This window comes from Aegilops tauschii, chromosome 2 (genome assembly GCF_002575655.3).
Source record: "Aegilops tauschii subsp. strangulata cultivar AL8/78 chromosome 2, Aet v6.0, whole genome shotgun sequence".
Taxonomy (NCBI): domain Eukaryota; kingdom Viridiplantae; phylum Streptophyta; class Magnoliopsida; order Poales; family Poaceae; genus Aegilops; species Aegilops tauschii.
In genome coordinates, this window is record NC_053036.3 from 171,213,013 (window position 1) to 171,285,101 (window position 72,089).

The 72,089-nt window shown below is 44.8% G+C and overlaps 1 protein-coding gene across 1 annotated transcript; it reads left to right on the forward strand.

Moving 5' to 3' along the window:
- Window positions 1-32,356: 32,356 nt before the first annotated feature.
- Window positions 32,357-53,724, forward strand: LOC109751293 (brefeldin A-inhibited guanine nucleotide-exchange protein 5). Its single transcript, XM_020310185.4, has 32 exons — window positions 32,357-32,749; window positions 32,856-33,043; window positions 34,093-34,214; window positions 34,296-34,354; window positions 34,839-34,896; window positions 35,349-35,433; window positions 35,532-35,738; window positions 35,840-35,898; window positions 36,030-36,099; window positions 36,220-36,288; window positions 36,366-36,488; window positions 36,588-36,641; window positions 36,727-36,815; window positions 36,985-37,081; window positions 37,185-37,283; window positions 37,364-37,570; window positions 37,718-37,828; window positions 37,924-38,108; window positions 38,191-38,814; window positions 38,925-39,342; window positions 48,900-49,139; window positions 49,243-49,366; window positions 49,484-49,632; window positions 49,757-50,110; window positions 50,616-50,782; window positions 50,864-51,072; window positions 51,175-51,338; window positions 52,190-52,306; window positions 52,416-52,552; window positions 52,630-52,918; window positions 53,034-53,129; window positions 53,222-53,724. Exons 1-32 carry the CDS (start codon window positions 32,635-32,637, stop codon window positions 53,282-53,284), a joined length of 5,148 nt encoding a protein of 1,715 aa, XP_020165774.1. The 5' UTR covers window positions 32,357-32,634; the 3' UTR covers window positions 53,285-53,724.
- Window positions 53,725-72,089: the final 18,365 nt, after the last annotated feature.

Consider the following 72,089-nt stretch of genomic DNA (forward strand, 5'->3'; position numbering starts at 1 on the left):
GAAACTCAGATACATGTGTGGATACATAGACAACACCATGTCCCTAGTAAGCCTCTAGTTGACTAGCTCGTTGATCAATAGATGGTTACGGTTTCCTGACCATGGACATTGGATGTCGTTGATAACGGGATCACATCATTAGGAGAATGATGTGATGGACAAGACCCAATCCTAAGCCTATCACAGATCGTGTAGTTCGTTTGCTCAGAGCTTTTCTAATGTCAAGTATCATTTCCTTAGACCATGAGATTGTGCAACTCCCGGATACCGTAGGAATGCTTTGGGTGTACCAAACGTCACAACGTAACTGGGTGGCTATAAAGGTACACTACAGGTATCTCTGAAAGTGTCTGTTGGGTTGGCACGAATCGAGACTGGGATTTGTCACTCCGTGTAAACGGAGAGGTATCTCTGGGCCCACTCGGTAGGACATCATCATAATGTGCACAATGTGACCAAGGAGTTGATCACGGGATGATGTGAGTTACGGAACGAGTAAAGAGACTTGCCGGTAACGAGATTGAACAAGGTATAGGGATACCGACGATCGAATCTCGGGCAAGTAACATACCGATAGACAAAGGGAATTGTATACGGGATTGATTGAATCCCCGACATCGTGGTTCATCCGATGAGATCATCGTGGAACATGTGGGAGCCAACATGGGTATCCAGATCCCGCTGTTGGTTATTGACCGGAGAACGTCTCGGTCATGTCTGCATGGTTCCCGAACCCGTAGGGTCTACACACTTAAGGTTCGATGACGCTAGGGTTATAGGGAAAAGATATACATGGTTACCGAATGTTGTTCGGAGTCCCGGATGAGATCCCGGACGTCACGAGGAGTTCCAGAATGGTCCAGAGGTAAAGATTTATATATGGGAAGTCCTGTTTTGGTCACCGGAAAAGTTTCGGGTGATATCGGTAATGTACCGGGACCACCGGGAGGGTCCCGGGGGTCCACCAAGTGGGGCCACCAGCCCCAGAAGGCTGCGTGGGCCAAGTGTGGGAGGGGACCAGCACCAGGTGGGCTGGTGCGCCCCCCCACCAAGGCCCAAGCGCATGGGAGAGTGGGAGGGGGCAAACCCTAGGTCCAGATGGGCCTTGAGGCCCACCCTAGTGGCGCCCCCCCTCTCCTCCCCTTGGCCGCCCCCCTTGGATGGGATCTAGGGCTGGCCGCCTCCTCTTGGGGTGGGAACCCTAGAGGGGGCGCAGCCCCCTCCCCCCCTATATATAGTTGAGGTTTGGGCTACCCAAGACACATGAGAATGTCTCTCTTTCGGCGCAGCCCTACCACTCTCCCTCCTCCTCCTCTCCCGCGGTGCTTGGCGAAGCCCTGCGGGATTGCCACGCTCCTCCACCACCACCACGCCGTCGTGCTGCTGCTGGATGGAGTCTTCCTCAACCTCTCCCTCTCTCCTTGCTGGATCAAGGCGTGGGAGACGTCACCGGGCTGCACGTGTGTTGAACGCGGAGGCACCGTTCTTCGGTGCTCAGTCGGAATCAACCGCGATCTGAATCGCTACGAGTACGACTCCTTCATCCGCGTTCTTGCAACGCTTCCGCATCGCGATCTACAAGCGTATGTAGATGCACTCCCCTTCCCTTCGTTGCTAGTAAACTCCATAGATTGATCTTGGTGATGCGTAGAAAATTTTGAATTTCTGGTACGTTCCCCAACAGTGGCATCATGAGCTAGGTCTATGCGTAGTTTCTATGCACGAGTAGAACACAAAGCAGTTGTGGGCGTAGATGTTGCCAATTCTTCTTGCCGCTACTAGTCTTATCTTGTTTCGGTGGCATTGTGGGATGAAGCGGCCCGAACCGACCTTACACGTACGCTTACGTGAGACAGGTTCCACCGACTGACATGCACTAGTTGCATAAGGTGGCTAGCGGGTGTCTGTCTCTCCCACTTTAGTCGGAACGGATTCGATGAAAAGGGTCCTTATGAAGGGTAAATAGAAATTGGCATATCACGTTGTGGTTTTGGCGTAGGTAAGAATCGTTCTTGCTAGAAACCTATAACAGCCACGTAAAAACTTGCAACAACAATTAGAGGACGTCTAACTTGTTTTTGCAGCATGTGCTATGTGATGTGATATGGCCAGAAGATGTGATGAATGATATATGTGATGTATGAGATTGATCATATTCTTGTAATAGGAATCACGACTTGCATGTCGATGAGTATGACAACCGGCAGGAGCCATAGGAGTTGTCTTTATTTTTTGTATGACCTGCGTGTCATTGAATAACGCCATGTAAATTACTTTGCTTTATTGCTAAGCGTGTTAGCCATAGAAGTAGAAGTAATCGTTGGCGTGACAACTTCATGAAGACACAATGATGGAGATCATGATGATGGAGATCATGGTGTCATGCCGGTGACAAAGATGATCATGGTGCCCCGAAGATGGAGATCAAAGGAGCAAAATGATATTGGCCATATCATGTCACTATTTGATTGCATGTGATGTTTATCATGTTATGCATCTTATTTGCTTAGAACGACGGTAGTAAGTAAGATGATCCCTTATAATAATTTCAAGAAAGTGTTCCCCCCTAACTGTGCACCGTTGCGAAGGTTCGTTGTTTCGAAGCACCACGTGATGATCGGGTGTGATAGATTCTAACGTTCGAATACAACGGGTGTTGACGAGCCTAGCATGTACAGACATGGCCTCGGAACACATGCGAAACACTTAGGTTGACTTGACGAGCCTAGCATGTACAGACATGGCCTCGGAACACAAGAGACCGAAAGGTCGAACATGAGTCGTATAGTAGATACGATCAACATGGAGATGTTCACCGATGATGACTAGTCCGTCTCACGTGATGATCGGACACGGCCTAGTTTGACTCGGATCATGTATCACTTAGATGACTAGAGGGATGTCTATCTGAGTGGGAGTTCATTAAATAATCAGATGAACTTCATATCATGAACATAGTCAAAAGGACTTTGCAAATTATGTCATACGCTTAAGTTCTACTGTTTAAGATATGTTCCTAGAGAAAATTTAGTTGAAAGTTGGTAGTAGCAATTATGCGGACTGGGTCCATAAACTGAGGATTGTCCTCATTGCTGCACCGAAGGCTTATGTCCTTAATGCACCGCTCGGTGTGCTGAACCTCAGCGTCGTCTGTAGATGTTGCGAAACATCTGACATACACGTTTTGATGACTACGTGATAGTTCAGTGCGTAATGCTAACGGTTTAGAATTGTGGCACCAAAGACGTTTTGAAACGTCGCAGAACATATGAGATGTTCCGAAGATTGAAATTGGGATTTCAGACTAGTGCCCACGTCAAGAGGTGTGAGACCTCTGACAAGTTTCTTAAGCCTGCAAACTAAGGGAGAAAAGCTCAATCGTTGAGCATGTGCTCAGATTGTCTGAGTACTACAATCACTTGAATCGAGTGGGAGTTAATCTTCCAGATGAGATAGTGATGGTTCTCCATAGTCACTGCCACCAAGCTATTAGAGCTTCGTGATGAACTATAACATATCGGGGATAGACATGATGATCCTTGAGCAACTCGCGATGTTTGACACCGCGAAAGTAGAAATCAAGAAGGAGCATCAATTGTTGATGGTTAGTAAAACCACTAGTTTCTAGAAGGGCAAGGGCAAAAGGGACACTTCATGAAACAGCAAATCATTTGCTGCTCTAGTGAAGAATCCCAAGGTTGAACCCAAACCCGAGACTAAGTGCTTCTGTAATGAGGGGAACGGTCACTGAAGCAGGACTACCCTAGATACTTGGTAGATGAGAAGGCAGGCAAGGTCGATAGAAGTATATTGGATATACATTATATGAATGTGTAATTTACTAGTACTCCTAGCAGCACCAGGGTAATAGATACCGGTTCGGTTGCTAAGTGTTAGTAACTCGAAATAAAAGCTGCGGAATAAACGGAGACTGGCTAAAGGTGAGATGACGATGTGTGTTGGAAGTGTTTCCAAGGTTGATGTGATCAAGCATTGCATGCTCCCTCTACTATCGAGATTTGGTATTTGCGTTGAACATGATTGGATTATGTTTATCGCAATACGGTTATTCATTTAAGGAGAATAATGGTTACTCTGTTTATTTGAATAATACCTTCAATGGTCTTGCACCTGAAATGAATCTCGATCGCAGTGATACACATGTTCGTGCCAAAAGATATAAAATAGAAATGATAGTACCACATACTTGTGGCACTGCAATTAGAGTCATATTGGTATAGAACGCATGAAGAAGCTCCATGTAGATGGATCTTTGGACTCAGTCGTTTTTGAAAAGATTGAGACATGCGAACCATGTCTATTGGTATATATGCATGAAGAAACTCCATGCAGATGGATCGTTTGGACTCACTTGATTTTGAATCACTTGAGACATGCAAATCATACCACATGGGCAAGATGACTGAAAGGCCTCGTTTTCAGTAAGATGAAACAAGAGAGCAACTTATTGGAAGTAATACATTTTGATGTATGCAGTCCAATGAGTGCTGAGGCATGCAGTGGATATCGTTATGTTCTTACTTCACAGATGGTTTGAGTAGATGCTGAGAATATTTACTTGATGAAACACAAGTCTGAATTACTGAAAGGTTCAAGTAATTTCAGAGTGAAGTTGAAGATCGTCGTGACAAGAGGATAAAATGTCTATGATATGATCATAGAGATATCTGAGTTACGAGTTTGGCACACAATTAAGACATTGTGGAAAGTGTTTCACAATTAATACCGCCTGGAACACCATAGTGTGATGGTGTGTCCGAACATCATAACTGCACCCTATTGGATATGGTGCACACCATGATGTCTCTTATCGAATTACCACTATCGTTTATGGGTTAGGAATTAGAGACAGCCGCATTCACTTTAAAAGGGGCACCACGCAATTCCGTTGAGACGACACCGTTTAGAGAAACCTAAGTTGTCGTTTCTTAAAAGTTTGGGGCTGCGATGCTTATGTGAAAAAGTTTCAGGCTGATAAGCTCGAACCCAAAGCGGATAAATGCGCCTTCATAGAATACCCAAAACAGTTGGGTATACCTCCTATTTCAGATCTGGAAGCAAAAGTAATTGCTTCTAGAAATAGGTCCTTTCTCGAGGAAAAGTTTCTCTCGAAAGAATTGAGTGGGAGGATGGTGGAGACTTGATAAGGTTATTGAACCGTCACTTCAACTAGTGTGTAGCAGGGCACAGGAAGTTGTTCCTGTGGCACCTACACCAATTGAAGTGGAAGCTTGTGATGGTGATCATGAAACTTCGGATCAAGTCACTACCAAACCTCGTAGGACGACGAGGATGCGTAATACTTCAGAGTAGTACGTGATCCTGTCTTGGAAGTCATGTTGTTGGACAACGATGAACCTATGAGCTATGGAGAAGCGATGGTGGGCCCATATTCCGACAAATGGTTAGAAGCCATGAAATCCGAGATAAATGGATCTTTAAGAAGAAGACGGACATGGACGGTAATGTTACCGTCTATGAAGCTCGACTTGTGGCTAAGAGTATTTCCACAAGTTCAAGGAGTTGACTACGATGAGATTTTTCTCATCCGTAGCGATGCTTAAGTCCGTCGGAATCATGTTAGCATTAGCTGCATTTATGAAATCTGGCAGATGGATGTCAAAACAAGTTTCCTTACCAGTTTTCGTAAGGAAAGGTTGTATGTGATACAATCAGAAAGGTTTTGTCGATCCTAAGGATGCTAAAAGGTATGCTAGCTCCAGCGATCCTTCCATGGACTAGAGCAAGCATCTCGGAGTCAGAATATACGCTTTGATGGAGTGATCAAAGTTTTTGGGTTTATACAAAGTTTGTTGGAAACTTGTATTTACAATAAAGTGAGTGGGAGCGCTACAACATTTCTGATAAGTATATGTGAATGACATATTGTTGATCCGAAATGATGTAAAATTTCTGGAAAGCATAAAGGGTAGTTTGAAAGGAGTTTTTCAAAGGAAGACCTGGATAAAGCTGCTTACATATTGGGCATCAAGATCTATAGAGATAGATCAAGACGCCCGATGATACTTTCAAAGGACGCACACCTTGACATGATTTTGAAAGAGTTCAAAATAGATCAGCAAAGAAGGAGTTCTTGGCTGTGTTACAAGGTGTGAGTATTGAGTAAGACTCAAGACCTGACCACAGCAGAAGAGAGAGAAAGGACGAAGGTCGTCCCCTATGCTTCAGACGTAGGCTCTACAGTATGCTATGCTGTGTACCGCACATGAAGTGTGCCTTGCCATGAGTTGGTCAAGGGGTACAATAGTGATCTGGGAATGGATCACATGACAGCGGTCGAACTTATCCTTAGTATCTAGTGGACTAAGGAATTTTCTCGATTATGGAGGTGAAAAGGAGTTCGTCGTAAAGGGTTACGTTGATGCGAACTTTGACACTAATCCGGATGACTCTGAGTAGTAAACCGGATTCGTATAGTAGAGCAATTATTTGAAATGGCTCCAAATAGCGCGTGGTAGCATCCACAAGATGACATAGATATTCGTAAAGCACACACGGATCTGACAGGTTCAGACCCGTTGACTAATAACCTCTCTCACAAGCATAACATGATCAAACCATAACTCATTGAGTGGTAATCACATAGTGATGTGAACTAGATTGTTGACTCTAGTAAACTCTTTGGATGTTGGTCACATGGTGATGTGACCTATGAGTGTTAATCACATGGTGATGTGGACTAGATTATTGACTCTAGTGCAAGTGGGAGACTGTTGGAAATATGCCCTAGAGGCAATAATAAATAGTTGTTATTATATTTCCTTGTTCATGATAATCGTTTATTATCCATGCTAGAATTGTATTGACAGGAAACTCAGATACATGTGTGGATACATAGACAACACCATGTCCCTAGTAAGCCTCTAGTTGACTAGCTCGTTGATCAATAGATGGTTACGGTTTCCTGACCATGGACATTGGATGTCGTTGATAACGGGATCACATCATTAGGAGAATGATGTGATGGACAAGACCCAATCCTAAGCCTAGCACAGATCGTGTAGTTCGTTTGCTCAGAGCTTTTCTAATGTCAAGTATCATTTCCTTAGACCATGAGATTGTGCAACTCCCGGATACCGTAGGAATGCTTTGGGTGTACCAAACGTCACAACGTAACTGGGTGGCTATAAAGGTACACTACAGGTATCTCCGAAAGTGTCTGTTGGGTTGGCACGAATCGAGACTGGGATTTGTCACTCCGTGTAAACGGAGAGGTATCTCTGGGCCCACTCGGTAGGACATCATCATAATGTGCACAATGTGACCAAGGAGTTGATCACGGGATGATGTGAGTTACGGAACGAGTAAAGAGACTTGCCGGTAACGACATTGAACAAGGTATAGGGATACCGACGATCGAATCTCGGGCAAGTAACATACCGATAGACAAAGGGAATTGTATACGGGATTGATTGAATCCCCGACATCGTGGTTCATACGATGAGATCATCGTGGAACATGTGGGAGCCAACATGGGTATCCAGATCCCGCTGTTGGTTATTGACCGGAGAACGTCTCGGTCATGTCTGCATGGTTCCCGAACCCGTAGGGTCTACACACTTAAGGTTCGATGACGCTAGGGTTATAGGGAAAAGATATACGTGGTTACCAAATGTTGTTCGGAGTCCCAGATGAGATCCCGGACATCACGAGGAGTTCCGGAATGGTCCGGAGGTAAAGATTTATATATGGGAAGTCCTGTTTTGGTCACCGGAAAAGTTTCGGGTGATATCGGTAATGTACCGGGACCACCGGGAGGGTCCCGGGGGTCCACCAAGTGGGGCCACCAGCCCCAGAAGGCTGCGTGGGCCAAGTGTGGGAGGGGATCAGCCCCAGGTGGGCTGGTGCGCCCCCCACCAAGGCCCAAGCGCATGGGAGAGTGGGAGGGGGCAAACCCTAGGTCCAGATGGGCCTTGAGGCCCACCCTAGTGGCGCCCCCCTCTCCTCCCCTTGGCCGCCCCCCTTGGATGGGATCTAGGGCTGGCCGCCTCCTCTTGGGGTGGGAACCCTAGAGGGGGCGCAGCCCCCTCCCCCCTATATATAGTTGAGGTTTGGGCTGCCCAAGACACATGAGAACGTCTCTCTTTCGGCGCAGCCCTACCCCTCTCCCTCCTCCTCCTCTCCCGCGGTGCTTGGCGAAGCCCTGCGGGATTGCCACGCTCCTCCACCACCACCACGCCGTCGTGCTGCTGCTGGATGGAGTCTTCCTCAACCTCTCCCTCTCTCCTTGCTGGATCAAGGCGTGGGAGACGTCAACGGGCTGCACGTGTGTTGAACGGGGAGGCACCGTTCTTCGGTGCTCAGATCGGAATCAACCGCGATCTGAATCGCTACGAGTACGACTCCTTCATCCGCGTTCTTGCAACGCTTCCGCATCGCGATCTACTAGGGTATGTCGATGCACTCCCCTTCCCTTCGTTGCTAGTAAACTCCATCGATTGATCTTGGTGATGCGTAGAAAATTTTGAATTTCTGCTACGTTCCCCAACAATAACAACTCTAGCGTCACCGAACCTTAAGTGTGTAGACCCTACGGGTTCGGGAACCATGCAGACATGACCGAGACATCTCTCAGGCCAATAACCAATAGCAGGATCTGGATACCCATGTTGGCTCCCACATGTTCCACGATGATCTCATCAGATGAACCACGATGTCGGGGATTCAACCAATCCCGTATGCAATTCCCTTTGTCCATCGGTATGTTACTTTCCTGAGATTCGATCGTCGGTATCCCCATACCTCGTTCAATCTCGTTACCGGCAAGTCTCTTTACTCATTCCGTAACGCATGATCTTGTGGCTAACTCCTTAGTCACATTGAGCTCGTTATGATGATGCATTACCGAGTGGGCCCAGAGATACCTCTACGTCATATGGAGTGACAAATCCCAGTCTCGATTCATGCCAACCCAACAAACACTTTCGGAGATACCTGTAGTGCACCTTTATAGCCACCCAGTTATGTTGTGACGTTTGGTACACCCAAAGCATTCCTACGGTATTCGGGAGTTGCACAATCTCATGGTCTAAGGAAATGATACTTGACATTAGAAAAGCTTTTAGCAAACGAACTACACGATCTTGTGCTATGCTTAGGATTGGGTCTAGTCCATCACATCATTCTCCTAATGATGTAATCCCGTTATCAACAACATCCAATGTCCATGGTCAGGAAACCATGACCATCCATTGATCAACGAGCTAGTTAACTGGAGGCTTACTAGGGACATATTACGATCTATGTATTCACACATGTATTACGGTTTCCGGTTAATACAATTATAGCATGAACAATAGACAATTATCATGAACAAGGAAATATAATAATAACCACTTTATTATTGCCTCTAGGGCATATTTCCAACACCTCCACCCCTCGCTGACCCCGCTCGCCATCGCTCGTCGGCTTCCAGAGAGCTTCGGTGGAGCCACGTACCCCTCTCCCCCTCCGGCTATAAATTCGAGCCCCTCCTGCCTCTCCAAGCACTCCAAACCCACCACCCAACCTCCACAAGCCCGTAGCATAGCCGCAGCCCGGCCGGGCAGGCCTCTGGCCGCCGTCCCCGACCCGAGCTCGCTGGCGATCCCCACAGCCCCTCCTCCTCACTCTGGTGCCCCTCGAGCTCGAGCCACTCCTTAGGCGACTCCCCGGTGGTCCACTGGTGCCGCCCGGACATGTTGGAGCCCCTGGAACCGCCCCTCTCCGTCGTCTTCCTCTTCTCCGGCGAGACCCGACCGCATCCGCCGCTTGCGAGCTTGGTTCCGAGCTGCTCCGACCGTCTCTCGTCGAGCCACGGGTACAGGCAGGTGCGCCTCGACCCCCTCTCTCTTTCTATCCCTCTGGATCCGGCCAAGGACCCCTCCTCGCTGGCGTGAGCTCCGGTGAAGCACCGCCTCCGCTCTGTCTCTCTCCCTCTCCCTCCACACTTGACTAGTGGGGCCTGCTGGCAACCTCTCCACTCGCGCCCGAAGCGGTACGAGTGGAGGTGTATTATGAAAATACGCCATCGACGTCACCCCCCTGGTTTTCTGTTTAATTCAAATTTAATTCAAATATTTGACCGGGAACTTTGACCAGCCATAACTCTTAATCTATAAGTCCGAATGAGTTGATTCTTTTTGCATTGTGTTTGTTTTGAAAAGTTCTAGCAGCACACCAAAATTGAGATTTTTCCTTGCTGTCTAGAATTTTTGGTGATTTTCAGAGTGGTTCTTGATATTTTATTTTGCTGTTTTAAAATATTTTCAGAGGGAGAAGCTTGTCTTGAAGATAACCAGGAGGAGTCTGAACCTCCTCTGCACTAAGGCAAGCCACACCAACATTTGTATGGTGTCATTTCAATATCTATGATTTTTCCAACTTGAATATGAGTTATTTTCATGCATTTAATTGATTAAATGAATATGGTTTAGTGCTAGTTATTTTATCATGCTTGAATTGCTTTGTTATGATACTGGTTGAATGTAATGAGCTAGTTTAAGGCAGTAGAAGAAACTTTTATTGTGTGATTATGCTTTTATGAACAATGGTAGTTTCTTTTTGTGGTAAATTGATTTTAATATATTATGATACAATTAAAATGATGAATGATAAAAACTAGTAAAGTAGAACCAGTAAAGTTTAACTGATGAGTAGTGCAAGCATGAAATTTTGATGATGTTGATCTGTTTACTTGAGTGGTATGTTTTGCATGTCGAATAGTTGCATGATCATGGCATTTGATGACTCGAGTTATTTTATTTTCAAGTTAAACCTGATGTTAATCCAACTTGAACATAACGTTGATCGAGTCACGGTGCCACTGAATCGAGGTTTTCCCAGTGCAGCCACATTTGCCTTTATGGGAAGGTCTTGATTCGGTCCGTTGTCATGCCTCTGGTCGGTACCTCCAATGAGGGAAGGTTATGGGTGTGCGGTACCCTGGCTCGGTAAGGAGACATAACCTTGTGTGCCCGTTTGTTGTTATGGTACCTTGTCCCCGTTTGGGACCGTTTTTGCCACGACGATGGTCATTGATGCCTTTGGTAAGCACGGGGCCACCCATGACTTAGCCCAGTGGGGAGTTAGTCGGAGTGGCCGGGAGAGTGTCATGGCAATGAGAGGGTTTCGTCGGAATGCCGTTGGTCCACCCAAATGGGAAGACGAGGCCATGGATTCCGTGATGTGGGTAAAGTGCGCTACCTCTGCAGAGTGTATTTAATCATCGATAGCCGCGTCCTCCATTACGGACATAGCTCGTGAGTAAGTCACACCATGGATCAACATTAATAAGTAATCTTGCACACTAAAAGTTTATTGTTGGCACTGGTTATGTGATGATTTGTGAGATCATGAGGATGATCGTGGTGGGAACCAAAGTGTTGGTTTCATTTGTGATCCAGGTATGATCACCGTTCGGCTACCAGGTAACCCATCTGGTAAGAGAGTCTGAGTCACTCGGTGCACAAGTTTATTTCACCACATCAGTAGTATGATTTGCATTGCATTAACTTGATTAATTGCCATGGTATTGTTTGCCATTATGCTTATGTTTGTTGTGAGTTTGCAAGTACATTCAATGTACTGACCTGGCGTGTCATGCCAGATTTCAGGCAAGTCGTATCGGATCGGAGAGCTTCCCGCGTCTAGATCGTGTCCACATCGGTGTCCCTGTGCTATGGAGTTCCACTTCGTCGTCGTTCCGCTGCCGCGTAGTTATCATGATCGAGGCCCACTCATGTTCATTAAATAATGTACATACTGTTCAGCCGCACCGTGTGTGCCGCTTGACCTTGCTACTTGATGTAATATCAGACCTATGTTTCCGCTAGCATCAATAAAGTCGTTGTTTTCTGTACCAAGTTGTTGTGTGTTGCCAGAAGACTTGATCTCTGGGCTGCCAATGCAAGGTAAATCGGTTGCTCTGAGCCGGGGTGCCACAGCTACTTTCCAATTCGAGAGAAGGTACAATTACCTCATCAAGTTATACTTTCCTCCCACTCACTTCTTTCAACAGAAACTCCTTCTCTAGAAAGGATCCATTCTTAGCAACAAAGATCTTGCCTTCGGATCTGTGATAGAAGGTGTACCCAACAGTTTCTTTTGGGTATCCTATGAAGACACACTTCTCCGATTTGGGTTCGAGCTTATCAGGCTGAACCTTTTTCACATAAGCATCACAACCCCAAACTTTAAAAAACGACAACTTAGGTTTCTTGCCAAACCACAGTTCATACGATGCTGTCTCAACGGATTTAGATGGTGCTCTATTTAACGTGAATGCAGCTGTCTCTAATGCATAACCCCAAAACGATAGTGGTAAATCAATAAGAGACATCATAGGTCGCACCATATCTAATAAAGTACGGTTACGACGTTCGGACACACCATTACGCTGTGGTGTTCCAGGTGGTGTGAGTTGTGAAACTATTCCACATTGTTTTAAATGAAGGCCAAACTCGTAACTCAAATATCCGCCTCCGTGATCAGATCGTAGAAACTTTATTTTCTTGTTACGATGATTTTCCACTTCACTCTGAAATTCTTTGAACTTTTCAAATGTTTTAGAGTTGTGTTTCATTAAGTAGATATACCCATATCTGCTCAAATCATCTTTGAAGGTCAGAAAATAACGATACCCACCGCGAGCCTCAACACTCATCGGACCGCATACATTGATATGTATTATTTCCAGTAAGTCAGTGGCTCGCTCCATTGTTCTGGAGAACAGAGTTTTAGTCATCTTTCCCATGAGGCATGGTTCGCAAGCATCAAATGGTTCATAATCAAAGTGATTCAAAAGTCCATCCACATGGGGTTTCTTCATGCGCTTTACACCAATATGACCTAAACGGCAGTGCCACAAGTATGTTGCACTATCATATTAACTTTGCATCTTTTGGCATCAATATTATTAATATGTGTATCACTATGATCGAGATTCAATAAACCATTTACATTGGGTGTATGACCATAGAAGGTTTTATTCATGTAAACAGAACAACAATTATTCTCTGACTTAAATGAATAATTGTATCACAATAAACATGATCTAATCATATTCATGCTCAACGCAAACACCAAATAACATTTATTTAGGTCCAACACTAATCCCGAAGGTAGATGGAGTGTGCGATGGTGATCTTATCAACCTTGGAATCACTTCCAACACACATCGTCACCTCACCCTTAACTAGTCTTTGTTCATTTTGCAACTCATGTTTCGAGTTACTAATTTTAGCTACTGAACCGGTATCAAATACCCAGGGGTTACTATGAACACTAGTAAAGTACACATCAATAACATGTATATCAAATATACCTTTGTTCACTTTGCCATCCTTCTTATCCGCCAAGTATTTGGGGTAGTTTCGCTTCCAGTGACCATTCCCTTTGCAGTAGGAGCACTCAGTTTCAGGCTTAGATCTAGCTTTGGGCTTCTTCACGGGAGTGGCAACTTGCTTGCCATTCTTCTTAAAGTTCCCTTTCTTTCCCTTGCCCTTTTACTTGAAACTGGTGTCTTGTCAACCACCAACACTTGATGCTCTTTATTGATTTCTACCTTCGCCGATTTCAGCATCGCGAAGAGCTTGGGAATCGTTTTCGTCATCCCTTGCATATTATAGTTCATCACGAAGTTCTAGTAGCTTGGTGATAGTGACTAGAGAACTTTATCAATCACTATCTTATCTGGAAGATTAACTCCCACTTGATTTAAGTGATTGTAGCACCTAGACATTCTGAGCACATGCTCACTGGCTGAGCTATTCTCCTCCATCTTATAGGCAAAGTACTTGTCAGAGGTCTCATACCTCTTGACATGGGCATGAGTCTGAAATACCAATTTCAACTCTTGGAACATCTCATATGTTTCGTGGCGTTCCAAACGTTTTTTAAGTCCCGGTTTTAAGCCGTAAAGCATGGCGCACTAAACTATCAAGTATTCATCATACCGAGCTTGTCAAACGTTCATAACGTTTGCATCTGCTCCTGCAATAGGTTCTTCACCTAACGGTGCATAAAGGACATAATTCTTCCGTGCAACAATAAGGATAATCCACATATCACGGACCCATTTCGCATCATTGCTACTATGAACTTTCAACTTAGTTTTCTCTAGGAACATATCAAAAACATAGGGGAGCTACAACGCGAGCTATTGATGTACAACATAGATATGCAAATACTATCAGGACTAAGTTCATCATAAATTAAGTTCAATTAATCAAATTACCTAAGAACTCCCACTTAGATAGACATCCCTCAAGTCATCTAAATGATACGTGATCCAAATCAACTAAACCATGTCTGGTCATCATGTGAGATGGAGTAGTCATCAATGGTGAACATCTCTATGTTGATCATATCTACTATATGATTCATGTTCGACCTTTCGGTCTCCAGTGTTCCGAGGCCATGTCTGTACATGCTAGGCTCGTCAAGTTTAACCCGAGTATTCCGCATGTGCAAAATTGTCTTACACCTATTGTATGTGAACGCAAAGCCTATCACACCCGATCATCACGTGGTGTCTCAGCACGAAGAACTTTCGCAACGGTGCATACTCAGGGAGAACACTTATACCTTGAAATTTAGTTAAGGGATCATCTTATATTGCTACCGCTGTACTAAGCAAAATAAGATGCATAAAAGATAAACATCACGTGCAATCAAAATATGTGACATGATATGGCCATCATCATCTTGTGCCTTTGATCTCCATCTCCAAAGCACTGTCATGATCTCCATCGTCACCGGCTTGACACCTTGATCTCCATCGTAGCGTCGTGGTCGTCTCGCCAACTATTGCTTCTACAACTATCGCTAACGCATAGTGATAAAGTAAAGCAATTACATGGCGTTTGCATCTCATACAATAAAGCGACAACCATAAGGCTCCTGCCAGTTGCCGATAACTTTTACAAAACATGATCATCTCATACAATAACGTATATCGCATCATGTCTTGACCATATCACATCACAACATGCCCTGCAAAAACAAGTTAGACGTCCTCTACTTTGTTGTTACAAGTTTTACGTGGCTGCTACGAGCTTCTAGTAAGAACCGTTCTTACCTACGCATCAAAACCACAACAGTGATTTATCAAGTTTGTTGTTTTAACCTTCAACAAGGACCGGCCGTAGTCAAATTCGATGCAACTAAAGTAGGAGAAATAGACACCCGCCAGCCACCTTTATCCAAAACTAGTTGCATGTCTGTCGGTGGAACCGGTCTCATGAACATGGTCATGTAAGGTTGGTCCGGGCCGCTTCATCCAACAATACCGCCGAATCAAAATAAGACGCTGGTGGTAAGAAGTATGACTATCACCGCCCACAACTCTTTGTGTTCTACTCGTGCATATCATCTACGCATAGACCTGGCTCGGATGCCACTATTGGGGAACGTAGCATGCAATTTAAAAATTTCCTATGCTCACGCAAGATCTATCTAGGAGATGCATAACAACGAGAGGGGGAGAGTGTGTCCACGTACCCTCGTAGACCGAAAGCGGAAGCGTTTGACAACGCGGTTGATGTAGTCGAACTTCTTCTCATTTCGACCGATCAAGTACCGAACGTACGACACCTCCGAGTTCTGCACAAGTTCAGCTCGATGACGTCCCTCGAACTCTTGATCCAGCAAAGTATCAAGGGAGAGTTCCGTCAGCATGACGGTGTGGTGACAGTGATGGTGAAGTAATCCGCGCAGGGCTTCGCCTAAGCACTGCGTGAGTATGACCGGAGGCGTAAACTATGGAGGGGGGCGCCACACACGGCTAACAATTGTTTGTGTGTTCTAGCGGTGCCCCTCTCATATATATAGGTTGGAGGGGAGGAGAGGCAGCCAAGGGGGCGCCCCAAGTAGGAGGAATCCTACTTGGGCACCTCCCAATTCGGCCTCCCCCCTTTCCTATTCCTATTCGGAGCGGGGAAGGAAAGAGGGGAGAGGGGAAAGGAAGGGATAATCATATTCCCTCTATTTCCTCTCTGTAAGGGCATATTTATCCCTAAGATGTTTTGGTGATTGATGACAATGCTTTTGCGGACTAATCATGTGCGTTGAGTGTTTTTCAGAGATTCATCCTTTTGGCACGAGACGATTTCCTCCCCTCGGAGCTTAAAGCAAAGACGGTGTAGTCCTTTCGGATTAGTTTGGTGGACTAGTTTCATAGGGATCACCGTACTATCAAGAGGGGGTCCGTTTTGGAAAGGCTAGGGCGGAATCATCACGTACACTTCCTTTGCCCCTCCCTCCGAGCCTTTTCTGTTTCGATGATGGGCTTGGATCTCCTCTCTTTGTGCCCTCTCTGGTCCCAGCGGTAGTACCGCGGGCCAGAGCGGTAGTACCGCTTGTAGCGCCCAGAGCAGTAGTACCGCTAGTAGCCCCATGTGTGTACTAACTCTGGTCCCAGCGGTGGTACCGCGGGACGGAGCGGTAGTACCGCTTGGGTGCCACAAGCGGTAGTACCGCTCTGGGAGCGGTAGTACCGCTCCAGAGCAGTAGTACCGCTAGTGGCCCCAAGCCGTAGTACCGCGGTGGTCTCGTGCTAGTACCGCCTCGATTCGAGGGCTCCTTTTTCGTGTCGGGTTTTACGGTACTGGCCGCGGCTGTGGGGGGCCGTAGTACCGCTCCTGTGTGGTAGTACCGCCCTCCCTCCGCGGTAGTACCGCTGTGGGCCAAGCGGTAGTACCGCGTTGTGTAGCGGTAGTACCGCTTATTGTGGCAAGCGGTAGTACCGCTGGCACAGCGGTACTACCGCTCTCTTCGGGGCAGAAGGGGGGTAACGGTTGGTTTGTTCCCCCCACTATATAAAGGGGTCTTCTTCCCCAAAGTTGACTTACCTCTTCCCCCAAAAGCTCCATTGTTGCTCCAAGCTCCATTTTCGCCCGATCTCTCTCCCTAGCCAATCAAACTTGTTGATTTGCTCGGGAGTGGTTGAGAAGGCCACGATCTACACTTCCACCAAGAGAAATTTGATTCTCCCCACTTATCCCCAGCGGATCTTGTTACTCTTGGGTGTTTGAGCACCCTAGACGGTTGAGGTCACCGCGGAGCCATAGTCCATTGTGGTGAAGCTTTGTGGTGTCGTTGGGAGCCTCCAATTAAGTTGTGGAGATTGCCCCAACCTTGTTTGTAAAGGTTCGGTCGCCGCCTTCAAGGGCACCAATAGTGGAATCACGACATCTCGCATTGTGTGAGGGCGTGAGGAGAATACGGTGGCCCTTGTGGCTTCTTGGGGAGCATTGTGCCTCCACACCGCTCCAACGGAGACGTACTTCCCCTCAAAAGGAAGGAACTTCGGTAACACATCCTCGTCTTCACCGGCTCCACTCTTGGTTATCTCGTTCCTTTACTTTAGCTAGTTTACTTGTGTTATATCTCTTACTTGCTTGCGTGCTTGTTGTCGTTGCATCATATAGGTTGCTCACTTAGTTGCATATCTAGACAACCTATTTTGATGCAAACTTTAATTTGGTAAAGAAAAGCTAAAAATTGTTAGTTGCCTATTCACCCCCCCCCTCTAGTCAACTATATCGATCATTTCAATTGGTATCAGAGCCAGGTTTCTTTATTAAGGACTTTACCGTCCAAAGAGTATGGTTGACGTCGTAGACAGTGCGGAGGAGCACTCCGGTGAGAATCCAGTCTCGTCTACGGGAGATGGGGGAACCGCGGTCTCTCGTGAGGAATTCAATGTGGCGTTGGACACATTGAAAACCTCCATGATGACCAAGGTCGAAAGCATGTTGAATAAATTCTTAGAAGGGCTTAAACTTACCACCGCACCGTTGAAAGTGGGTGATCCCGCTAACAAGGTGACGGATGCTACCTCCGACAAGGGGGAAGCTTCGAGCGAGAAGGCTCCTTGTTCTAGTGATAAAAATGGGACCGGCATCTTTGCCCATGTGGAACCTCCACCTGTCTATGGTGGACCGCTCCCTTCCACTCATTTGAATCATGCCGGCCCGGCCCCTAAGATTGAGAAGAATGTAGAATTTGATTCTTGGGTCTATCGTTTTAAGCGTCATTTAAATCATGTGAACACTAACCTTTGGAGAATCATTGAAGAAGGTTTTTATCCGCATGACTGAAGTAACTTCACTCCTAGAGAAGTTGTGGATCATCAATTCAATGAGAATGCTCTCTTCATCATCCAAGAAGCAATCCCACCCGAAGATCTTCCTCATCTCCGGCCTTACATCGTGGCCAAAGATGCTTGGCTCCAAGTTGTTTCCCTCTATCGGGGAAGCGCAAGCATTCAACGCTCCAACTATGAAGTGGTGCAAGATGAAGCCGACGAGTTTACAATGAAAGAAGATGAAGAACCTCGTGAGCTTTTTCGGAGAGTAACCAAACTCGCGGTCTCTCTCCGAGATCATGGAAGTAAGGACACGGATGACAATTGGATCAAGCGCAAATTCCTCAAGGCAATGATGCCCTACCACAAAGCCATGTCCTCCGTAATTCGTCAAAGGCAGGACTTCCACACCTTGTCATCAAGTGAAGTGTTGGATGAGTTTGTTGCTATGAGCATCTTGGACAAGACCGCCGACAATGCGGTTCTTCGCTCTCAAAGAGTTAAGAAGCCCAACCTTGCTCTAAAGGCCAAGGTTAGTATGGAGGAAGAGGATGAAGAGGAAGAATAGGAGGGCAACCTCGAAGATACGAAGTATGCCTATCATGAACACATGGCTCTTGCTTCAAGGCAATTTTGGAGCAAGAAGAACACGAGGCCAAACTTCAACAAAAGCAACTCAAGTGGCGCAAAGGGCAAGCAACGGATGAGGACTTGCTTCAATTGTGGCAATGTGAGCCACTTTGTTGCGGAGTGCCCTTACGAGAAGAGGGAAGACAATGGTGGCAAGCTCATTAGAAAAGACAAGGCCAAGTCATTCCCCAACAAGAGCAACTTCACCAAGAAGACTCCTCCCAAGGCATTGGTGGTTCAAGAAGAGTACAATGAGGATGATGACGATGATGAAGATAGTGAGTCGGTTGCCATGGCCTCCGTTGCCATTGCGAAGACTCCACGGGTGTCTCTCTTCGACTCACCCAATGAGAACATCACTGCCAAGTGCCTCATGGCTAAAGCCACCAATAAGGTAACCTCCAACATCAAAACTACCATCATTAATCATCCTTCTACGACGGATAGCATTGATGAACATGAGGGGACAAATGTGGAGGAAAATGAGTTTGAGATCTTTATGGGTAAACTCAAGGGTAAATCCAAGAAGCACTTCGTTGCTCTCTTGGAACAACTTGGTGAAGCCAATGACATGATCGAGGCTCACGAAGATACCATCTCTAAGATGGAGGGGCATAGTCGTGACTATGCCGATGAGATTTCGGATCTTTCCAATGCTCTTGACGAAGAGCGTGGTCTTCGTTTGGCTCTTGAGGAGTCATACAACGATGATCATGCTAAGTTAAAGAAAGATCTTGATCATGCTCTTGTTGTGTCTCGTGTGCTAAACTCCGAGAAGGCAAAACTTGGGGTTGATCTTGCTAGACTCAAAGAGGAGTTTGGCATTCTCGACAAGGCTCACAAAGTCTTGAAGGGTGTTCATGCTAGCCTCAAGGAGTCTCATGATCAACTCCAAGTGAAGCTAACAAAGGAGAAAGCCACCTTTCCTCATATGGTGTTAATTGATAATGCAAATGCTACTAACCCGTGTTGTGAGCATGTGCATCTTGTTGAGGAGAATGCTAAGTTGAAGGAGCAACTTGAGAAAGGCCTTGTGTCATGCATACAAGGTGAGAAGAATCTCAACGACCTCTTGAGCAATCAAAAGGAAGTTGTGACCAAGGAGGGGATTGGGTTCGCACCCAATCCCAAGAACAAGAAGAAGAATGACAAGACCAAGCGACCTCCTCCTCTCAAGCAAACTTTTGTGAAGGAGGGTGCTTCCAAGGAGAAGAAGAACAATGCGAAGGGTGGCGGTGTCAAGAAGATCAATGCCACTCCTTCCAACAAAGCCGGCGACTTTAATCCTTCTTATGTGTTATGCCGTGCTAGTGATGGGCATGTTTATGACAAATTCGTTGGTTCTCCTCATGAGTACATTGAATGGTCTATTTGGGTTCCTAAGACCCTTGTTGCTAACATCAAAGGACCCATTACAAAATGGGTACCTAAAACCAAGCATTGATCTCTTGTAGGTGTTTGCTTCCGGTGGGGGATCATGGTTGCTCGATAGTGGAGCTACAAATCATATGACCGAAAGCAAGGACTTAGTGGTGGACGTGCACAAGATTCCATCTATGCCCACCAATGTCGAGTGGGGTGATGCCTCGTCTTCTAAGGTATTGGGACTCGGCAAAGTTGTCATTTCTCATGATCTCACGATCGAGAAGGTCATGCTAGTTGAGTCCCTTGCATACATTTACTTTCCGTTCGTCAACTTGCTATCATGGGCTTTGCCACCTTCTTTGATATTGATACCGTGGCCCTCTTGTGGAGCAAGACTCTTAAAGTAGCCTTTGTTGGGCATGTCGAGAACGGTCTCTATGTGATTAACTTTTCGGAGCAACCCACTAAGACCGGGACATGCCTAATGGCTAAAGTTGACGTGGGATGGCTTTGGCATCGCCGTTTAGCCCATGTCAATATGAGATCTTTGCAAAGTCTTCTCAAGGGGGACCATGTCCGTGGACTAACGAACGTTAGTTTTGCCAAAGATCGTGCTTGCAGTGCTTGTATCGAAGGAAAGCTTCATGAGAAGGCTCACCCTCCCACGACTCTTATTTACTCGAAGAGGCCGTTGGAGCTCCTTCATTTGGATCTCTTTGGGCCTCCATCCTTTGATCGTCTTGGGGGTAGAAAGTACTGCTTGGTAATTGTGGATGATTATTCTAGATACACGTGGGTGTATTTCTTCAAGAGGAAGAGTGAGACCCAACAAACAGTCATTGACTTTGCAAATGAAGCCCAACGTCAACACAATGCAAAGATCTTGACAATAAGAAGTGACAACGGCACCGAGTTCAAGAACTACACCTTGGATGAGTTTCTCAGTGATGAGGGGATCAAGCATCAATATTCCGCACCTTACACCCCTCAACAAAATGGTGTTGCGGAGAGGAAGAATCGGACGTTGATGGATGCGGCAAGGACCATGATGGCGGAGTTCAAGTCTCCATACAACTTTTGGGCCGAAGCCATCAACACCGCGTGTCATGCTTCAAATCGGCTCTATCTTCGCAAAGGCTTGAACAAGACTCCATATGAGATCCTCACCGGTAACAAGCCCAACCTCAAGTACTTTCGGGTGTTCGGGTGTAAGTGTTTCATTATCAAGAAAGGTGTTCGTTTGTCTAAATTTGAGACTAGAGCTCATGAGGGCATATTTCTTGGTTATGCTACAAACTCCCATGCTTACCGTGTTCTCAATAAGTCCACGGGACTTATTGAGGAGACGTGTAACGTGGAGTTTGATGAAAATAACGGCTCCCAAGTGGAGCAAAGTGGTACTTGTGATGTAGGTGATGAAATTCCTCCCCAAGCCATAAGAAGAATGGGTATTGGATATATCCTACTCGTTGAGGAACCCCTTGTGGCCGAAGGAGAAGGACAATGCTCCACTCAAGTGGAGCCATCACCAACCCAAGACCCACACGCTTCCGAAGAACAAAGTGAAGGCCCTCAACCTCATGAACAAGATTAAGGGCAAGATCAACCTCAAGATGGTGGTGATCCACCAAATGATGCCCAAGGTCAAGTTCTTCCCCTCGAGCTAGTTCAAGATCAAGAACAAGCTCAAGACGACGCTCAAGATGATCAAGTAACCCCTCCTCACTTCACTTCCGAGGAGGAATTGGAGCGTCGTGCCGCTAAGATCGCTTCCAAGCTCACCACCAAAGGTCATCTCATGGAGAATGTGGTTGGAAGCCTAAGAAAGGGGGTAAGCACTCGTAGACAATTAGCAAACTATTGTGAACATCATGCGTTTGTTTCTTGTGTCAAACCCCAAAAGGTTTATGAAGCGCTTGAGGACCCGGATTGGCTCAACGCCATGCATGAAGAACTCAACAACTTCGAACATAACCAAGTGTGGAAGTTAGTGCCAAGGCCAACCGGGAATCATAATGTCATTGGAACCAAGTGGATATTCAAGAACAAGCAAGACACTCATGGAATCATTGTTCGCAACAAGGCTCGTTTGGTGGCACAAGGCTACTCCCAAGTCGAGGGTATCGACTACGGTGAAACCTTTGCCCCCGTTGCTCGCCTTGAATCTATTCGTTTGTTGATTGCTTATGCTTCTCATCATAATTTCACTTTGCAACAAATGGATGTGAAGAGTGCTTTTCTTAATGGTCCCATAAATGAGTTGGTATATGTCAAACAACCCCCCGGGTTCGAAGATCCCTATTTCCCCGATCATGTGTATCAACTCCACAAGGTACTCTATGGCCTTAAACAAGCCCCACGTGCGTGGTATGAGCATCTTACGGAGTTGTTACAAGATCGTGGATTCGAAATCGGGAAAATCGACCCCACTCTTTTTACTAAGAAGGTCAAAGGGGAGTTGTTTGTGTGCCAACTATATGTTGATGATATTATTTTTGGTTCCCCTAACAAAGCTTTCAATGAAGAATTTGCCGCTCTCATGACCTCAAAGTTCAAGATGTCTATGATGGGAGAGTTGAAGTTCTTTCTCGGATTCGAAATCAAACAAAGAAGAGAAGGAATCTTCATCAACCAAGCCAAATACACTCAAGACATGCTAAAGAGATTCAAGCTAAGTGATGTCAAGCCGGCTTCCACTCCAATGCCCACCAAGTGCCAACTTGACATTGATCCCAATGGTAAAGCGGTGGATCAAAAGGTATATCGCTCTATGATTGGATCCTTGCTTTACCTTTGTGCATCTAGACCGGATATCATGTTGAGTGTGGGAATATGTGCACGGTTTCAAGCCGCACCTAAGGAAAGCCACTTTGTGGCGGTCAAGCGAATCTTTCGATATTTGGCTCATACCCCAAACTTTGGCCTATGGTACCCAAGAGGAGCAAACTTCAAGCTTGTAGGTTATTCGGACTCCGATTGGGCGGGAAACAAAGTGGATAGGAAGTCCACTTCCGGAGGGTGCCAATTTCTTGGTTGCTCTTTGGTAAGTTGGTCTTCTAAAAAGCAAAGTTGTGTGTCTCTCTCGTCCACCGAAGCGGAGTATGTGGCGGCCGGAAGTTGTTGTGCACAACTATTATGGATGAGGCAAACTTTAAAGGATTACGGTGTCATTTGTGACAAAGTGCCTCTTTGGTGTGACAATGAAAGTGCTATCAAGATTTCTCTCAACCCGGTGCAACACTTCAAGACAAAGCATATTGAGATTCGGTATCACTTCATCCGGGATCATATTAGGCGAGGGGAGATTGAGCTCAACTATGTCAACACTCATGATAACCTTGCAGATATTTTCACGAAGCCATTGGATGAAGCAAGATTTCGCGAGTTAAGTCATGAGCTAAATATCATTGATTCGAGCAATGTGGTTTGAACCTTTGCACACCCCTCATATTCATTGTGCTTTCTTGTCTAGGTGTAGGCATGGATGTAGGGGGAGTGTTGTTCTCTCAATGAACTTTCCCTCCCCCCATAATGCATAAACTAATCTCACTCTTTCACATTAGCCATTTTTGATGGTACTTGTGCTTCAAAGACGAGCTTTGGTCATAGGCCCAAGGATAATTCTTCGCGGTGCCATACCAAGTGACTCAAACATAGGTGGCCTCGGCCACCGCCCTCTCGTATAGAGGCGTGTGATTCTTGTTCTCTTGCTAGTGCTCTTGTTGGTCTTCTTGCCGTTGTTTCCCGTCTTTCGTTTTGCACCATATGTGTTGAGTCTGGTTTGAGTTGCGCTGGGCGGTACTACCGTTGTGCAGGAGCGGTACTACCGCAGGAGCGGTACTACCGCTGGAGCGGTACTACCGCTTACACGGCTAAGCGGTACTACCGCCCCTCACCACGGTACTACCGCTGAGGGGCGGGGCCAGGGGGTTAAGTCGTGGGCAGGGGTGGTTTCCTCCACCCCATACCCATTTGCTTCGTCCCCTGGTTCCTCTTCCTCTCTCTCCAGCGCCATCTCGCCGCGGGAAGGCTCCGGCGGCCCTCCGTCTCCGGACCGTTCCTCTCCATTTCCTTCGGTGGAGTCGATCCCCACCTCGTCCTCTTGCCATGGATGCCGGTATTGCCCCCGTTCCTCTTCTCTTCTTGTCTAGTTTTCAGATCTCGCGTTTTAGGGGCAATAGTAGTTGCATCTCTAGATTTTTGGCCAAATCTAGGCTTGAGTAGGTTGGAGAAGGCAACTAGACTCTTTGGATTGATGTTTGGTAGGTTTATTTTTGAATTTGGCATCCCCGGTAGTGCCGGATCTGACCACGGCAGTAGGGATCCGCCGTGCCCCGTCTCGGGCGGTACTACCGCCCATCTGGCACGGTACTACCGCTGGAGCGGTACTACCGCTCCACGGAGCGGTACTACCGCTTATGTGGCTAAGCGGTACTACCGCTGAGCAAGCACGGTACTACCGCTGGATGCCCAGTTCCATTGTTTCCTACCACATGTTGATCCATATTTGTTGTGTTTATTTGGTTTTGATCGTTCCTTCTGGTTGTTTCTTGTGTCCGTGTGTTTGGTTCCAGGTGATGAACATCCTAAGCAGCAAGTCCGCCGTGTCAACCCCGGGCGTTCAACGTCGAAGCGGTACCGCTCATCTGAGACTGCAGGTGGTTCTTCTAGTGCTCCACAGCCAGCAGGGGGTGCTTCCTCAAGTGCTAATCCTCCTCGCAAGAAGAAGATTGCCAGCCGACCGAAGCCAAGTGGCAAGAAAGTGACTGAGATGTCTAGCAAGGAATTCTGGGACAGGCGTCGGCGCAACCCCTATGAGGAAGACCAAGAACCCAATCTTGTCAATCGCCCGTTCTGGAACCGGTTTCAGTATGCCACATACTTTGATGTGATCAAGGCTAAGAAGAATCTCTTTGTCATTGTTCATTCCATCAACACGGATGCTATGGAGAAGGACCTTGAGTACTTTGGTGATGCCCTACAGATGTGCTCTCAGTTGAACATTCTCAGGATCATGCAGTTCAACAAGGACTTTGATGCAGATTTGCTGGCACAGTTCTTTGCCACTGTTCACCTAGGAACTGATGCAGACAGGACTCTGACTTGGATGAAAAATGGAAAGGTGCTAGCTGTCAAGTGGCAGGCCTTCATGGGGCTGCTTGAGGTGGAAGATCAAGGGCTCGAGACTCCAGTTGGCTTTCGTCCTCACCAACATGTCACCTCCACTCACAAGCAAGCCCTCTGGCCCTACTGTACTCAGAAGGTCCACCCTGAGACCAGGAAGGAAACCTATGAGTTGTCTACCTATCTGGACATCCTTCATCGTATCTTCCGCGAGACTCTCTTCCCTCGTATTGGGAATCTGGACATGGTACACTCTTACCTTGTGGACATGCTTCTCTTCTGCCAGCGTGAGAAGGACGCAAACATCGGCGAGTCCCTGGACATCTCTCACGTCATGTGGTCTGAGCTTCTGGCGGCTGTTTCTGAGCGCAAGTGCCCAATTTATGGTCCGTTCATCATGTTGCTTATTGAGAGGGCCTGGAGACATACCTATCCTGAGGAGCAGCTGGAAACTGGAGAGTTGGTCTCTCATGAGATCAAGCGTCTGAGGAAGAAGGATAATTGGGGTAGATCTGGAGCTCCATCTTCTGCTGCTGCCATGGAGACCGAGGACGAGGCTGATGCCGGTGATGATGATGAGGATTATGTGCCTCCTGGGACAGAGCCTTCTGCAGCAGAGCCCTCTTGGGCAAAGAAGCTCAAACTCAAGATGAAGAAGCTGTTCTGCATGGAGTCTCATGGTCAGTACATGACTCATGTGGCTGAGAAGAAGGCAAGAGGACGTCACAAGGAGCTGATGCGTCAGATGGGTGCGACAGTCACCAGCGGCTCAGAGGGTCAGATTACCGAGGAGGAGGAGTGGATCGAGCAGCACTGTCCGTGGACCGACTCAGATGCCGAGCAGTTTCCAGGCGAGGACGGCAGTGCAGATGATCATGCAGAGTCCTGATGTTCGAGATCCTCAGCATGCTCTCACCTGGAGCCGTAGGTTATCTCTTTGCCCCTTTTGGTGTCTCGATGCCAAAGGGGGAGAGAGTTTAGGGATTTGCGTCATTGTGTTGCGAGTGTGTCTTTGCGCTTTCGTTATGTGCTACTTTGTGCTTTGCTTGGACCTTGTGCTTTGCTTGGTTTTGTGTTCAGTGAGACTTTAGTTCGAGTCATATGGTGTGAGATATATGCTACCCTATCATTATCATATCTTTATCTTTGTCTCTAGTCATTTGATACCTCATGAGTTATATGCTTCATTATGTTATATATCCTGCTATCTTGTATCTCGCTTAGGTTGTTGGTCTCTAAAATACAGGGGGAGTGTTGATCCTAGTATGTGTGTCGTGCAGTTCAAAGCACTTATCTTGATGGCACACATCTAGGGGGAGCCCGTCTATATTTTAGAGATTTGGGGTTTGCTTATGTCCTTTGTTTTTTCCCAGTTGTGCAAATCCCGTATTGTCATCAATCCACCAAAAAGGGGGAGATTGTAAGGGCATATTTATCCCTAAGATGTTTTGGTGATTGATGACAATGCTTTTGCGGACTAATCATGTGCGTTGAGTGTTTTTCAGAGATTCATCCTTTTGGCACGAGACGATTTCCTCCCCTCAGAGCTTAAAGCGAAGACGGCGTAGTCCTTTCGGATTAGTTTGGTGGACTAGTTTCATAGGGATCACCGTACTATCAAGAGGGGGTCCGTTTTGGAAAGGCCATGGCGGAATCATCACGTACACTTCCTTTGCCCCTCCCTCCGAGCCTTTCCGTTTCGATGATGGGCTTGGGTCTCCTCTCTTTGTGCCCTCTCTGGTCCCAGCGGTAGTACCGCGGGCCAGAGCGGTAGTACCGCTTGGGTGCTACAAGCGGTAGTACCGCTCTGGAGCGGTAGTACCGCCCAGAGCAGTAGTACCGCTAGTAGCCCCATGTGTGTACTAACTCTGGTCCCAGCGGTGGTACCGCGGGACGGAGCGGTAGTACCGCTTGGGTGCCACAAGCGGTAGTACCGCTCTGGGAGCGGTAGTACCGCTCCAGAGCAGTAGTACCGCTAGTGGCCCCAAGCCGTAGTACCGCGGTGGTCTCGTGCTAGTACCGCCTCGATTCGAGGGCTCCTTTTTCGTGTCGGGTTTTACGGTACTGGCCGCGGCTGTGGGGGGCTGTAGTACCGCTCCTGTGCGGTAGTACCGCCCTCCCTCCGCGGTAGTACCGCTGTGGGCCAAGCGGTAGTACCGCGTTGTGTAGCGGTAGTACCGCTTATTGTGGCAAGCGGTAGTACCGCTGGCACAGCGGTACTACCGCTCTCTTCGGGGCAGAAGGGGGTAACGGTTGGTTTGTTCCCCCCACTATATAAAGGGGTCTTCTTCCCCAAAGTTGACTTACCTCTTCCCCCAAAAGCTCCATTGTTGCTCCAAGCTCCATTTTCGCCCGATCTCTCTCCCTAGCCAATCAAACTTGTTGATTTGCTCGGGAGTGGTTGAGAAGGCCACGATCTACACTTCCACCAAGAGAAATTTGATTCCCCCCACTTATCCCTAGCGGATCTTGTTACTCTCGGGTGTTTGAGCACCCTAGACGGTTGAGGTCACCGCGGAGCCATAGTCTATTGTGGTGAAGCTTTGTGGTGTCGTTGGGAGCCTCCAATTAAGTTGTGGAGATTGCCCCAACCTTGTTTGTAAAGGTCCGGTCGCCGCCTTCAAGGGCACCAATAGTGGAATCACGGCATCTCGCATTGTGTGAGGGCGTGAGGAGAATACGGTGGCCCTTGTGGCTTCTTGGGGAGCATTGTGCCTCCACACCGCTCCAACGGAGACGTACTTCCCCTCAAAAGGAAGGAACTTCGGTAACACATCCTCGTCTTCACCGGCTCCACTCTTGGTTATCTCGTTCCTTTACTTTAGCTAGTTTAGTTGTGTTATATCTCTTACTTGCTTGCGTGCTTGTTGTCGTTGCATCATATAGGTTGCTCACTTAGTTGCATATCTAGACAACCTATTTTGATTCAAACTTTAATTTGGTAAAGAAAAGCTAAAAATTGTTAGTTGCCTATTCACCCCCCCCCCTCTAGTCAACTATATCGATCATTTCACTTTCCTCCTCCCCTTTTACTTTCTCCACATAGGCCGGCTCATATGGGGGCGCACCAGCCCACTAGGGGCTGGTCTGTCCCACCCTTGGCCCAATAAGGCCCATATCTTTGCCGGGGGGGTGGGGTGCCCGGAACCCCTTCCGGTGACCAGATACGTACCCGGTACCCCCGGAACACTTCCGGTGTCCGAATACTATCGTCCTATATATGAATCTTTACCTCTCGACCATTTAGAGACTCCTCGTCATGTCCGTGATCTCATCCGGAACTCCGAACAACATTCGATCACCAACTCACATAACTCATATAATACAAAATCGTCATCAAACGTTAAGCGTGCGGACCCTACGGGTTCGAGAACTATGTAGACATGACCGAGACACCTCTCCAGTCAATAACCAACAACGGAACCTGGATGCTCATATTGGTTCCTACATATTCTACAAAGATCTTTATCGGTCGTACCGCAATGACAACATACGTAATTCCCTTCGTCATCGGTATGTTACTTGCCCGAGATTCGATCGTTGGTATCTTCATACCTAGTTCAAACTCGTTACCAGCAAGTCTCTTTACTCGTTCCGTAATGCATCATCCCGTAACTAACTCATTGGTCACATTGCTTGCAAGGCTTATTATGATGTGCATTACCGAGAGGGCCCAGAGATACCTCTCCGATACTCGGAGTGACAAATCCTAATCTCGATCTATGCCAACCCAACAAACACCTTCGAAGATACCTGTATAGCATCTTTATAATCACCCAGTTACGTTGTGACGTTTGATAGCACACAAGGTATTCCTCCGGTATCCGGGAGTTGCATAATCTCATAGTCAAAGGAATATGTATATGCCATGAAGAAAGCAATAACAATAAAACTTAATGATCATTATGCTAAGCTAACGGATGGGTCTTGTCCATCACATCATTCTCCTAATGATGTGATCCCGTTCATCAAATTATAACACATGTCTATGGCTAGGAAACTTAACCATCTTTGATTAACGAGCTAGTCTAGTAGAGGCTTACTAGGGACACCGCGTTTTGTCTATGTATCCACACATGTATCAAGTTTCCGGTTAATACAATTCTAGCATGGATAATAAACATTTATCATGATATAAGGAAATATAAATAACAACTTTATTATTGCCTCTAGGGCATATTTCCTTCAAATCCAACACAAAGAACTTCAAAGAGTGCCCCAAGATTTCTACCGGAGAAACAAAGACAAGAACATGCATCAACCCCTATGCATAGATTACCCCAATGTCACCCCGGGAATCCGCGAGTTGAGTGCCAAAACATATATCAAGTGAATCAATACGATACCGCATTGTCACCACGAGTATTCAATTTCAAGACATATATCAAGTATTCTCAAATCCATAAAAGTATTCAATCTGATAACCATGAAATCTCAAAGGGAAAAACTCAATTCATCACAACAAGATAGAGAGGGGAAAACACCATATGATCCGACTATATTAACAAAGTCTCAGCCCCGAGGGTGGACTACTCCCTCCTCATCGCGGTGGCCGCCAGGATGATGAAGATGGCCACCGGTGATGATTCCCCCCTCCGGCAAGGTGCCGAAACAGGGTCTAGATTGGTTTTTGGCTACAGAGCCTTGCGGCGGCGGAACTTTTGATCTAGGTTAACCCCGAGGGTTTTAATAATATTTGGGATTTTATAGGGCAAAGAGGGGATGCGGGAGGCCACCGAGGTGGGCACAACCCACCTGGGCGCGCCTGGGCCCCGATGCGCGCCCTGGTGGGTTGTGCCCCCCTCGGGGCACCCCCAGGTGATGCTCTGGCCCATTGGTGGTCTTCTGGTCCATAAAAAATCCACAAAAAATTCACGTTGTTTGGACTCCGTTTGATATTGATTTCCTGCGATGTAAAAAACAAGCAAAAAACAACAACTGGCACTGGGCACTGGGTCAATAGGTTAGTCCCAAAAAATGATATAAAGTTGCTATAAAATGATTGTAAAACATCCAAGAATGATAAAATAATAGCATTACTACTTCATAAATTATAGATACGTTGGAGACGTATCATCGTCCGATCCCGTCTCCTTCTTTGACCAAAGGGATTCCTTCCCTTTGATCCTCGGCAATCGAGGCTTGGACCTCAACCGTAGTAGCACCATTGTCGCCCTCCGTGTTGGAAGCGGAAGGGGCCTGGTGCGATGACACCTCCCCTAGCTCATCATGGGCAGGGGATGGAGGGGTGTGCTCGGCGGTTCTGCTGTCCCCCATTTTCAGGCGGAGGGAGCTCGTTCTTCGAAGACTCGTCACCAAGAAAGGCGCATTGCGGGCTGTATAAGCAGGTGGTTGGTCACGAGTCAAGGACAAATATTGGAAAACATGTTGTGCAAAGTGTATCAAGCTACGTACCTCCTCAACAGCGACTTTTCCCTACGCGGTTGCGGGAGGTCGTCCTCTGAAGAGTCAGAGAGCACAACCTTGTCAAGGGTGGACGACTGACTGGGCTGGTCTGCGGAGGCCTTTCGGCGCCTTTTGCGGGCCCGAGGAGGGTCATCCTCCTCGGCATCTTTGCATGTCGTCCTTTTCTTTTTTGGGGAAGGTAATCCTTTCCCATCGTCCTCCTCTTCCTCCTCACGGACGGAGGAGGCGTGGGTGTCTTCGGATCTGGCCTCCGAAGGATCTCGGATGCACAGACATCCCCTCCTCTTCGGCTCCTTCTTCTCCTTGACCGGGACCACATGTCATGCCTCCATGTATGTCTGTATTTTTTCCAGACTTTTTTGAAATGTAAAAAATATGATTTTTGTTGAATTTTGAATTTTCCAAAAACCGGCCTCCATGGAGGCGGAGCTCCAAAACCAATTTTCGATGGAGTACTACATAAATGAGCCTAACAACTATAGACCAAACACCGAGATGTAAGTAAATGCAACCTGGCTTTATATGTGGGCTCTGCTCAGCTACAGAGATGTTTTTTTTGCAAGGGCAGCTAGGGAGATGCTTGGAGTATTTTTTTTGAATGCCATTATGGCTTGTTTTATTAATTTAAATCACACTAACATCGTCAATTAACAACGATAAAATAAAGCTAGGGGGGTCATCAACCCAAAAACACTTCTCTGAATTACACTTCTGGGCTAGCGTATGTGCGACACGGTTCGCTTCCCTTGGACAATATGTGAACTGAACGTTGCCGAACGAGCTTGCCTGTATACATATGTCCTCGAATATTGGCGCTGCAGTTGTCGCAGAAAACCCCCCATTCTGAAGAATATTAATAACTTCTGAACAATCTGATTGGATTGCCAATTTCTGACACCCAAGTTGGTTTGCAAGATGAATTCCGTCCAAAACTGCTTGTGCTTCAGTAGTTGCCGCATCTATCGCGAAGGGAATGATCTGGGAGCCTGCTGCTAGAAATCTTCCCTTATCATCTCTAATCACCACGCCCGTAGCTCCAGAGCCCAAGTCAATATCCTTTGCATCAACATTTACAGAGATAAATCCAGTAGTCGCCCTCTTCCAGATACTCGACTTTGGTTGGGACTCTTTACCTGATGCTTTAACAAAATTTGACACCAAAACTTGAATTGATAGCGCTGCATGTGACAAGGACTGCAAACTTTCTGTATGAACCGTCTGTCTTCTTTTCCACCAAATGTACCAAGCCGATGTCAAAATTGTTTCTTTTATGTACTTCACAGATGCTTGGAGTATGTACACTGCAAAATTGCAAATGTTTGATGAGGTGATTATAGCAAAATAAACCGTCGTTTTCTTTTGAGAACCCAAAATAAACCATCGTTTGTCGACGTGTTCTCCCGTGGGGCTAAGACTAGCCACAGTGGGAGTAACTTCGGTAGTAACATCGAGTCCAACTCAACAATTTTGCTTATGTGGCAATGAGTTAATGAGGAGAGATGTAGTACTAGTAACTTAGCTAGTTACTGTAACATCACATGTCCCAATGCAATATGAGTCTATAACGTAATAAATGAAGCTTTGCATGTTACCACACTTATGTTACTACCCACTATTGAGATAGTAACATAAGTGTTACTACTCTATGTTACTACCCATTATGGCTAGTCTAAACCTTTGCGCACACGCACCGAATCTTCTGTGCAGGCAGTCTGCCACTGCGTGGGAGGTCGTGGCAAGGCAAAGTATATTGCCGTGAAAGAAAATTTGGCAAATGGTCCTGGCGATCCGTTGAAACCCGCGATCGAGCGAGGCAAAACAGGTCGACGAGTGAGGCGCCCAGATCCAAACCCCCCCTCCCCTCTCTCTCTCCAGATCTCGCGTCCCCTCCCTCTCCTCGGATCTAACCACTCCATTTCCTCCCACTCGCCCCGCCGCGACCCGGAGGAGGAGGAGGAGGAGGGAGATCCGCCGCGGCCATGGCGGGCGCCGCGGGAGGCTTCGTCACCCGGGCCTTCGAGGCCATGCTCAAGGAGTGCGCCGCCAACCGCGGCAAGTTCGCCGCGCTCCAGCAATCCATCCAGTCCTATCTCGGTGCGTCCACGCCTCCCGCCCCCCCGCGCATTGGGATCCCGCAGCTGCGCCCGCGCGCGCGCCCGATCGGTGATCAACTAAGCTCTGGTTTGCGTGTCTGTCGCAGATGCCATCAAGGGGGTGGCGGCCCAGGAGCGGCAGGAGGACGGCGCGCCGGCGCCTGTCACGCAGGTGCTGGCCTCGGCCGGGCGCGTGCTGGAGGGCACCCAGGCCGAGCTGGTGCTGCAGCCGCTGCGCCTCGCCTTCGAGACCAAGCACATCAAGCTCGTCGAGCCGGCGCTCGACTGCCTCCATGTAATGGCTGTCTCCTTTTCCTGCTCGTTGCTACCTGTTCACCTGCCGGAGGCTTGCAAACCGGAAAACGAGTTACATTGTTGTTCACCACCGTTGACGCTGCAAATGTGGTGCGGCAAGAGTGATCGTTCTCTACGGTAGCAAACTTGAATTGATCTTTCACTACAGCGGTAAGCCCCCGTGAAAGGCATTGGTCCTTAGGGTGGCGATGCGCTGTGTAGGGGATACTTTGTTTGTTAATGTGGTGATAGATGGTGTATTAGACGGTTGCTCATTCCATATGTCTGGAAGCATTACACAACCCCTTGCATTTGGCCATCTGGGTTTGGGATGTAAACAGGCTGTATACTCTTTTGACCAGCATAAAGTTCTGACCGACATCTAACATAGGCTATCATCATGTATGTACTGGATGTTGGACCAAACTTGGAGTCGGAGAGTAAAATCAGTACAGCTCCCTCTGTAAAAAAATATAAGAGCGTCTCTTATATTTTTTTACAGAGGGAGTACCAAATTGATTCATAGCTGAAAGGTTTTAGTTTACAAACTTAACAGAAGTGTTATCGTAACAAGACAACAAAACTTTCAGTTAGAAAAGACCACAAAACAGGCAAATGAAGATGCTTACTTCAGTTCTATACTTGTTATGTTGGTATAGTTTTGTTTATTTGGCAGTCCATTTGTCTGCTATTCATAAACATCAATGTAAATCTGAATATGAGCCCACAGCTATCACATATAGATATATGGTGTATACCATATCTTGTCCATATGGTATCCATTTACGGCCTTCCGTTGTGTTTGCTAGCTCATGATATGCTACACTGCAAAGGGATATAGACAAGTGTGTTTATCATTCTGCTTGTGCAGCATTCTAAATGAATACCCCAATTGCCGCTACGCGTGTAGCTATACTCAAGAATCACTCTAATATGTTTTTTGCCACCTTTGAAACATCGTGTAACCTTTCCTATTTACATTGCAATATCACATGAGACTTGCTGGACAACCTTTTCTGATCGGGCTGTTTCCATTTTAATAATTACCAGAAACTTGTTGCTTATGACCATCTGGAGGGTGATCCTGGTCTAGAAGAGGGTAAAAATTCCCCACTATTTACTGACATCCTGAACATGGTATGTGGGTGTGTTGATAACACCTCCTCTGACAGGTATGCATTACATTTAAGTTCATATCATGTTAGGTCACAATTATGCACAGGTACTGACATGAGTTGACACGTGTGTTGCAGTACTGTTCTCCAGGTCTTGAAAGTTCTCCTCAACGCTGTTGCTTCAAATAGGTTTAGAGGTAACCTTCCAGTCATGCTAAGCTCATTTTTTTACATCTATTAACAATGTGCTTATTATGCAAGTTAGAAGCTAATGCGGCTGTTTGGATAGGATCACTAAGCTATGATAGCATGGTATGGGAAAAAGTGTAGATTATTAGTGCTGTGTTGGCGTGTTGACCATGCCCCCTCCTGAAGCTCTATGTTCTTAACTCTGATCTGACATGAAGCTTAACTTTGTGTACAGCTAACCCCAAAATTTATATCTGAAATTGCATACTTGTTTGCTGCCATGTATTTTCTGTGGTAAATTAAAAGCATACCTGTAGTTATCTTTGTAGAAAGCCTCTAGGCAAACAAGTTCAAAGTTGGTATTCAATTATTACCTCAGCATAGTCAGTGAGGGGGTGTAAGTATTGCTGCTTGCAGCTGGCTTTCCATACGTAACATTCATGCGAGATGCTGTAGGGAATGCTTAGTTTGACACTTCTTATTGTAATGCAGTACATGGAGAACCATTGCTTGGAGTTATTAGGGTCTGCTATAACATTGCTCTCAACAGGTATTTTTTTAGTATTCTTAACTCTTAAATCTTAACAGGTACTCTCTCTGTAAACTAATGTAAGACGTTTTTGCAGTTCAAATTGAACTGCAAAAATGTCTTATATTAGTGTACAGAGGTAGTAATTGTTACTCCCTCCGTTCCAAAATATAAGGCGTATTAGTTTTTCAAAAGTCAAACATGTGCATGTTTGACCAAGTTATTAGAAAAAATATCAATATCTATAGTACCAAATTTGAATCATCATATCCATCATGAAAGTATTTTCATATTTTATTTATTTTGTATTGTAGATGTCAATATTTTATTCTATAATCTTGGTCAAACATACACAAGTTTGACTTGCACGAAAATCGATACACCTTATTCTGGAATGGAGGGAGTATATTACATTTTCATGTTTGCTGTATTATGATTCTGATACATGCTTAAACTTTTTGCTGGTATTTCAGCAAGAGCCCTGTGAACCAGGCTACCTCAAAAGCCATGTTAACACAGATGATCAGCATTGTATTCAGGAGGATGGAGTCTGAGCAGGCAACTTTCCCCCCTGAACTTATATTAGCATTACATAGAAGAAAAATGGCTCATTGAAGGTTTTTCTTGGTGTTGATCTTTCTTTCTATATGTCTCAGGCTTCTGTACCACCTGCAAGTTCTGCAGTTAAAGACTCACCTTCGTCTAGCACAAAGGAGGACTCAGAAAATGGAGAAATATCCACTGACAAGCAGGATGAGGAAAAAACTACTCTTGGAGATGCGTTGTCCATGAACCGGGCTTCAGAAGCATCTCCAACATCTGTTGAAGAGCTTCAGAATCTTGCAGGAGGAGCGGATATTAAGGTAGTGAAATTGGACTGGGTACTTTTTAGTCCTTCCATCAGGACAATCTGAACGGTTATATATTTCATTAGTTAGCTCTAATACGATGTTCCATTTTGAAGGGGTTGGAGGCCGTTCTTGACAAGGCTGTTGAACTCGAGGATGGAAAGAAAGTTTCAGGGTAGGTTGAACTTTAAATTGTGTTTAGCACTTACTCATATCCAGAATATTACTTCCTTGCATCATTCCTAGTGACATGTTAAGAGGTGGCAGTAACTTACTACCTTTGCCCCCCTTTCCTCTCTTTTCCAGCGGAATTGACCTGGATACAATGAACATAATTCAGCGGGATGCACTATTGCTTTTTAGGACTCTTTGCAAGGTTAGTGTTTCTATTGAATGGCCTACATGATGTTACTTTTATCAGACTTGACTAGAATATTCCCTGCAAAAAGAGACTTGGCTAGAGTATCACATGTTTTTTTTCTTCTCATCCTCCTAGATGAGCATGAAAGAAGAAAGTGATGAGGTTGCTACCAAGACAAGGCTGCTGTCACTTGAACTGTTGCAGGTTAGTTTACATCGTGGAGGTTGTTAATATTTTATTTTCTTTGTTTAGATGATGTCTGCTGATTCTTTTATCTGCAGGGATTGTTAGAAGGAGTCAGTGATTTGTTTGCCAAAAATTTCCACTTCATTGATTCAGTTAAAGCATACCTTTCCTACGCTCTTCTCCGGGCATCTGTGTCTTCATCTCCAGTTGTTTTTCAGGTCATTTTTATAAATTTTCCCTTGTGATGCATACCCTTGTGGCATGATTATATTGATAGATTCTTCTATCATTTTAAACCATCTTTTCTTGTTTGGCAGTATGCTACCAGAATATTTTCAGTTCTTTTGCTTCGGTTTAGAGAGAGTCTCAAGGTAAAATTTCCATCAGAAGAACTGACATTTTTTGCAGCATTGAATTTCTTCTGGTATCCTGACCTTTTTTTGGAATACTATGCAGGGAGAAATTGGTGTTTTCTTTCCTTTGATAGTCTTAAGGTCTCTAGATAGCTCTGATAGCTCCCTCAGTCAGAAGTCCAGTGTCCTTAGGTGATCCCTCTTTCTTTATGGAACCTTATCTTGGTGCATAATAATGCATAAACATACAATGCGTTTGATCCAATTTTGTCTTCTTTATCTTTTATTTGTTTTGCTGACATAGATCATCTTCCTGCCTATATATGTCTGATGTTGTTCAATTGACTTGTTTTTCAATTAGAATGCTGGAAAAAGTCTGCAAAGACTCACAAATGCTTGCGGATATGTTTGTAAATTATGATTGTGACATTGACGGGCCAAACCTTTTTGAACGCATGGTAAGTACAAGGAAGATTGTTTTGTAACCACACAGGACTGGCATGTCCTCAAGTTTGTCGACTTGTGAGTTGTGTATCTGATTGTTCGTACACTTCTTATCAGGTTAGTGCTCTGTCAAGAATTGCACATGGATCTCAAAGTGCTGATAGGGCTGCAGTTGCTTCATCGCAGACAGTTTCTGTAAAAGGATCATCTATTCAGGTTACTATTATTCTGACTACTCAAAAATTCTTCACATTTTCTTATGTGACACTAATATAACACATAAATCTGAATTGCAGTGCTTGGTCAGTATTTTGAAGTCATTGGTTGATTGGGAGCAAGCTCGAAGAGATTCCTCAAATCACGGGAGCGTTGCTGAATCTCATGATGACGGTGCTTCTGCAAGGAGCTTGGCAACTGATGAGACGAAGGTCCAAGAGGATGGTCGCAATCAGTTTGAGAGAGCTAAAGCTCACAAATCAACAATGGAGGCTGCAATTTCAGAGGTGGGAGGCTTGCTGTTATTATTTGGCTTCCTTTACCTGATGATACTTCTCAAATACATGTAAATGGTTGTACCAAACCTGTTGTCCTAGTTTTGTCTCGCTGCACTACTGATTGTAACTGGCCCTTTCGCCCCTTCTATATTACAGTTCAATCGCAAGCCAGCAAAGGGGGTCGAGTATTTATTGTCAAATAAGTTGATTGAAAATAAGGCATCATCTGTAGCTCAGTTTCTCAAGAGCAATGCCAGCTTGGATAAGGTGATCTCATGGAATTTAATGTTATTTGTGCTGTTGCAGTTATTGGTCAGAGTGATGTGGCTAACCACTAACTTTGATGAGCTGTAACTTTGCAGGTAATGATTGGTGAATATTTGGGACAGCATGAGGAATTTCCCCTTGATGTGATGCATGCTTATGTCGATTCCATGAAGTTTTCGGGGTTGAAGTTTGATGCCGCAATTCGCGAGTTCCTCAAAGGATTTCGCCTTCCTGGGGAGGCACAAAAGATTGATCGCATAATGGAAAAATTTGCTGAGCGGTATGCATTTGTAGAATCTTAATACAGTTTTTCTTTGACATTTTCTATTGTGGTCCTCAAATAATTATGTGATGACTTGCAGGTACTGTGCTGATAACCCCGGGCTCTTTAAAAATGCAGATACTGCTTATATTCTTGCTTATGCTGTTATAATGTTAAATACTGATGCACATAATCCAATGGTATGGCCTAAGATGTCAAAATCAGATTTCGTACGTTTGAACACTGCGAGTGATGAAGAGGAATGTGCTCCTAAGGAGCTCTTGGAGGAACTTTATGATTCAATTATCAATGAAGAGATAAAGATGAAAGATGATCTTCATGCGGCAAAAACCAGTAAAGTAAGACCTGAAATAGAAGAAAAGGGTCGCCTCGTCAATATCCTCAATTTAGCTCTCCCAAGACTGAAGTCAGCAAGTGATACAAAGGCAGAAAGTGAAAAAATTATTAAGCAGACCCAAGCAGTTTTCAAAAACCAGGGACAGAAGAGGGGTGTTTTTCATGTTGCTCAGCAGGTTGAGCTTGTTAGACCAATGCTTGAGGCTGTAGGATGGCCTTTGCTTGCAACATTTTCTGTAACTATGGAGGAAGGTGACAACAAGCCTAGGGTTGTATTGTGCATGGAAGGGTTTAAGGCTGGTATCCATCTTACTCGTGTTCTTGGGATGGAGACCATGCGCTATGCTTTCTTGACATCCTTAGTGAGGTAAGAAAATTAACCCTTTCTATTTATGAATATGCACTGTTTATTTCTTTATTTTTCCCATTTAATTATATGGATGTAATGGTGTCGTTTCCTTCATTAACCTTTTGCAGGTTTACATTTCTGCATGCTCCCAGGGAAATGCGTAGTAAAAATGTTGAGGCATTGCGAACTCTCCTTGCCTTAGCTGACATGGATATGGATGCTTTGCAAGATGCTTGGACTGCTGTTTTAGAATGTGTCTCAAGACTCGAGTATATCACTTCAGTTCCTTCAATGGCCGCAACTGTTATGCAGGGATCAAATCAAATATCAAGGGATTCTGTAGTTCAGTCACTGAAAGAGTTGTCAGGGAAGCCTGCTGAACAAGTGTTCGTAAACAGTGTAAAACTACCAAGTGATTCTATTGTTGAATTCTTCGATGGCCTATGTACTATTTCTGCTGAAGAACTTAAACAGACACCTCCTCGTGTCTTCAGCTTGCAAAAGCTTGTTGAAATAAGCTACTACAATATGGCACGGATACGTTTGGTATGCTTCTGTCTATATCATTGTTTGCATTATGCTTCCTATTGTTCTTTTAGCAATTCTTGTGTTATTTCATGAGACTTAATTTTCAGTGACATAGTGAAGAGATAAATAAGTAGGTCAAAATTGCTTACTTTCTTACTATTATATGCCATTGTAGAGGATGCTTCATTGAATCAGGCAATATCTTCATTCTGTGATTTTTTTTTTTATTCAAAGAAGAACTAACTTAATTTTATATTATGTTAGAAAGACCTGCTTATTTTTCATTGGGAGCATTATGGGGGCAGGGGAGAGTTGAGACTGGTTTATTCAGAATTGTTTTTGTTTAGCCATTGGCCATTGGCCATTCAGTTTATGCCCATGTAAACTATAGAATGACCCTAATTTATAAATATATGAAGTTGCGCATATGCACCTAATTGGTGAGCGTCCTTGAATTTTACTCAACTGACAGCCTGAACACCTAATTTTTTAAGTCCTTCTGGATGAAGGGATGCACCCCTACCTGATTTTTTTAAAGAAATATGCTGTTTTACTGAAATATACAATCGAACTGGGTACAATCTACTGGAATCTCTAGGGCGTGCTGAAATCACAATTTACTATATAATTGGAGGTGATTACTGGGTACCACTGCAAACAGGTTCAGTAGGGTTTATTTTACCATTCTGTTTAGGGTCACCGTGCTCAGCCAATTGTCAGATAGCCATCTTTCCCTTCAAGAAAAATAGGAAAATAAAAAGAAAATGCACTGTGCTGAGGAATTTTATCAATTACTTGATGGAGATGGGCCTGCGATTGTGTGCGGAGTGAGCAGATACAGTAGCATATGCAGCCACCTCAGGTACAGTCTTGGAGGTTGGTGGCTGGTTCGGCAGGAGATAGGGGGCCACACCTGGGTTCAGTCCTTTCTGTGGTATACCACATGTGCACTGGGAATGGTGTGCAGCAGTGGAGCGAGCACATGTGAATGGTCTGCGTTGGGGGGATGGCGTCCCAAATAAGTGGGGGAGAAAAAGTAAACTTCATAGAAAATGTGTGGGGGAAGTTTGGGCCTTTCTCAAATATATGTTTGGCAAGTGGTAGAAAACACCACAGCTTATGTGAAGCAGCACAAAGTTGTGGAGGAGCAACTTCACCTTGCTGCTACAATGTGTGCAGCACAAGTGTTGGAGGAACAACTTCAACGTTCTGCACTAGATATCGCTCTAGAGGCGAATATAGGCCGATAGGGCAGCAGGAGTGCAATCGAAAACTCCTAGAACGCTAGATCTAGTCCAAGATCTTAGATAAGAACACCAAGTTCTATTATAGGTAGTGGGTACATAGTCTCCCTACAAACTAGAGGTGAGGACCTCTATTTATAGGGCTTTGGGAAACCTACACATACTTCTACTTATGGCTAGAACACTCTAGAAAACATTACTTAAGATTCACCATTCTATTCACAGCTAGAAGACTCTAGAAAACTATAGCTAGGGTTGAGAAAAGAAAAAAAATACTAGACTACAATAGAAGTATCTAGAAGTAGACAAACAGATTTGACATATGATTATATTTTTATTTTCCTTATCTATTGTTCCTCATGTGTCCATGTGGCGGGCCTTGGAGAAACACAAAGTCCCAGCAACAAGTGTTCGAACAAGTGATGTCGACATTGATGACTTCCCGATTAAGATAGGACTGCCGTGGTGATGGATGAGGTCACAAGGGATATATAAGGAGATATCCCATGGTGTATGCTCTTTGCGGATGATGTGGTGCTAGTTGACGATAGTCGGACGGGGGTAAATAGGAAGTTAGAGTTATGGAGACAAACCTTGGAATCGAAAGGGTTTAGTCTTAGTAGAACTAAAACCGAGTACATGATGTGCGGTTTCAGTACTACTAGGTGTGAGGAGGAGGTTAGCCATGCACAGGTGGTGCCTCAGAAGGAGGACACCTTTCGATATTTGGGGTCAATGCTGCAGGAGGATGGGGGTATTGATGAAGATGTGAACCATCGAATCAAAGCCGGATGGATGAAGTGGCGCCAAGCTTCTGGCATTCTCTATGACAAGAGAGTGCCACAAAAGCTTAAAGGCAAGTTCTACAGGACGACGGTTCGACCTGCAATGTTGTATGGCGTTGAGTGTTGGCCGACTAAAAGGCGACAGGTTCAACAGTTAGGTGTGGCGGAGATGCGTATGTTGAGATGGATGTGTGGCCACACGAGGAGGATCGAGAATGATGATATACGAGATAGAGTTGGGGTATCACCAATTGAAGAGAAGCTTGTTCAACATCGTTTGAGATGGTTTGGGCATATTCAGCGCAGGCCTCCAGGAGCTCCAGTGCATAGCGGACGGCTAAAGCTTGCGGAGAATGTCAAGAGAGGTCAGGGTAGACCGAATTTGACATGGGAGGAGTGAAGGATTGGGGTATCACCAAAGAACTAGCCATGGACAGGGGGCGTGGAAGCTTGCTATCCATGTGCCAAAGCCATTAGTTGGTCGCAAGATCTTATGGGTTTCACCTCTAGCCTACCCCAACTTGTTTGGGACTAAAGGCTTTGTTGTTGTTGTTGTTGATTGTTCCTCATCATTCTCTCATGGTTGTTTGGAACTCGCCCTCGAGTTATCTTCATAGAGCGCTTCTTCTGGATGGTAGAGGGTCAAGTCCGCAACATTGAAAGTGTTGGATATACCCATGTTGCTTGGAAGATCTATCATATAAGCATTATCATTTATCTCCCTCATGATAGAGAAGGGCCCATACTTTCACTGCCTAAGCTTCCCTTTAACACCTAAAGGCAGCCTCTCTTTTGGGAGGTTGACCATCACCTTGTCCCAACTTGAAATGATTTTGGCCTCCTTTCGCAATCAACAAGTTGTTTATATTTCTGATTTTGTGCTTCCAAAACACCACGGATCTCTTCAAATAACTCAGTGTAATTATCAGCAAAGGACAATGCTGATTTTGAGTTTCCCCTTGATGGTAGCTTCACCAGGTCCACCACATGTGTTGAAACTTTAGTGTAGACAATGGAAAAAGGACTCTTTCATGTGGATCTATGCTTGGGGTTATTGTAGGAGAACTCTGCAAGAGATAAAGCCAAATCGCATCGTCCCTTTCTTTCTCCACAAATGCAACGGATCAGATTACCCAAAAACTTGTTCACCACTTCCTATCCATCTGTTTGTGGATGAGCAGTGCTAGAAAATTTGAATTCAGTGTTGAATTGCTTCCACAAAGTGAGCCAAAATGCAGCAAGAAACTTGCTATCATGGTCTGAGATGATGGATCTTGGAACTCCATGAAGTCCACTTCTTGAAAGAATAGGTTTGCCACATGATGAGCATCCGTTGTCTTGCGGCATGGGATGAAATGAGCCATCTTAGAGAATCTGTCCACGACCGCAAACACAACATCACTCCCTTGTTTTGTTCTTGGCAAGCCCAAGATGAAGTCCATAGAGATGTCCTCCCATGGAGCGATAGGAATAGGCAAAGGCATGTATAACCCTGTGTTCTGGACTTGGCCTTTGCTTGTTTGACATATAGGGCATCGCTGAACAAACTTTCCAACATCTCTCTTTAGTTGTGGCCAAAAGTAGCGAGCTTCCAAGTTAGCGATAGTCTTTTCCCGTCCAACATGGCCACTAAGATCACTTGAATGCAGTTCTCTAATTAGTTTGTCACGCAGAGAACTCCTTGGGATGCACAAACGTTCATTTTTGAAGAGATAGCCATCCTGCGCCAAATAGTCATCACCTAATGGCTGGCCCCTGATGTGCTTCACCCAAACATGGCCAAAGTCTTCATCATCCTCATACAACTCCTTTGTTTCATCCATGCCTGGAAGTTCAGCCTCAAAAGAAAGAGGCATGCACGACGACTCAAAGCATTGACCACTCGGTTAGTTGTCCAAGATTTATGCACGATGAGATAGTTAAACATCTCCAGATATGCTGCCCATCTTGCTAGCATGCGGTTAACATGCTTTTGATTTATGAAATGCTTCGAGGATTGATGGTCACTATAAACAATGAACTCTTTAGGTAAGACTTCCCAAGTTTTCAAGGCTCTGAAAACGGCATACAGTTCTTGCTGATAGGTACTCCATTTCTGTCTAGCTTCACTTAACTTCTCACTAAAGAAAGCAATGGGCTTCCTTTCTTGAGATAGAACAACTTCAATGCCTACTCCACTTGCATCACACAACTCAAAAGTCTTGTTGAAATCAGGTAGCACCAAGACAGGAGCTTGTGAGAGTTTTTGTTTAATCTCATTGAAACTAGCTTCAGCCGCTTATGTCCATTGGAACCTTCCTTTCTTCAAACACTCAGTAATTGGTGCCATGATAGTGCTGAAATTCTTCACAAATCGCCTATAGAAAGTTGCAAGGCCATGAAAACTTCTTACCTCAAAAATGGTCTTCGGAGTTGGCCATTCTCGGATTGCTTCAACCTTAGAATCATCAACACGAATACACATGTTATGACGAATCCTAGGAAAAGAAGTTGTGTTTGCAGGAAAACACATTTCTTCAAGTTAAGTAGAGCTCATTTTCCCTTGGTACTTCTAGCACCTTCCGAATGTGATCAAAGTGTTCATCCCCATCCTTGCTATAGATCAAGATGTCATCGAAATAGACCACAACAAAGTGGATAAGAAGGGTCGAAGTACTTGATTCATCAAGTGCATAAAGGTATTTGATGCATTTGAGAGTCCAAATGGCATGACTAGCCATTCAAACAACCCTTCTTTTGTCTTGAAGGCGGTTTTCAATTCATCTCGAGGTCTGATACGGAGTTGATGATATCCACTTCTTAAATCTAGCTTTGTGAACACTCTTGCTCCACTAAGCTGATCCAACATATCATCTAGACGGGGAATAGGGAATCTATACCTTGCGGTGATCTTGTTAACGGCTCTACTGTCCGTACACATGCGCCAAGATCCATCTTTCTTGGGCGTGAGCAGGGACCGGTACAACACATGGGCTAATACTTTCTCGAATGTGCCCCTTCTGTAGCAATTCTTCCACTCTCTCCTTCAATATGCTCTTTTGGGCTCATTCGATAGTGTGGAAGATTAGGAAGACTTTCTCCTGGAATTAAGTCGATTCTATGTTGAATCCCTCTCATCGGTGGTAGGCCTTGTGGCTCCCCAAGTATGTTATGAAATTCAGCTAATAAGCCATGTACCTTTGCCGGAATTTCAACAGTCGGGTGCTCTTCTCCTTTTACAATAAGTGCAGCACACAAATCTGCCTCCTTCAAGTCTTCCATAAACTCATTAGAGGTGTGGGAGATAGTTAACATTCTTTTCCCCTCGTCCTTAGCGATATTACCGTCAGTTTTGTTTGGTAGAATAATGATCTTTCTCTTGTTCCAAATGAACGAATAAGAATTTTCCTTGCCCTTGTGTGTAGTATCCACATCAAATTGCCAAGGTCTCCCAAGAAGAACATGGCTGGCATCCATGTCAACCACATCGCACAACACATTTGAGCGATAATGCTTGCCCAAAGGAAGTGGCAGGTTGCATTGTTTGGTGGTCCTCATATTCACTCCTTTCTTGATCCACCCAATAGTCTAGGGGTTTGGATGATCATTAGTATCAAGCTTTAAATGGTTCACTAACTTCTGGGAGATAAGATTCTCGCAGTTGCAACTATCAATCACTAATTTGCATACCTTGCCATTCACCGTGCATTTGCTCTCAAATATTTTCTTCCTTTGTGTCGTCAGGTTGTGGTGTGGAAAATAGGAGATGCTGAATCACACATACCACCTCTTGACCTTCTTCTTGACAAACCTCTTGTCCCTCTACATCTTCAGATTTGTATTCTTCCTCATCGTCTTCACCATCATGGATAGTTGTGTTAACAATTTTTTTTAGTGGGCAACCACCGGATATGTGTCCCTCTTTACAACATTTATAGCACTTTGGGCCTTCATTTGCCTTACCCTTGCCTCTAGTTTGCTTCAGGATGGGTCGTTTTGCCTTCGGTGTAGCGGTCTTTTCTTCCACACTATTATTCTGGCTCCTGGACGAGCCTTCGGTATGGGGATATGGAGGATATGGAGCCTTAGTTGTCTTTCTCATCCTCACAAACCTCTTGGCCTTCAAGACTAGAGCTTGTGCTTGATCAATGGACCAGATTTGTTGCATCATCAATCGATCTTGAATAGCACCATTGATGTACCTTGCAACTTGTTGATCTTTAGTTTCAGCAAGGTTGCACCTCACGTGTAGCCTTAGAAACTCCTCCGTGTAATCTGAAACAGTCCTATTTCCTTGAGCACAATTTTGGAATTGGATAAATAGGATCTGGTCATAATCAGCGGGTAAAAATCTCCCTTTCAAAAGACTTTTCATTTGCCGCCAAGTTCTCACACGAGGTTCTCCTCTCAGCCTGCGTTCGTCTTGAACGTGATACCGCCATGCACTGGCTCCTCCTTTCAGCTTGTACGTGACCAAAGGAACTCTATGATCTTTCGGAACCTCCATGACCTCGAAGAAAGTCTCCACTTCATATAACCAATCAAGGCACCCTTCAATATCAATATTTCCATTAAGTTGGGATCTCAGCTTTTACCTTGTATGTTTCCCTTGCATATGTAGGGTTGGGTACTCTCCGATATGCATAGAGATCAGGCTCTTCAAGGGCATCCTCATATTCTTCATCTTCAGAAGCTTCAACATAAATTGGCCTTCTTGAATTACGCTGAACTGCACGTTGTTGTGGTGATCTTGTTCCAAGATTACCTCCCCTTCTTCGTCGTTGAACATCTTCTTCTTTAGATGAATCTTCTTCATTGGCAGCAGGGGAACACCCTTTCTTATCATCTCAACCAGCTGGTCAAATCTCCGATTAAGATCTTCACACAGCTCTTTGATTTGTTGTTCTGCAGCATCCATCCTCTTCTCCAATTGCTCCATTGCTTGCTGCAGCTTTTTCTCAAAGAGAACAACAAGAACTTGTATGGATCAATGGGGCTCTGGTACCACTTGAAGCAGCACAAAGTTGTGGAGGAGCAACTCCACCTTGCTGCTACAATGTGTGCAGCACAAGTGTTGAAGGAACAGCTTCAATGTGCTGCGCTAGCTCTAGAGGCGAATATAGGCCGATAGGGCAGCAGGAGTTCAATCCAAAACTCCTAGAACGCTAGATCTAATCCAATATCTTAGATAAGAACTCCAAGTTCTATTATAGGTAGTGGGGGTACATTGTCTCCCTACAAACTAGAGGTGAGGACCTCTATTTATAGGGCTTTGGGAAGCCTTCACATACTTCTACTTATGGCTAGAACACTCCAGAAAACATTACTTAAGATTCACTATTCTACTCATAGCTAGAAGACTCTAGAAAACTGTAGCTAGGGTTGAGAAAAGAAAAGAAATACTAGACTACAATAGATGTATCTAGAAGTAGCCAAACAGATTTGACATATGATTATATTTTTATTTTCCTCATTTATTGTTCCTCATCATTATGCTTGCATTGCACACATTAGCAGTAGTAGATATGCAATTTCTGAGGAAAAATGGGTAAAGGCGCACATTGGTGCCAAGGGAAGAAAAACTGCGAAGTGGAAAAACCTAATATTATTCTCTAAGAATTTTTGCCACAGACAGAATACAAAGATCCACAACAATCAGAATGCATTATGGCATGTGGCATTGGAGCAATATGATATCAGCACAACAATATTTTTATTTATCTATACAATGATGCAGATATATAAATATGGTCGAAAGGAACAGTGGAACACAAATATTTTCGTTTTGAACAATTGTTCATCCTATATACCTAAGTAGTTGATCCCCACTAACTCTAATTCTTTCAACATGCAACTATGCCAACTCACCATGTCACCATGCATGGGAAAAGGCCCAACTTAACGCTCACCATTCATGCTACTCATATTTAATAAATATTCTACAACTATATAATAATCAAATACATTAAATCATGTATTTTAGTTTCAAATTTTCATATTGTAAGAGTGTGTTCGGGAGCCCTCCACAGCCACGAAATCCATGACTCCATAGCCACCAGTCAGCAGCCAGCTTCTCGCCTAAAATCCTGGAGCGAGCTAACCGTTCGGTTCACTAGCTTCTGCTCCTGAGGTCAGATTGGGGTTGTTCTGAACTCTCACCCTCAAATAGACGGACGAGGTACTTGAGGAGGCAGAGGAGGTCGGGGACAAGCTCGTCGATGCAGCCTTCGTGCTCCGGTGGTTGGGGACGGCTTCGAAGAACTCCGGTCGGGGACGGCGGGGTCGAGCTCCGGTCAGAAGGGAGGAGGAGGAGGGCGAGCGCGGTGGTGGGGAGGGTGGTCGCTGGTCCTCGTGCCGGTTGGGTGCTCGTGGCGGCGCGCTAGGGTTCGTCGCAGGCGTGGAGGGGAACGGGCGAGCAGTGGATCGAGTCGAGGGAGGAGACGAGCGCTGCCTCGAAGCGGTACCTACGGTCACTTCGCGGTGGCAATCAGTCGTAAATTCAGCCAACTCGCTTCCCAGTTTTTGTGGAGCTTGAGTTTTCCAACTCCTCAACTCCATCAAATTTGCACGCGGCGGATCGCCAACTTCTCTCTCCCATAGCCACGATTGGACCATTTGGCTCAGCTCCTGACCTGGAGTCGAGGAGTTGAGGAGCCGGAGGGCTCCCGAACACGCCCTTAATCTAAATACTAATGTTTCATTCAACCAAATCTAGTTGAAATACTTGCGCATAATTCTTGCAGCAGCACGGAGGGTATCATCTCTAGTGTTTTGGACGTCTGATCCAGTTAGCAAGTGATGAAACGGACATTTTCACCCAGTTACAGTAGGCCAAACAATCCAGTGTTTCCTTGAGTTTGTTTTTATGCACCAAAGTTTTGCAAAAAGCGTGAAAAGATTCAGTGTGTTCCATTTACCCAAATGTTTGTGTACCTGCTGGAGCCATTTTATTGGCCTGCATCTAAACGCCAGTCTATCAACCGGATAGAAGGGCCAGTGTGCACATCAACATCAGGGATCTTTTACTGTTATGGGTTGTCTCGAATCCTAACACAAAATTCTAATTGTTACTAGCACAATGCCCATGTGTTGCCACCGAGCCATTGGCTTATGAGGTGGTTAAATAACGTTGGTGTCCTTGTTCCCGTTGTGTGATTTACGTTTAGAAAAGATAGCAAAAATATGGTAGAGACATGCATCGTCAGAGAACTTCAAATGACCATAATAGGTTGGGAAAGAAACTAAAACAAAATTTATTTTGAGTTGAAGTCACACTTTTGTGTTTGTTATTTGTGCCTTTAAAAAAAATTTGGTCTCACATGAAAGTAGTGTATTTGTTTATTTATATGATAGATCCCACATGTAAGTTATATTTGTTTATATGTCTCTTGGAAGGTTGCTAGTTCCACATGTGGGGATGCGTGTGTTTGTTTATTTGGAAAGGATGGTGGACTCACATGTGAACTCACCACCAACTCCAATCTTTATAAGTAGGAAAGATTTGTCATGCCATGAAAGTAGTAGGCCTTTGTTGCTAATAACTTGCCATCTGTTTGTGTACGTGTAGGTGTGGGCCAGAATATGGTCGGTGCTGGCTCAGCATTTTATTGCTGCTGGGAGCCACCATGACGAGAAAGTTGCTATGTATGCCATTGACTCACTGAGGCAGCTTGGCATGAAGTACTTGGAGCGTGCGGAGCTGAACAAATTCACATTTCAGAATGACATACTGAAGCCTTTTGTTATTTTAATGAGGAATAGTCGCAGCGAAAAGATCCGTGGTCTAATTGTCGACTGCATTGTTCAGGTATGTTATTATGCACATTCTTTTGACAATCAATGAAATCTAATGATATAGGCTTTTATACCAAATAGTGCTCTAAGTAAAAAAATGTTGTATGAACGTGCAGCTGATCAAGTCAAAAGTTGGTAGCATAAAGTCAGGTTGGCGTTGTGTGTTCATGATATTCACTGCAGCAGCTGATGATGAGAACGAATATATTGTTGAAAGTGCTTTTGAAAACGTCGAACAAGGTAAGTTTTAGAATAACCTATATAAATGCATGGCTTTTCCCGCAACTTATATGTTGACAGTATTGATTTTTTTCCCTTCCCGGCTTAAAATTTGAACTGAATGGATGTGCTTTGCAGTTATCTTGGAACATTTTGATCAAGTTGTTGGTGATTGCTTCATGGATTGTGTTAACTGTCTTATTGGTTTCGCCAATAACAAATGCACTTCTCGGATTAGTTTGAAGGCTATTGCTCTCCTACGTATATGTGAAGATCGTTTGGCAGAGGTTGGGACAATGAATACCCTTCGCTGCAAATAAACTTTTTGCAGCCCCTGTTATTATCTGTAGTTCTGTTGCACTCTTATTCATGGAAATGACTTATCTTTCCCTCATCCATTTCTTTGTATAGGGGTTTATTCCTGGTGGTTCTGTTAAGCCTGTTGATGTTCTCCCAGAGGCCAATTTTGATGTGACGGAGCATTACTGGTTTCCTATGCTTGCTGGCTTGTCTGATCTGACCTTAGACTCTAGACCAGAAGTTAGACATTGCGCTCTTGAAGTTCTGTTTGATCTGCTGAACGAGAGAGGACATAAATTCTCTTCTCCCTTTTGGGAGAGCATTTTCCATCGTGTACTCTTTCCTATATTTGATCATGTGAGACATGCTGGAAGGGATGGCCTTTCTTCTGGGGATGATTGGCTTCGTGATACTAGCATTCATTCTTTGCAGTTAATCTGCAACCTTTTCAATACTTTCTATAAGGTAACAAATGCCTTCTCTGTCCTTTCACTTTAGTTGCTTAATGGAAATCATTTGTATCTTCGGAACATCAATATCATGAAAACTTTTGATGTTAGGCTTCTTTTGGTTCATAGGATAGGAATAGGAAAACCATAAGAATTGAGAATGACATGTATCTGAATTGCTGTAGGGAAAGAGATGTCACTTGATTCATAGCATAGGAATTTTTTCATTTTGTCTAGGCTAATGTTTTTTTCCTTTGAAATGAGAAGGATTGGTTCCTAACCTACACAGGAATAGGAATCTATTCCTACAAACCAAAGGGCTCTAAAGGATTTTTTCCTACAAAGTTCCTATTCTTTAAAATTCCCTCAAAATTCCTCTAAACCAAAGAAGGCCTTGGTATATTTACTTCATGTTTGTATCCATAGTTGACTTTGTATATTTTAGTTGTCTACTTGTCCTGCACGTAGTAGAGATACTGGAAAGTTGTTTGGTTGGTTATCATCTCATTGTGATTTTTCAGGAAGTGTCATTTATGCTTCCACCTCTATTGGGCTTACTGCTAGAGTGTGCCAAGAAAACAGACCAAACTGTAGTCTCAATTGCTCTGGGAGCTTTAGTTCATCTAATAGAGGTTGGTGGTCACCAATTCAGCGATGGTGATTGGGAAACACTACTAAAGAGTATTAGGTATGTTTCTCAAACTCTGTTCCTACTAAAATGTATTCTAGCTTTTGTCTTTCATATATTAATGTTGCTTTAACATTGCAGGGATGCATCATACACAACACAACCCCTTGAACTCCTCAATTCACTAGGATTTCAAAAGACAAGCAATCAACAATTACTTTCAAGAGAATCTGAGACCGATGCTAGTAGTTACCATGATATCAGGGAAGGAGAAGCATCAATAAGTAATAATGGCGAACAGGAGGGTCATCAGGAAACAAGTCCACGGATTGGATTGGAAAATTCAGAAGGTAAGTAAGCTAAAGTGTTTCTCTAGTTGTTTTATGCACCCAGCAATACTTTCACATGAATGGAATACTGAAAATTCTACACAATATGTTCCACTTATCTAGGTTTGCCATCACCATCTGGGAGAGCACAACCTGCAGTCTCCCCATCTAATCAAACCTTTGGACAAAGATTTATGGGTAATATGATGGGTAATCTTTTGGTCAGAAGTCTTACATCGAAACCAAAGGGCAAAATGGACGATGTTGCTCCGCCCTCACCTGCAAAGGTGCATGTTCTTTCCTCTTGCCAATGTTATTAGGTGTCATTAGCCTATGATATGAACATTAATAGATGACATGTGCTGTAGGCGTCATTAGACATATGCCTGTAGGCATCTGTTGCTTGCTATATCTATCTGCGCATTAACCATATATTATCACAAAAGTGTGGTAAATAAATTGGGTGTTTCTGTGTTTCACACAAAACATAAGTTTTTGGTTTTACTTGTCGACAACCGAGTTCATTCGAACAAGGATAGATGGAGTTACATAAAATATTGAATAATATACTGTAAATTGATACGTTTAGATACTTTTGGAATGTTACTGCCTTGTTGCCGTGCTAGGCAGTTTTATATACTGTGAATCCTAATCAGTATGGGATCAAATAAAATTTGAGGCTTTTATTTTTGTGTTTTTCTTCAACTGATATGCTATCCATTTTATATCGATGTTCTCAGCATCACTGTTTTTGAGTCGCGTGACTAGTCATCAACTATTCGATGAGTCGCATTGCCAGATGTCGACTCAACCTCTCGTTAGTTGCGACTAGTCGATCGGCCAGGCATGACTCATCAAGAGTCGCTACCCCCGAACGACTCGTCGACTCATCGACTCGAAAACCTTGCTCAGCATCTGTGACTATAGTTGTAACCTGCCAGAAGTCATATCTGTGCTAGACTGAGCTGGCATCCATGAAGGAGCTGTTCACCTATGATTCAATATACTGAAGCATATTAGGCTATTAGCAGATACAAGCAGTGAGCTTAGTTTGGAACCTTGGAAGTACAAAGTGTCATTTTCTTCATGGTTTGCTATGTTATTTCTATATATTTAATTTGCCTGCTTGTTGATCTAGACACCTGAAGCTGATGGAGCCGACAAGACTGAAGAAGAAGAGAACCCTATGATGGAGACTGTTAGAAGTAAATGCATCACTCAGCTGCTGCTACTTGGGGCTATTGACAGTATACAGGTAACAGTTTGTGCTTTATAGATGGATACTAGATCTGAATAATTTATGGTATGTTCAGGCATTGCTTCTGCTGATATATTTAACTAGTGCCGACGGATGAACTTTACAGAAGAGGTATTGGAGCAAACTGCAAGCTACACAACAGATCGCAATTATGGATATCCTGCTCTCGCTACTAGAATTTGCTTCTTCATATAACTCACCATCGAACCTTCGGACAAGGATGCACCATATACCGCCTGAAAGGTAATGCTTGAAGACTACATATATTTTAGCTTCCCAAATTAATGTTTCTAACATTGGGAACTTAATATCATGTGTAGGCCACCACTAAATCTTCTTCGCCAGGAGCTAGCTGGAACTACTATTTATTTAGAGATTCTACACAAATCAACAGTGCACAATGGTGCAAATGGCTCATCTGAGGAAACAAACGGATCTAGCGTGGAGTCTGATCAACAAGAAAAGCTCAGGAGCCTGGCAGAAGGGAAGCTCGTTTCATTTTGTGGGAATATTTTGAAAGAAGCGTCTGATCTCCAGCCTAGCAACGGGGAAACTGCTAGTGCGGACATACACCGTGTACTTGATCTACGTGCACCTGTTATTATGAAGGTAATAGTACATCTGGATTCTGATATACATAGGGCCTTTCCGAGGTTTTCATCCTTTTGTGGAGAAATATTCTGTTCCCATAGTTTGATTTTTTTTGTTTTGTTTTGCATATCAGGTTTTGAATGGAATGTGCATCATGGATGCTCAGATATTCAAGAAGCACCTAAGAGAGTTCTATCCATTAATCACCAAACTTATCTGCTGTGATCAGGTATGTGTGGTTTTGTGGCGATAAACATATACTCCACACATGGAGTACTAGCTATAGCAGTACTGGAGCTTTAATCTGTGCTTATGTTTCAGATGGATGTTCGTGGGGCCCTTGGCGATCTTTTCAGCAAACAACTTACTCCACTCATGCCCTGAGTCCTGGTCAAACTCCTCCCTGTTGCAAATATCTTTCTTACTGGAGTATATTCTGTATCAGCATTTTTTGCACATGGTGCACCGAGGGAAGCTTCACGTCCTCAAGGCGCATATCTGCTTTAATAGTTACATCCTAGGAGGTGAAGAGTTTGTAAGCTCGAGATCTGTAAATTAGTATACAAGTTTTCGTAGATGATGTGAGTACAGATATCATGGAGTTGCTGTAATTTATGTGTTATTTTTCCGTGCCTGGACTGGAGGGCCATGATTCTATCATTCTATACACAACTAGAGTTGAGACGATGGATATGGCATTATATGTGTACATTGGTCAGCACATTGTACTTGGTGCCTGTTGTTATGTGGCAAGACTAGATTACTCATGGTAGGGCTTTGTAGGCTGCATTTAATAAAGTTAAAGTCCAATCATTGTTCCACTATCTGATTCCGAGATTGTTACAACATTGTATTAGGTCATTGGTTTCTTTTTATTTGACTAACTTTTTGCCACTAGTATCAGTTGGTAACAGTATGATTGTGCCTTTTCCCGTGTGCGTCCTGTTTTTTTTTTAGCATCAGTACAGACCTAAGCGCTCATATACACGCGCATACACTTACCCCTGTGAACGCACACACGCACACCCTACCTCTATGAGCACCTTTGACAGACTGAGCCGGCATATCATCTTGAGATTTACAAAGTCATCGTAGGCGCCTCGTTGTCGACGGGAACGTCTCCTCCCACTGAAAACGCATCGCTGGAAATCCTGAAATAAATCAAGGAATAATGCGAGCACCAGGATTTGAACACTGCTCCACTGTCCACCTAACCATCTTAACCACAGGTTGGTTCGCGTGTGCGTCCTGTTTTGCGATACGTACCATCTCTGCCGTAGTTAATGCATTCTTCCTTTTTGGAAAGCAGATAGAGCTGTGTTTGGATACGAAGTATTTTAAAATTGTAGTAATACTCCCTCCGTTCCTAAATATAAGTCATTTTAGACATTTCAAATGGACCATAACATACGGATGTATGTAGACATATTTTAGAGTGTAGATTTACTCATTTTGCTCCGTATGTAGTCATTTGTTGGAATCTCTAGAAAAACTTATATTTGGGAAGGGAGTACGGAGCATGTAGGCATGCCATGCAACCTTATGCAAAATACTATAGTAACTTGTAGCATTAGAGAAACCGAGTGGCGTTTGGCAGTTGCAGTATTTGGTATACATTTTACTTTTGTAGCATTTGCTGTACCTTGCGTGTTTTCACCGGTCCTTGCGTCGAGATCTTTAAAGCTAGACTGGATCCCATGTTGATAAGTTCTGTATTTCTCACGTTATCTTTAAAACTAGATCTGATGTTGATAGGTTTTGATGAACCTTTTTCGGTCAAAAATTGTGATCTTAAAGTGAACTAACATGAGCTACCAAGTGAATTAATTTGTCCTCCCGTGGGGAGGCACACCTTGTGCCCTGTCTGTGCTACAAAAGTAAACTAACATGTGGCAGTTCGTGGCTCATAGTGAACTACTCCTTCCGTTCCTAAATATTTGTCTTTCTAGAAATTTCAACAAATGACTACATACGGAGCCAAATGAGTGAATCTACACTCTAAAATATGTCTATATACATCCGTATGTGGTAGTCCATTTAAAATATCTAAAAAGACAAATACTTAGAAACGGAGGGAGTAATATGTGTTCCCTAGTGAATGAAACTTGTGCTTACCGTTGTAGAATACTAATTCACTCCTTAAGATTTAAACCATGCAAGATATTTCAGTATAAACAAATATACAAATCTTAACATGAAAATTATGCATGTTACAACTAAATGCCACTTAGAATGCACTAATGCATGTTGCATGGTAGGGGATGCTTGTGGATCAAGCTAATAAATGTAGTTGCGACAATACTTTTTTCTTTTCGAGGTACGCTAAAGGTGTACCATAGCTTTATATAAGGGAGAAAAATATATACAAAAGATTACATCAGAGCTCGATAGACATCACACAACGATACTACATCAGTCTCCACTCCCCATGGCCTAGCCTACTACTCACAAAATGTAGCTACTCCGGTGGCTCCTGCCCTAGTCCACATCTCTAGTTCTTGCCAAATCAAATCCACTGTACCCCCTTCATTTCGCAGCTCGGTTCTCCCAAAAACCCTACCGTTGCGTTGCTTCCATAATTTCCAACATATCGACATGACGACAGAGTTAAACCTCTTCCTTTGCAGTTTTGGCATGCGCTTCCTCGCTTCCGACCACCAGTCCCCGATTCTAGCCTGAACCGAAGGGCAGAGGGCCGGATCGATTTCCATTCTTCTAAAACATAGGTACCATACTTGCCGAGCAAAGACACACTGCAACAAGATGTGATCGACGGTGTCCTCCTCCTGCTCACAAAAGTAGCATGGCGATATCTCCTCCCGCAGGCCGTGTCGCAACCTTCTGTCCGAGGTCCAAAGCCTATACTGCACGGCCAACCACATGAAAAGTTTGCACACTAGAGGAGCCCAGCACTTCCAGATGGCAGTGTAGGACTGGAATCTGACCCCTCCAATACATATCATCTTGTAAGCAGAGAGGCCGTGTATATCCCTTCTCGGTTCCAAGCCCAAATAGGTTTATCTTCAATGTCGGGATCAATTGCATGCCCATCAAGATCTCCCACAACCGAATGAATTGGGCCAAACCGTCAGTACATAGTTCCCCAATGATGTCATTCATCCAAGCATGCATCCACGACGCATCCCCTACACATCTCCCGTTGGCTGTTTGTGTCCTCACACGTCCGAATACGAGAGGTGCCAGTTCCTTAATTGTGGCACCATTGATCCAGCGATCCTTCCAGAACAGCACCTTCTTGCCTGCGCCCACTTGCCAATTCACCAAACTGCCAAACGCCGCACTCACCTGCTTATCCGGCGTTAGGTTAAGTCACTGCCACGACCTAGAATCGTCAGTTCTCATGAGCCAAGCCCACCCAAGCCTTAGTGCAATACCCTGCTTGAACAGATCAATAACTCCTAGCCCTCCCAGCTCTTTAGAGCGGTAGACCCGGTTCCAGGAGACCAAACACCGACCCCCATCCACCTCTTCTGAACCGGCCCAAAAGAATGCGTGGCATCCTTTGTCCACTCGATCAAGCGCCCATTTGGGGGCCTCTGCCACAACCACATCAACTGAACTAATTGGCCCCGGGACATTTTTTTCATGATGTGAAAGCACACATGTTGATACAATTAGTAGTGGGATTCACTCCGGAAATTCAATTTGGCTCCCGGGAGCACATGCTCCCGGGGCCAATTTTTTTTCAAATGTAAAAAAAAATCGAGACAAGTTCATACTAGCTAGTTCATACAAGTTCATACTAGATAGGCCACTTTGTGAAGGTTTTCTTTTTCAAACTTGTGGTATTGCAAGTTTATGTTTTTCCCACTAGCTAGTTCATACAAGAGGGCTTCATGCACAAGGATTTCAATTTTTTGGGCGTTTTCATTTTCTTTGATTTTTTCCCCCAAAATGGGGTCAGACTTGCAATGTTGACCATTCATACCAAATGGTTTAGAATTTCAACTTTGGTTGTCCCAAATGCATGCAACACCAACATTAGAGGCTAAAATGATTTTTTTTCGATTTTTAGGACCAAACTACATCACACTTGTAGTTCAAATTTCAGTAAGTTCTGGTAATTCACTGGAAATTGAGTAAATAAATGAAATATGGAAATAATACTCTCAAATTCATGAAACTTGGTTAGTGGGCATCCAATATGGTCTACTTTGGATGAAAATGGAAAGGCCCAATTTTCAAACTTATTTCAGGCACTTCCTTCACAAAAAGTCATTTCTAGCACTTGAAAAATGAAATTTTTAGTTTTTATTGCAAAAAATTATAATTCCTATGGCAACATTGTTCCCAATGGTAGCACCCATAGTTATGCTAAATCTGGACATGTTATCATGGACTATGCCATGGACGTGGCCATGGCCATGGGCATATGCCTTGAAATCCATGCAAGTTCATGCTAGATAGGCCATTTCTTGAAGTTTTTTTTTCAAACTTGTGGTATTGCAAGTTTATGGTTTTTCTCACTAACTAGTTCACACAAGAGGGCTTCATGCACAAGGTTTCAATTTTTGAGGCTTTTTTCATTTCTTTGATAAATGGGGGGTGATTGATTTTGATCAATTTCGTCCTCAGCAATATGGTTCTATACATGTTGTCTTTCTTCCACTGATCGAAAGGGGTTCTTCAGCGTCTTGATTACTTTAGATCCAGAATTTTTTGGCAATGCGATAGTGAATGCAAGAAATATCGACTGGCTAGGTGGACTGTATTATGCCTCCCTAAAAGTCAATGGGGCCTTGGAATTCAAGATCTTGAGACTTCGCTCTTCTACAACTTACTCACTAAGAATGGAGTGTGGCAGGAAATCATTTGTAAAAATACATGGGGTCAAAAGCCATTTCTCAAGTTCATTGGAAACCCGGCGATTCACAATTTTGGTATGGTGTCATGAAGGCCAAGGAATTCTTTTTTCATTTTGGTACTTTCTTAGATAGGGATGGTTCCCAGGTTCGATTCTGGGAAGATACCTGGCTAGGCGCCACCCCACTTATGGTGCAGTACCCTAGCTTGTACTAGATTGCCACACATAAATTTGTCATGATCAAACAAGTTTTGGGACAAGAAAACTCCAATATTTCTTTTCATAGGGACCTCTTTGGCCCTCGTCTGGCAGCATGGAATTAATTATGTTGGGGAACGTCGCATGGGAAACAAAATTTTTCCTACGCACACCAAGATCAATCTAGGAGATGAACATCTACGAGAGGAGAGATTGCATCCACATACCCTTGTAGATCCCTGAACGGAAGCGTTAAGAAACGCGGTTGATGTAGTCGAACGTCTTCGCGATCCAATCACGATCGGCCCCGCAAACTCCTGATCCAAGGGCCGAACGGATGGCACCTCCGCGTTCAACACACGTACGGCTTGATGACGTCTTCACCTCCTCGATCCAGCGAGCGATGGTGAAGTAGTAGCTCGATTCCTCCAGCAGCACGACGGCGTGGTGGTGGTGGTGGAATCTCAGCAGAGCTTCTCTAAGCACTACGGAGAGGAAGAGGGCTACGAGGGAGAGGGAGGGAAGCCGCACCCATCTATGCCACGGCGCTGCCCTCCCTCTACCCCTCTATATATAGGGGGAAGGGGGGGAGGAGGAGGCGCCCTAGGGTTTCCCCTAGGGGGGACCGGCGGCCACAAAGGCAACTCTAGATGGGTTTTGCGTGGCCCCCCTTAGGTGCCTTGCCCCCCAAGCAAGGGGGAGGCAGCCCTAGGGGCGGACCAACCCTCCTAGCCTCGTAGGACGGGGTGAGGGGGGCGCACAACCCCTTAGTGGGCTGGTGTGCCCCCTCCTCTAGGCCCATGAGGCCCCAACACTTGCCGGGCCCCCCGAAACCCCTTTCGGTCATCCTGGTCATAACCCGGTGCCCCGGAACACTTCCGGACTCCGATACCCATCGTCCTATATATCAATCTTCACCTCTGGATCATTCCGGAGTTCCTCGTCACGTCTGGGATCTCATCCGGGACTCAGAACAACCTTTGGTAACCACCATAATGACTCAACTATACTTATATCGTCACCAAACGTTAAGTGTGTAGACCCTGCGGATTCGAGACTATGCAGACATGACCGAGACACATCTACGGTCAATAACCAATAGCGGGACCTGGATGCTCATATTGGTTCCTACATATTCTACAAAGATCTCCGTCAGCCGAACCTCGATGTCAATGATTCAGCCAATCCCGTATGCAATTCCCTTTGTTTATCGGTATGTTACTTGCCCGAGATTCGATCATCGGTATCACCATACCTAGTTCAGTATCGTTACCAGAAAGTCTCTTTACTCGTTCCATAATACAAGATCCCGTGGCTAACTCATTAGTCATATTGCTTGCAAGCCTGCTGTGATGTTGTACTACCGAGTAGGCCCTGAGATAACTCACCATCATACGGAGTGACAAATCCCAGTTTTGATCCATGCCATCTCGACAGACTCCCTCGGAGATACCTGTAGAGCACCTTTATAGTCACCCAGTTATGTTGCGACGTTTGGTACACACAAGGTACTCCTCCGATGTTAGTGATTTGCATGATCTCATGGTCATAGGAACATATACTTGACATGCAGAAAACGATAGCAATAAACTTGACACATCATATGCTACGTTCATAGTTTGGGTCTTGTCCATCACATCATTCTCCTAATGATGTGATCCCGTTATCAAATGACAACTTATGTCTATGACTAGGAAACCATAGCCATCTTTGACCAACGAGCTAGTCCGGTAGAGGCTTACTAGGGACATGTTGTTGCCTATGTATCCACACATGCATTTGAGTTTCCGATCAATACAATTATAGCATGGATAATAAACGATTATCATGAACGGGGAAATATGATATAACCAATTTATTATTGCTTCTAGGGGATATTTCCAACAGTCTCCCACTTGCACTAGAGTCAATAATCTAGTTCACATCACCATGTGATTAACACCCAATGAGTTCCGGGGTTAAATCATGTTATGCTTGTGAGAGAGGTTTTAGTCAACGGGTCTGCAACATTCAGATCCACGTGTACTTCGCAAATCTCTATATCATATTGTAGATGCTGCTGCCACGCTCCACTTGGAGCTATTCCAAATGGCTACTCCATTATATGTATCCGGTTTGCTACTCAAAGTCATCCGGATTGGTGTTAAAGCTTGCATCGACGTAACCCTTTACGCCGAACTCTTTATCACCTCCATAACCAAAAAATATTTCCTTATTCCTCTAAGGATAATTTTGACCGCTGTCCAGTGATCCGCTCATGATCACTCTTGTACCCCCTTGCCTGACACCTGGCAAAGCACACATTAGGAGCGGTACACAACATGGCATACCGTATAGAGCCTATGGCTAAGGCACAGGGGACGACCTTCGTCCTTTTTCTTTCTTCTGGCGTGGTAGAGCTTTGAGTCTTACTTAACTTCACACCTTACAACTCAGGCAAGAACTCCTTTGACTGACCATTTTGAACTCCTTCAAAATCATATCAAGGTATGTGCTCTGTGAAAGTCTTATCAGGCGTATTGATCTATCTCTATAGATCTTGTTGCCCAATACGTAAGCAGTTTTACCAAGGTTTTCCTTTGAAAAACTCCTTTCAAACAACCCTTTATGCTTTCCAGAAATTCTACATCATTTTTGATCAACAATATGTCATCCACATATACTTATCGGAAAATGTTGTAGTGCTCCTACTCACTTTCTTGTAAATACAAGTTTCTTGCAAACTTTGTATAAACCCCAAAGCTTGATCACCTCATCAAAGCGTACGTTCCAACTCCGAGATGTTTGCTCCAGTCCATAGGAGGATTGCTAGAGCTTGCATACCTTTTAGCATCCTTAGGATCAACAAAACCATCTGGTTGTATCACAGAAACCATCAAGGAAACTTTGTTTTGACATCCAGCTGCCAGATTTCGTAATTGAAAATGCAGCAACTACTAACATAATTCCAACAAACTTTAGCATCACTATGAGTGAGAAAGTCTCATCGTAGTCAACTTCTTGAACTTGTCGGAAACTTCTTTGCGACAAGTTGAGCTTCATAAATGGTGACATTACCATCAACGTTTGTCTTCTTCTTAAAGATCCATTTATTCTCAATGACTTGCCGATCATCGGGAAAGTCCACCAAAGTCCATACTTTGTTCCCACACATGGATCCTATCTCGGATTTCATGGTTCCTAGCCATTTGTTGGAATCCAGGCCCACCATCGCTTCTTCATAGTTCGTAGGTTCACTGTTGTTTAACAACATGACCTCCAAGACAGGATTGCCGTACCACTCAGGGGCGGTACGAGTCCTTGTTGACCTATGAGGCTCGGTAGTAACTTGATCTAAAGCTTCATGATCATCATCATTAGCTTCCTCCTCACTTGGCGCAGGCGCCACAGAAACATCTTTCTACGTTGTGCTACTTTCCAAATGAAGTGACGGTTCACCAACCTCATCAAGTTCTACCTTCCTCCCACTCAATTCTTTTGAGAGAAACTCCTCTAGAAAGGATCCATTCTTGGCAACAAGAACCTTGCCTTCGGATCTGAGATAGAAGGTGTACCCAACTATTTCCTTAGGGTATCCTATGAAGACGCACTTGTCCGCTTTGGGTTCGAGCTTATCAGCTGAAGCCTTTTCACATAAGCGTCGCAGCCCCAAACCAACGACAACTTAGGTTTCTTGCGAAACCATAATTCATACGATGGGTATAAAAGGATTTAGATGGTGCCCTATTTAAAGTGAATGTAGTTGTCTCTAACGTATAACACCAAAATGTAGTGGTAGATCGACAAGAGACATCATAGAACGCACCATATCCAATAGGGTACGGTTACGACGTTCGGACACACCATTACGCTGTGGTTCCAGGTGGTGTCAACTGTGAAACAATTCCACATTGTTTTAAGTGATTGCCAAACTCATAATTTAGATACTCTCCCCCTCGACCAGATCGTAGGAATTTGATCTTCTTGTTATGACGATTCTCAACTTCACTCTGAAATTTCTTGAACTTTTCAAATGTCTCAGACATATGCTTCATTAAGTAGATATACCCATATCTAATCAAATCATCGGTGAAGGTGAGAAAGTAACGATATCCACCTCGCGCGCCAACGCTCATCGGACCACATACACCAGTATGTATGATTTCCAACAAGTCACTTGCCCGTTCCATTGTTCCGGAAAATGAGGTTTTAGTCATCTTGCCCATGATGCATGGTTCGCATGTGTCAAGTGATTCAAAATCAAGTGACTCCAAAAGTCCATCAACATGGAGTTTCTTCATTCACTTTACACCAATATGACCCAAGCGGCAGTGCCACAAGAAAGTGGTACTATCATTATCAACTCTACATCTTTTGGCATCAACGTTATGAACATGTGTATCACTACAATCGAGATTCAGTAAACCATTCACATTGGGTGCATGACCATAGAAGGTATTATTCATGTAAACAGAATAACCATTATTCTTCGACTTAAATGAACAACCATATTGTAATAAACACGATCTAATCATGTTCATGCTCAACGCAGACACCAAATAACATTTATCTAGGTTCAACACTAATCTCGAAGGTAGAGGGAGCGTGCGATGGTGATCACATCAACCTTGGAAACACTTCCAACGCACATCGTCACCTCGCCCTTAGTTAGTCTCCGCTTATTCCGCAGCTTTTGTTTCGAGTTACCAATATTAGCAACTGAACCGGTATCTAATACCCAGGAGCTACTAGGAGTACTAATAAGGTACACATCAATAACATGTATATCAAATATAATTTTGTTGAAGTTGCCAGCCTTCTTATCTATTGGGGTAGTTCCGCTACCAGTGACTGTTCCCCTTACAATAGAAGCACTTAGTCTCGGGTTTGGGTTCACCCTTGGGTTTCTTCACTGGAGCGGAAACTGGCTTGCCATTCATGAAGTTTCCCTTCTTGCCCTTGCCCTTCTTGAAACCAGTGGTCTTGTTAACCATCAACACTTGATGCTCCTTCTTGATTTCTACCTTCGCGGCCTTAAGCACCGCGAACAGCTCCGGGATCATCTCCATCCCTTGCATGTTATAATTCATCACGAAGCTCTAGTAGCTTGGTGATAGTGACTGGAGAACTCTATCAATCACTATCTTATCTGGAAGATTAACTCCCACTTGATTCAAGCGATTGTAGCACCCAGACATTCTGAGCACATGCTCACTGGCTGAGCTATTCTCCTCCATTTTGTAGGCAAAGAACTTGTCAGAGGTCTCATACCTCTCAACACGGGCATGAGCCTAAAATACCAATTCCAGCTCTTGGAACAGCTCATATGTTCCATGGCGTTCAAAACGCCTTTGGATCCCCGATTCTAAGCCGTAAAACATGGCGCACTAAACTATCAAGTAGTCATCAGAACATGTCTGCCAGATGTTCACAACATCCACAAATGATGCTAGAGGGGTTGGCACGCCGAGCGATGCATCAAGGACATAAGCCTTCAGTGCAGCAGTGAGGACAATCCTCAGACTACGGCCCTAGTCCGTATAATTGCTTACAATATCTTTCAACTTAGTCTTTCTCTAGGAACGTATTAAAACAGGGAGCTACAACATGAGCTATTGATCTACAACATAATTTGCAAAGGCAACTTAGACTATTGTTCATGATAATGAGTTCAATTAATCATATTACCTAAGAACTCCCACTCAAATCAACATCCCTCCGGTTGTCCGAGTGTAACATTATCCAAATTCACCAATCCAAGTCCGATCATCACGTGAGATGAGGTGGTTTCAATGGTGAACATCTCCATGTTGATCATATCTACTATATGACTCATGTTCGACCTTTCGGTCTCTTGGTGTTCTGAGGCCATGTCTGTACATGCTAGGCTCGTCAAGTTTAACCCAAGTGTTCCGCATGTGCAAAACTGGCTTGCACCCGGTGTATGCGAACGTAGAGTCTATCACACCCGATCATCACATGGTGCTTCGAAACGACGAACTTTTGCAACAACGCACACTTAGGGAGAACACAATTTTTATCTTGAAATTTTAGTGAGGGATCACCTTATAATGCTGCCGTCGTCCTAAGCAAAATAAGATGCATAGAAGGATTAACATCACTTGCAAATAATAAGTGACATGATATGGCCATCAACTTGTGCTTTTGATCTCCATCTCCAAAGCACCGACATGATCTCCATCATCACCGGCATGACACCATGATCTCCATCATCGTGCTGCCATCGGAGTTGTCACGCCAACCATGCTTCTACTACTATTGCTACCGCTTAGCGATAAAGTAAAGCATTACATAACACTTAATGATTGAGACGCATGCCATACAATAATTAAAGACAACCCTATGGCTCCTGCCGGTTGCCGTATGCATCGACATGTAAGTCAATATAAACTATTACAAACATGATCATCTCATACATCAAATATATTTCATCATGTCTTTGGCCATATCATATCACAACATACCCTGCAAAAACAAGTTAGACGTCCTCTAATTGTTGTTGCATGTTTTACGTGGCTGCTATGGGTATCTCGCAAGAACGATTCTTACCTACGCAAAGCCACAAGGTGATATGAAAGTTGCTATTTAACCTTCTACAAGGACCACCTTTTTTCAAATCTGATTCAGCTAAGGTGGGAGAGACAGACACCCGCCAGCCATCTTTATGCAACAATGTCACATGTTAGTCGATGGAACCGGTCTCATGTACGTGGACATGTAAAGTTGGTCCGGGCTGCTTCATCCCACAATACCACCAAATCGGGAAAAGAACAAGGAAGGAAGCAATCTGAATACCAAAGCCCACAAACTCCTTTGTGTTCTACTCGTGAAGTCATCTACGCATAGACCTAGCTCATGATGCCACTGTTGGGGAACATCGCATGGGAAACAAAAATTTTCCTACGCTCACCGAGATCAATCTAGGAGATGAACATCTACAATAGGAGAGATTGCATCTACATACCCTTGTAGATTGCTGAGCGGAAGCGTTAAGAAACGCAGTTGATGTAGTCGAACGTCTTCGCGATCCAATCACGATTCGTCCCACGAACTCTCGATCCAAGTGCCGAACGGACGTCACCTCTGTGTTCAACACACGTATGACTTGATGATGCCTTCACCTTATCGATCCAGCGAGCGCTGGTGAAGCAGTAGCTCGAGTCCTCCGGAAGCACGACGGCGTGGTGGCGGCGGTGGTGGTGGAATCTCAGTAGAGCTTCGCTAAGCACTACAGAGAGGAAGAGGGCTACGAGGGAGAGGGAGGGCAACGCCGTGGCATAGATGGGTGTGGCTGCCCTCCCTCTACCCCTCTATATATAGGGGGAAGGTGGGAGGAGGAGGCACCCTAGGGTTTCCCTAGGGGGGGGGGGGGCGGCCACAAAGGCAACCCTAGATGGGTTTTGGGTCCCCCAAGCAAGGGGGAGGCAGCCCTAGCGGCGCACCAACCCTCCTAGCCTCGTAGGATGGGGTGAGGGGGGCACACAACCCCTTAGTGGGCTGGTGTGCCCCATCCTATAGGCCCATGAGCCTCCCCAACACTTGTCGAGGCCCCTCGAAACCCCTTTCGGTCATCCTGGTCATAACTCGGTGCCACTGGAACACTTCCGGACTTTGATACCCTTCATCCTATATATCAATCTTCACCTCCGGACCATTCCGGGGTTCCTCGTCATGCCTGGGATCTCATCCGGGACTCCTAACAACCTTCGGTAACCACCATAATGACTCAACTATACTTTTATCGTCACCAAACGTTAAGTGTGTAGACCTTGCGGGTTCGAGAACTATGCAGACATGACCGAGACACCTCTACGGTCAATAACCAATAGCGGGACCTGGATGCCCACATTGGTTCCTACATATTCTATGAAGATCTTCATCGATCAAACCTCGATGTCAAGGATTTAGCCAATCCCGTGTGCAATTCCCTTTGTTTATCGGTATGTTACTTGCCCGAGATTCGATCGTCGATACCACCATACCTAGTTCAATCTCGTTACCAGCAAGCCTCTTTACTCGTTCCGTAATACAAGATCCCGTGGCTAACTCATTATCACATTGCTTGCAAGCCTGTTGTGATGTTGTATTACCGAGTGGGCCCTGAGATACCTCTCCGTCATACGGAGTGACAATTCCCAGTTTTGATCCATGCCAACTGAACATACTCCCTCGGAGATACCTGTAGAGCACCTTTATAGTCACCCAGTTACATTGCGACATTTTGTACACACAAGTTACTCCTCCGATGTCAGTGAGTTGCATGATCTCATGGTCATAGGAACATACACTTGACATGCAGAAAACGATAGCAATAAACTTGACACGATCATATGCTACGTTCATAGTTTGGGTCTTGTCCATCACATCATTCTCCTAATGAGGTGATCCCGTTATGAAATGACAACTCATGTCTATGACTAGGAAACCATAGCCATCTTTGATCAACAAGCTAGTCCGGTAGAGGCTTACTGGGGACATGTTGTTCCTATGTATCCACACATGCATTTGAGTTTTCGGTCAATACAATTATAGCATGGATAATAAACGGTTATAATGAACAAGGAAATACGATAATAACAAATTTATTATTGCCTCTAGGGCATATTTCCAACAAATTACTCTCTCATCTAGAGGACATTCAACCGACAAGCGAGCCAGGCAAGTTTCCGTGGAAGCTGCATCAGAACGACAATTTCTCAGTGTCGGTACTAAAACCGGCAGACTCGGGTAGGGGGTCCCGAGCAGTGGATATCGGATCTATGGGTAACAGGAGATGAAGGGGATAATATTTACCCAGGTTTGGGCCCCCTCAAAGAGGTAATACCCTATGTCCTGCTTTGACTGTATTGATGATGATGTATCGAGTATAAGCTTGATCCACCTCGAGATCGTAAGTTGCGTTCTATCCCTAGTAATTGTTGGAAATAAGCCCTAGAGGCAATAATATTTGTATTTTTACATTTCCATATTCATAATTATAGATTTTATATTCTATGTTAAAACTGCTATGATCTTGGAATATGCGATTAAGTGGGAAACTCATATGCACATGTGGAATGATAAACGGTAAAATAAAAGGTTCCTAGTCTTGCCTCTAGGACTAGCTCAAGTGTTGTTGGTGATCACGTTTTCTGGATCTTAGGATATCGTTAAGTGTAACGACAGTACTAAAACAACATTAAGAGTATGACGTTCGAAGAAGATCATATTGAACTGACCCAATCTTGTTTGTTATGAATTGAATCAACATCATCTGTATTCAATTGTAATAACTCGGAGTGTTAACGTGTGATATTGCTCCTTATACCATGAGAGTGTCACATTCACTTCTTACCATACAATGGACTTTGGGGTTGCTCAAACGTCACCGGTAACACGATGATCGCAATGACAACTTACGGGTTCATCAGAAAGTTTGACAAGTGACCAGATAGCTCGAGAGTGAGATTTGCTCCTTCGACGATGGACATATATTCATTGCACGGTGTGACGGCATCGATCATCGTCTGGCGAGACACACGTGACTCCGTCACGGTGATGCGGAACATAATAACGAGAAAGAAGAACAAAATCGGTAACGAGGATTTCTGTATAGTGAGCATAGTGATGATTCAGGAGTATACCGATGCATCCCGGGTTTTGTGTACTCATAGCTATGGACCGATACAAACGTCGACGGTCCCGCTGTCAGTCATTGAACGAACGGTTTCGTTCATGACTATGAGTTACCGAACCTACGGGGTCACAAGCTTAAGGCAATCATGATCTGCTGAGTGTTAGTAGGACGGGAGTCATGAGGATATGTTTGTCGAATTATTTCATGAATATTCAGAATAGTTCCGAGGGGACCCGGAAGCTTTTCGGGGTCACCGGAAGGGTTTCGGTGAATATCGGGTAATACCGGGTATTACCGATATATTATATATAGGTGGAAAATGTTTCCAAAGATGTTAATATATATATATATATAATGGTCTAGAGGTATTTAGAACATTTTATACTTAATTTAAATATCAATGGGCCTTAAAAAGGCCAAGAGGGGGAAGGAGTTATGGGCCACATAGGCCCATAAGGAAGTGGTGCCCCCCTTTCCATGTGTGTGCGGGGGAGGGAATTGGACAAGGGGAGGGAGTCCACTCCCTCTCCCTTGGCCGACGCCCAAGGGGGACTTTCCCCCCTTGGTGGCTGCCCTCTCCTCCTCCTCCTCCAACCTATATATACAAGGGGTTTTTACTCTATTGTTTCATACAAGTTTTGGCGCCTCCTCTAGTTCTTCTAGTTCTAGTTGGTCCTAGTTGACTAATTAGAGCTAGAATAATCCTATTGTCCTCATAATTAGAAGACAAGTGTGGTTCTAATATCCTCCCTCTAAATTCTTCGGCGAGGATTTGCTCTGGACAGCAAAGCGCTGCCGGATCGTGAAGGCCGCACGCTTGCAACCAAGTAGAGAGGCTGTGCTTTCGGTATTTAGTTTGAGGGACTGTTCGTGGGCAGTACAAGGGATCGTTCATCGAAGGTTCTAGGGACTCCAAGTATGATCTACATCGACACATTCTTCTTCCGCTGCAACTCGGTGATGGTAATGATCGTGATCCCAACCTGTTATGCATCTTCTTATTGATCTTGGGTGATCTTAGGTACATTTTTTTGTTTTTGACTACATTTCCCAACAGTGGCATCATGAGAAGTTATATGAGTAAGTGCAGGTTGCGATCCAAATCACATGTGATTGTGAGGGTTGATGTTCTTGCTACGCTTCCCTCGAGTGTTGATTCGGTTCAATTCATCGATGACATGGTGTCGCTTTTACAAGGTTCTGACAATCGATGGGCTCTTTCTATGGACAATCTGCTAACAGTTCCTTGGGCTTCACCATAGTTGAGAATAGTGAACTGTCGTGGACTCAAGAGGGTGCCGAAGATGGATGATCTTCTAAGGGGTCACGCGTATTAGACGAAGTTTAGTGTGGGGGACGAGATTTTTATTAAGTCTCTTCTTTCACACACCCCGAAACTTAATCTAGCATCAAGAATGATCACCTAAATTGTGGACTTAGCAGCTAGTATTACTTGTTAAAATTGGTTAACCGCATAACTACAATTTTCCTAAAACCGATTAGAGGACGTCTAACTTGGTTTTGCAGGGTATGCATATGATGTGGCATAGCCTTCGTCATGATAATGAGTTTATGTATGAGATGGTTATATGTTGTAATGTTAAGTGGCATGCGTGTCACGACATGATGGCTGGAGCCACGAGATTGCCACGTTAATGTAAATTTCGTAGAGATAGACTATAGGTTACAGGTGATGATGGCAAACATACATGGAGGACCCCGACGAGGAGAAGGTGTACATGGTGCAGGACGAGAAGCTATAATTTCGTGCCACGGTGGAATTTCTAAATTTGGTGCCACGACAATGTTTTATGAAACAGTCACCATGGTAACGGTTTTCTGAAATTGCCGCCACAACAATGTTTTTGAAACTGTTGCCACGACAATGAAATATTGAACATCACGACGCCTCAACTGAATATTGAAGATGATTACGGAGATTCCCAGCGCCTAGGGCTATACCATATCATGCTTTTATGAACTGCCTGAGAGTTTTATCCCTTTGTTGTCTGCACCCTTTGATTGTGCAGTAATAAATTATTAGGATGATCTCTCACAGTTAATATCAAGTTAAAAGGTGCTCTTCCTAGTGTTGCAACCATCTATAATGGGCAGCGTTTCGGAGTGCGTCATGTTCACATGAGTACAAATGGGACGTGAGGTGTAAGACAAGACTGGTCAGACCATGTCGGCAGATAGCACTCGGTTGTGTTGAAGTTCTAGCAGAATCATTCTGAGCTCAGAGCACGCAGCATTGAAAGATGAACAAGAGTCATATGGTGATATGATGGGTAATCGTTTGCCACCGGTCAAAATTCTCGTCATCAGTGATGTCCACATCAATGGCAGAGAACTAGATTTGGATCTTGAGTCACTATAAATTACGAGAGATATTGATTTGAGTGGGAGTGCAATTTATATATTGTTAAATTAACAACTTAGTGCAAGATTTAATTATGAAAATGTCTAAATGAATTTTGTGTCTATCATTGTAGATCAATGGCTTGCAATATGTTCAACTTAGCCCCTATATTAGAGAAAGAAAAGTTGGCTGCTAATGGTAGAAACTATGTGGATTGGATCCGGAACCTGAGATTTGTTCTCAGGAGTGCTAAGAAGGAGTATGCTGGATCAGCCCCTAGGTGATGCTCCCGGAAAGTATGCAACACCAGGAGAAGTTGCTGCTTACGCTACTCATTGTGATGACTATGATTCAGTCTAGTGCCTCATGTTAACTTGCATGGATTCTTAACTACATAAGCGTTTTGAACGATCCACTACTCAATTCATAATTGGGTCACTGGAAGTTCTATACAAAAACAGGCAAGGACTGAACGTTTTGAATTAACTAAGGCCTTGATTGAATGCAAGACGAAAGAGGGTTCCTCAAAGAGTGAGCATACAGTGAAGCTTGCTGGCTATGTTGATAGACTGGCTTCTCTGGAATTTGGGATTCCATCGACACTCGGTATAGATATTTTCCTTGCTTCACTCCCCATCTTACGATGGCTTTAGCATGAATTACAACATGAATGGGATGGATAAAAGTGCACACGAGTTGTTTGCTATGCTCAAAACTGCGGAAGATGGAATGCAGAAGAACAAGACAATGTTGATGGTCAACAAGACCACCAGTTTCAAGAAGAAGGGCAAGTCCAAGAAGAAGAAATCTACTGAAGCTGGTAAGACCAAGTCCGAGAAGGAGAAAAAGGGCGGAGCCTCTAAAGAGGCTGAATGTTTCTATTGCAAGCAAAAGGGTAACTGGAAGCCTAACTGCAAGAAGTATTTGGCAGATAAGAAGAATAGTTCTTCCGATAAAGGTATATTCGTTATACAAAGTTAATGTTATTCTACCTGTAAAATTCTATATGTCATGAGTTGTCGGATGTGGGGTTCCGGCAAACCCTTAAGGTTCGAACACTGGGGTGCGCGCGAAGTCTCTCCCTCCTACCGATCTTCGCTCTAGCTCGCTAAGATCTCGCGGATGAACTCGACAAACTTGCAAAATAGAAAGACACGGGGTTTATACTAGTTCGGGCCACCATTGTGGTGTAATACCCTACTCCAGTGTGGTGGTGGTGGATTGCCTCTTGGGCTGATGATGAACAGTACAAGGGAAGAACAGCCTCCTAAGGTTGAGGTGTTCTTGTGCTTGTGAACTTGTGGCGTGAGGATTCGATGCCTCTACTGTGGTGGCTAGCTCTACTTATATAGGCCTTGGTCCTCTTCCCAAATATCGAGCGGGAAGGGAGCGAACAACGGCGGGCAAATTTGAAGGGGGACAGCTAGTACAAGCTATCCTGATAAAAGCGGTCTTCGCCTGCGAAAAGCTCTAGGGTGACGCCGTCTTGGGCTCCATGATGACCTCCGCCTTGCCGTCCTCCGGTCTTGGTCTCGTTGCACCAATATGACAACCTTTGCCTGATGCCTCGGTACTCTTCGCCTGCGCTGGCCTCCTTAGCACCAAAGAGGAAATAGAGACGCTGCGCGCACTGGCGCCCACCTGTCACCCGCTTGGTACCGTTCGTCATGGCTCACGTCACGAAAGCCTCGTGAGGTTTGCCTCGCCTTGATATCTCTGATCCTCGTGAGCCTGCCTGGCTAGGCCGCTCCAGAGGAGGTCTTGCGTCGTCCGCCTCGCGAGGCTTGGACCCTCGCGAGGGTCTTGGGTGCCTTGTTGACGAAGATGGGCCGTACGGCCTGCTGCTTAGCCACGCTGTGGGCCGCAGGCAGGCAAGTCTGGGGACCCCCCATTCCCAGAACGCCGACAGTAGCCCTCGGGCCTAAGGTGCGCTCGGGCTTGGCTTCGCGGCGAAGCCAAGGGTCAAGTTCGGAGCACCGCGGGCCCCAAAAGCCTGCGGCCTCGGTCGATGCGTGGCAGTTGATTGGACGTGGGCGTCTCTGCTTCCCCACGCTGCCTCGGCAACTGCTTGACCTGACAAAAGGCTGGCGCGGGCAGTTCTCGCCTTCATTGCTTCTTCCTTGCCTCGCTCCAGATCCCCTTTCTTGCTCCTCGCCACCACTACCTCCAGATCCGCTCCAGCCTTGCT

What these genes read in the sequence shown, in the direction of transcription:
- LOC109751293 (XM_020310185.4), top strand. Translation starts at nt 32,635, where the DNA reads ATGGCGGGCGCCGCGGGAGGCTTCGTCACCCGGGCCTTCGAGGCCATG. An exon ending in GATGGAAAGAAAGTTTCAGG is followed by an intron (nt 35,899 to 36,029) that starts GTAGGTTGAACT and finishes TCTCTTTTCCAG; the next exon opens with CGGAATTGACCTGGATACAA. An exon ending in ACACTACTAAAGAGTATTAG is followed by an intron (nt 50,783 to 50,863) that starts GTATGTTTCTCA and finishes TTAACATTGCAG; the next exon opens with GGATGCATCATACACAACAC.